Source organism: Danio aesculapii, chromosome 21 (assembly GCF_903798145.1).
Source record: "Danio aesculapii chromosome 21, fDanAes4.1, whole genome shotgun sequence".
NCBI classification, from domain to species: Eukaryota; Metazoa; Chordata; class Actinopteri; order Cypriniformes; family Danionidae; genus Danio; species Danio aesculapii.
The window spans coordinates 6,252,141-6,312,673 of NC_079455.1; the positions used below are offsets into that span (position 1 = coordinate 6,252,141).

Consider the following 60,533-nt stretch of genomic DNA (forward strand, 5'->3'; position numbering starts at 1 on the left):
TGCAGTATGCAATTTGTACCACTAGATGGCACATATTCCTAACAAACAAATGCATATTTTTTATTTCTCTAAATTTAAACATTCTTCCATACATTTGGATTAATGTGAATATATAAGTCAGCAAAATATTCAGTTAGGTCCGTAAGTAAGTAAATATTTGGACATCGACACAATTCTAACATTTTTGGCTCGGATTGAATCGTTTTGAAATGAAACAAACAGCTGTAAGAATTACAACAGCTTGCATATGTGCCTCCCACTTGTTAAGGGTTGAAAAATAATCCAGACTATTACCAGAAACAAGTCTAAAAGCCAGGGTTTGTCATGCTATGGGGTTGGGTCAGTGATAACTTGCACTTCTGTGATGCACCATTAATGCTGAAAAGTACATAGACATTTCAGAACATTATATGACGCCTTCATAATGACATTTTTTTTCTAGGGACGCCCATGCATGTTTCAACAGAAAAGGCAAAAACACAAGTTGCACACATTACAAAGTCCTGGCTGTGGAGGAAGAGGATACAGGTACTTGACCGGCCTGTCTTCAGTCCCGACCTGTCTCCAATAGAGAATCTGTGGCGCATTTTGAAGCGCACCATAAAACCCACCTTAAGACTTGTTTGCATGAAGAATGGGACAAAATGACACCTGAAACGCTTCATCACTTGATGTTTTCAGTCACTAAACATCCTTTAAGTGTTGTGAAAAGGAATAGCAACATTACAAAGTGGTAAAGGCTTTACTGTGTTAACTTTTTTGAAAGAACCAACATTGGAATACATGTTTAATTAAAAAAAAACTCATGAGGAACACATTACATAATGTTGGTTGTATTGTCTGCAATAAAGTACAAGTAATTTTAGAAATTACAATTTTTTTTTTATTTGCGTTTTCCTAACTTCTTAAACTTTTCCTGATTTGGGATTGTTTGATTACAATTGAAGCACTGAAGTCACACTGTTCATTTTAGGTAACTCCATTACAATTTGGTAACTACATTTACACCTTATAATATACTAACAGTATGGAATTTGTACCACCAGAGGGTGCCTATTCACAACAAACAAATGCAAATTTTTAATTCTCTGAATTTAAACATTCTTCCAAACATTTGGGATAATGTAATTACATATGTTAACAAAATATAGGTCCATAAATATTTGGACATCCACACAATTCTAAAATTTTTGGCTCGAATTGAATCGATTTGAAATTAAACAAACAGGTGTAAGATTTACAACAGCTTGCATATGTGCCTCCCACTTGTTAAGGGTCCAAAATAATTGGACAATTGGCTTCCAAGCTGTTCTATGGTCAGGTATGAGTTATTCCCTCATTATCCCAATTACAATGAGCAGATAAAAGGTCCAGAGTTAATTTCAAGTGCTCTATTTGCATTTGGAATCTGTTACCGTCAACTCTCAAGATGAGATCCAAAGAGCTGTCACTATCATTCAAGCAAGCCATCATTAGGCTGAAAAAACAAAACAACCATATCAGAAAGATAGCAAAAACATCAGGTGTGGTCAAAACAACTGTTTAGAGCAAAAAATAAAGAACGCACCAGTGAGCTCAGAAATACCAAAAGACCCGGAAGACCATGGAAACAATTGTGGTGGATGACCAAAGAATTCTTTCCCTGGTGACGAATACACCCTTCACAAAAGTTGGCCAGATCAAGAACACTCTCCATGAGGTAGGTGTATGTGTGTCAGAGTCAACAATTAAGAGAAGACTACACCAGAGTGAATACAGGGGGTAAAAACCATTGGTGAGCCTTAAAAACAGAAAGGCCAGATTAGAGTTGTAAAATAGCCTTCACAGTGCTGGAGCAACATCCTATGGACAGATGAGATCAATATCAACTTGTACTAGAGTGATGGGAAGAGAAGAGTAGGGAGAAGGTGGTAGTAGTGACATGTCGTGGGCATGTATGGCTGTCAATGGAACTGGTTCTCGTGTATTTATTGATGATGTGACTGCTGACAAAAGCAGGAGGATGAATTCTGAAGTGTTTCAGGCAATATTTTCTGCTCATATTCAGCCAAATACTTCAGAACTCATTGGACGGTGCTTCACAGTGCAGATGGAGAATGACCCAAAGCATACTGCAAATGCAACCAAAGAGTTTTTGAAGAAAAATAAGTGGAATTTTACACAATGGCCAAATCAATATCCTGATCTGAATTCCTGAGCTTGCATTTCACTTGCTGAAGACAAAACTGTAGGGAAAATGTCCCAAGAACAAGCAGGAACTGAAGACAGTTGCTGTAGAAACCTAGAAAAGCATTTCTAGGGATAAAACCCAGCATCTGGTGATGTCTATGCGTTCCAGACTTCAGGCTGTAATTGACTTCAAAGGATTTGCAACCAAGTATTAAAAAGTGAAAGTTTGATTTATCATTATTATTCTGTCCAATTACTTTTGGACCCTTAACAAGTGGGAGGCATATATGCAAACTGTTGTAATTCCTACAGAAATGAAGAAATGGTAATAGTGTCCAGAAGCATTGTTGAGTTCTTCGGGCACAGAGACACCTGGCATGGACCATCTCACAGTGGAAACATGTACTGTGGTCAGATGAATCAATATTTCAGATATTTTTTGGAAGAAATGGACGCTGTGTGCTCCGTACAAAAGAATCATCCATACTGTTACCAGCAACAAGTCTAAAAGCCAGGGTTTGTCATGGTATGGGGTTGTGTCTGTGGTAACTTGCACTTCCGTAATACATCATTAATGCTGAAAAGTACATAGAGCTTTCAGAGCACAATATGTCACCTTAATAATGACATTTTTTCCAGGGACACCCATGCATTTTTCAACAAACACGGCAAAACCACAAGCTGCACACATTACAAAGTCCTGTCTGTGGAGGAAGAGGATACAGGTACTTGACTGGCCTGTCTGCAGCCCCAACCTGTTTCCAATAGAGAATCTGTGGTGCGTTTTGATGCGCACCATAAAACCAAAGACTTGTGGTCAGGAAGAATGGGACAAAATTACACTTGAAACACTTCATCACTTGGTGTCTTCATTCCCTGAACGTCCTTTAAGTGTTGTGAAAAGAAATGGCAACATTACAAAGTGGTAAATGCTTTACTGTTCCAACTTTTTTGAAATGGGTTGCAAGAACCAAAATTGGAATACATGTTTATTTTGAAAAACCAAAACAATAAAAATCATGAGGAACACATTAAATAATGTTGGTTGTATTGTCTGCAATGAAATACAAGTCAAAGTAAATTTAGAAATCACTACTTTCTTTTTTTATTTGTTTTTTCCTTATTGTTTAAACTTTTTCTGATTTGGGATTGTTTGATGACATTTGAACCACTAAAGTCACATTGAATGTTTTGGGTCCTTTTCAGGACTTTTTACTTAAAAGTTAATCTGGGAACACAAAGATGTTCTTCAATAGCAGCGTTTTTCTTGGCACCTTTATTTGTAATAGTGTGGATGCCAAAAGTGCTCTTTGTTTGTGCCTGGTCAGACTTTCAGCTTCAGTGCGGCTCAGGTTTGGGCCCCTTCAGCCTTTCAGGATAAGGTGGGGATGTTATAGATTATAAACTCTATACGTAGGCATCTCATTGGTTTTTGGAACAGAGCCACGGTATCGGGACGGTGTACAGACGACACAGTCAGCACCACCATGAAATAAACACAGTGGAAAGTTATCCGACTGCCAGCGCTGACAGATTGAGCGTGATGTCACAATTAAAACAAGGTCCCTGTTCAAATACCGTGAACATTTTCAGCTTCAGGCGGTGAAGTCATCCGAACGATCCAGCCCAGACCACAGATAACACTTCTATCTTGAATGAGCATGAGAAGGATGTTTAGACGGTCTAATGGATGACTATCTCTGGAACAAACTGCATATTTCAGAGACATTTGAGTAATTGTTTCGGCGGTGACTATTAGACTGATCATAATTCATAATTAAGCACAAAGCAGCAGCTGTGGCAGCTCAAACACAACATCACTGTCTCAGAATGATCACAGTTAATATATTCCCTGGCACAGATGCTTTTGGCTACACTTAAAGGGGACCTGTTATGATGTGCCTAGAGTGTATGTGATCCAAATTGCACCATTTTGCCGAATGTCACTTTAAATTCAAATGAGATTGTGCTCCCAGTCTTCTTTTCAAATGAGAGCGGAGCTACAAATGCCTATGTGTCAGCATTGTGGTAGATTCAAAAACAAGACAAACGTCCTATGCTAATGAGGGAGAGCTTGTCACTAATGGGTGACACGTACAAAGGGAGAATGCCGATCAAAGTGTTTCTGCAGACTGTTTTTATGAAGTGTGATTATAAAAATAAAATTAATACATTTTTACCATTAGAGGCTGGTAATATTCACAGATTGTTTCCACATAACGGTGTTTAAACCCTTTATGAAAGTGATTTTTGCATAAAAGCTTTAAAAGCACAAAGCCACTAGAACACTAGCAAGTGTCACTGACTGTGTCCTGCGTCATTGTTAAGTTGATTTTATATGTGTCATTTAATATTATTAAAAAAAGACTCGCAGTGTCTTCTCCTACTGAAGTAAATTCCATTCTCTTTTTGATATTTGCTGCCAATCTATCAGGATGTAAGGATTTTATTCTCTTTGATTCATTGGATAGAAATTGTGCTTTATTCAAAGTTGTTTGCTTAAAAATTACAGCTTAATAGCTTTGCTGGAAAATAAAACTAATTTTACCTCCTTATTAAAAACATCAATGCAAGAATAAAGGAAAAAAGAATAAAGTCAAGTAAATGAGGTCGATCCTTCTTATTTATGGCTCCTAAACTCTGGAATAGCCTTCCTGATAATGTCCGAGGCTCAGACACACTCTCACAGTTCTAAACTAGATTGATCCATTTGGGGATACTCATCCCGAGGCCCCCAAAGATTATGCAGTGCCACTGAAGCAATCCTGTGAAGAGATGATCCCAAGGTTTCCACAGTCCCAGACCAGGCCGTATCTTGATACATCTGATTTCAGTGAAACTCCAGGGACAGACAAGTCTTCGCTGATGTCTAGCGTTCTCCAGCCTCCGGCGCCTAGTCTGCAGCTCTGCACAAGACGTTTGGCCACAGGAGAAATGATTGTGCCTAACTGACCCTGGTTTCTCTCGAGGTTTTTTATCCTTCACTTTTGCCAGTTGGTGAAGTTTTTTTCCTCACCACTGTCGCCACTGGCTTGCATAATTCGGGACTTGTAGAGCTGCGCATCGATCGATTACAGTTCAGTGTTTGGACACTCAGTAGTGATTATTAAACCACACTGAACTGAACTGAACTGACCTAAACTGAACTGAACTTAAACACTGAAAACTGAATTGACACTGTTTCAATTTACTATAATCTTCTATGTGAAGCTGCGTTGACACAATCTGCATTGTAAAAGCACTATGGAAACAAAAAAAAAAAAAAAGAATGGATTGTTGCTGACTAATGACCAACCAAAAAGCCTGATGATGTACTTGTGTCCGGTCGGTGTCCTGATATTTTATCTTACCCATCAGATTATGCCACCAACATTGAATGGTTTGAATGGTTCTCAGCAATATTACAGCCTCATATCACTCTACTATCCTGGTAAAACAATCTGATGGATAGCATACTTCATCATCAAAATGTGCTACTTTCTGAATGGAATGCAAAGAGCATATCTTGACAGTTTGCTCGGGCCCACTTTTAGCTTTGTGTTCAACTGAAGAGGATCAGTAAATAATGACAGAAGGTACATTTTGGGTGAGCAATCCCTTTAAAATCCTTCTCTGGGACATAAAAGTCACTCTAACTCAACTAGTTTTATTTATTTGCCTACTAATGAAATCTAGAAACAGTTTAGGGTTTGAAGTGGAGACCTAACATAACTCCATTGTCATCCTATTGGTACAAAGTGAGCTTACAGCAACAAAAAAGTCTGTTTTAAGAGGCAGTAAACCACATTAATGATCAAAAGGACGAATCTCATTCTAACGACATGTTTTACAAACAAAATCCCTTTATCTTCTCGTTTGACCCAACTGCGAACGAGAAGAACGTGTACAAGGACAGCTAATAAAGGGATTTCTATTCATAGTTTCAGCATTAAGTTCTTGGCCTCCTTACGAGCCAGACGCTCTAAATTCAATATTTATATCCCTCTTCTGTGATAAGTGCTGATTCTATGTATGGTAACAGCTCACAGGTATGTGCCCAAAAGAAAGCCTTGGACTTGGCCAGAATGCTGACAGACAGCTTCACCCCACCACCACTTTTTTTTTTCTTTGCTCCGTTGTGCTCTGATTAAATTCCCCGGCATTGTTTTTTCAGTGATTCACACTGTAAGCTCCACTGTTGTATATATAATGTGCTCATGACTATGGCATGTAACTTATTCAGCACACGCTCATTCTACAGCGATATGGGTCTGTGATTTATGTAATGACATGCAGGGGGCTTATCTTTTTCATTGTTCGACTCGTGTTTGCCAAAAACGTTACACAAGACAGGTGTCTCGAATCTTCCGATTATTGCATCGCTGCAAGACTGAATATGATATAACTTTTCTATTTGCATATACAATGCATTTTCAGCAGTCTTTCGTTCTTTCTTTTTTTAAATACAAATTTATTACTTGATATATCATTAGAAAAAAAATGCAGCCTATTGTCAATTATTAGGCAAACAACAACTGGCCAGCACATTCAACTGGCCATTTGAATAATAAAATTTTTCCATTCGTCTTTCTATACAGTTTTGAATACAGTCCACCATAAATCAGTGTCTGGTTACCAACATTCTTCAAATTACATTCTATTATGTCCAGCAGAAGAAAGACCTTTTATTTTAAATGGTTCACCAAATAAGCACAGTGGCGCAGTGGGTAGCATGTTCGCCTCACAGCAAGAAGGTTGCTGGTTCGAGCCCCGGCTGTGTCAGTTGACATTTCTGTGTGGAGTTTGCATGTTCTCCCAATGTTTGTGTGGGTTTCCCCCACCAACAACATGTGGTATAGGTGAATTGGGTAGGCTAAATTATCTGTAGTGTATGGGTGTGAATAAGTGTGTATGGATGTTTCCCAGTGATGGGTTGCAGCTGGAAGGGCATCCACTGTGTAAAGACCAACACAATCTCACGGCAATTCGTAACTTTTTGATTTAGTGGCTAATTCGTATTCATTCGTACAATCTAATTCGTACATTTTCATACGATTTGCTCTTCCCCTAATGACAGTTGGGTTTAGGGATGGGGTTAGGTGCCACGCCTACTTTTTAAAATCGTACAATTTCGTACGACTGAATTTGTACGAATTCGTACGAATTAGCCACTAAACTGACAAAACGTAAAATACTTACGTTTTCTCGTGAGATCAGGCTCATAAAAACATATGCTGGATAAGTTGGCGGTTCATTCCGCTGTGGCAACCCCAGATTAATAAAGGGACTAAGCTGAAAAGAAAATGAATTTAATAAAGTGAAGTTTATTTATAAACTAATTTCGAGAAGAACATTATCCAATTTATGATTCACCAATCAGAAGATTCCTAAGCCACTATAAATACCCTAAGTTCCATATAACAGCCATCTTCGTTTTGAAGAATCCCCCTTCCACCCCTACTCCTCTTTTCCTAGATGGGTGACACGGTGGCCCAGTGGTTAGCACTGTTGCTTCACAGCAAGAACGTCACTGGTTCTAGTCCTTACCAAGCCAGCTGACGTTTCTGTGTGGAGTTTACATGTTCTACCCGTGCTCACGTGGGTTTCTCTCGGGTTCCCCACACCGTCCAAAAACATGCAACTTAAGTTAATTGACTAATTCAAATTAGTCACCATAGACATGCTCCTAGTAAGTAGTTATCTCTTAAGAGCAATCACTGTCTGTTCATTAGCTACTACAACAGGGCAGTTCTCGAGATCTACATGAGCTCAAACTCCCCTCTCGCCTTGCAAACGGGAGGGCAGCTTCAATTTATTATATATATATATATATATATATATATATATATATATATATATATATATATATATATATATATATATATATATATATATATATAAGAATGACGGTGGCAGGCCAGATGACCGACAGGCCACGGGGAAATGTCTCGATATGCTCCATATGGCCAGTCCGCCCCTCTGAGTACCCACTCTGTTGCTGAGCGTAAGGCACTGCAGGGGGTGGTGAAAACTGCCCAACGAGTCACAGGGACCACACTGCCACCCATAGAGGACATCCAGAAGAAACGCTGTCTGCACCGAGCACGCAGTATTGTTAGGGACACCTCTCACCCTGCTCACAGACTGTTTTCTCTCCTGCCTTCTGGCAGCTCCTCCGGACAAAAACCAGCAGACTGAGGAACAGCTTTTTCCCCAGAGCTGTCTCCCTTTTGAACTCTGCCCCTCACTGACTCTTTTGCCCCCCCCCCCCCCCCCCCCCCCCAATACACCCCCCACACTCTAACTTATACTCCTCACAATCACTGCACTGTTTAACATTTGCACATTTAAAAATTGCACATATTCATTGCACTACATTGCACTGATTTACTTATTTGAACTGTACATACCCACTGCAACCTGTACATATATTCATTTATTGTAAATCTGTTCATAGCAAATATAACCTGTATATAATGTTCATAGTACATCTATCTGTAAATATTACCATAGTTTTTCTATAACTGCACTTTATAAGTTATACCTGTATCCTGCACTTTCTGCTATTGCACTGCTGGTTAGACCTAAACTGCATTTCATTGCCTTGTACTTGTACATGTGTAATGACAATAAAGTTGAATCTAATCTAATCTACTGTACAGTGCTCAGCATTTATAAGTGCACCCCTCACAAATCTATCTTTTAAATTAATACTTTTAGTAAGAAGATATAAAATAACGGTCCAAAAACTAGTACACCCAAATTTATGTTTTAGAAAAATATTAAATGCAAATTTAAAAAATAGAGGAAAAATCAAGAGAAGCAAAAAAATAGAAACATTTTGTTGAAATGTAGATTGTAATTTTTTTTGCAATATTTTGCTTGAATTTAAATGTATTATTTTTCAATTTCTAAATATGTTTGGTGACTAAAGTAATATTTTAATAAGTATATATGTTTAATTAATCTGTTTATTTAAATGCATCAAAAACACTGCCTATATTTACTGAGAAATGGATTAAAAATATTCACTTTCAAAATGGGGTGTACTCAAATATGCTGAGCACTGTATGTATGAAGGTTTTTTCATACAAAAATATTTTCATGAAAAAAATAAAGAGTTAAAAAAAAGTTAACCTGTTATCTTGAAAGCGGCAAACGTTGTGTTTACTTAACATGTGATTAAACCCAATATAGCTTGACTCAATTTGATAAATTAGGCACATAGTTCACTTACTTAACATTTTAAGAAAATTATAAAGTGAAGTAAGGTCGAATAATTGTTTTTTAATAGTGGGAACCCCATTTTAGAACATTTATTTTTAAAGGTGGACTCACTGTACAGTATATAGAAACATTATAATACCACTGAAATCAAACAGTCCTAGTAAAATTGCAAGCCTAATAACCCTGTATTACATAATTACTTTAATTCAGCTCAATTCAAATACCACTTTGTGTTTTATCAGGGAGTAGCACAGACGTAATCGAGCTTATCTGACCAGCAGTGACCCGCAACATGAATCATTCTTTGGCGGTTTGATAAGAGGCCAGAAACTGCTGATGTAAAATGATGATGTTTATTAGCAATTATTAAGCGATTAGCTTTTAAAGCAGACTCTGACTTTACAGGCATGGTTCATCGGGTCTGCGTGAATGGATCACGAAGCATTGAGTGATTCATTGGCAGAGATACAACTGAAGCAAATGACACCATGTTCATTCGTTTCACCTGTAAAGTAAACAGAGCTTTGCTTTAGCTGTAGAGTCAAAGTGAGCGACAGAGATACAATATAAAATCGCACTGTTGTTTTAAGTTTAAAAGTTCAGTTTACCTAACTTTTCTCTTATCTTTGACACCAGATTGAGTAAAGTAGTTGCGCTTGTGCCTCTTGCCCTGTTGGAAAGTTCAATGTTCAAAAAAAGGCTAACAACTGTACTACAGTAAAGAGTTTTTCCTTTTGATTCCATTATTTAAAATATGGATGGGAACATTACAATGACGTCAGAAGAGAAACTTCCCCAAATCGGATTTAAAGTGCTTCCAGCTGGATGATTTTGACTTGATGTTAATGATACGGATCATGTCTGTTTTTGTTGGGTCAGCTACAATGATCGGAAGATGACATCAGAGTAGGACAGGGCAAATATTAAATATTAACACTAAAACTGCCAACTACCAAAGTTAAACCAATTTTATATATACGATATATACAGACACATTCAAATATTAAACACTATAGTGGTGAGTATAGCAATGAACGTGAAATTATCAGCTATTTTCAACTTGATGATTTTATATAAACATTTCATAATCTGTTCTGCTTCATATCCACCAGAGATGGTGAACTACTGTTATTAGATTTACTTTTTTATTTTTAGTGCAATCCTATGCACAATATGAGACAGATAAACAATATGAGCTGTTGATTTATACTATCAGCTGAGTTGGGTGTCACTGGAAATACATTAAAATGTTTCCACTTGGGTTCTTTTATGACCGTGAAATCATTAATAAGATTTTGTCTGAGGCCTGATGAAATGTGATACTAAATTGGTTGATAACCAGCTCTTTCATATTAAAATAAATTGTATTTTGTTAAAAATGTTAAGGACAACAAATGATATCTCAACAGAGAGTGTTCTGTTCTTATTATTTCTCTGTCATCATACTCTTTTGATCTTTTCCTAAGTGCAAATCAGTAATATTTCTTCACTAAATGAAGCAAGAAAATTATAGAGTTATGTCAAAGTAAGCCCTCAATAAAGCATCAACAATGTGTTCCAAAGGGGATATACTGTATATCACCTGCCCTTCGAAGGGCACTTCAAAGTGAAATCAATCATGGCCACCATATTAAAGTGTAGTTCTAAACTGAAGTGCTCAAAACTGGCTTCTTTGAAGGGCCCTTCGGAATGAAGGATTTTGAAGTGTACAACTGATGGACTATTTGGGTACCCATGATCCTTTACACAGGTAAGTTGTTTGGTGTCAAACACCATTCCTGTATACATAAATACGTAAACATAAATCCCAGTTAGCATATTATACTACATCATAAAAGTATGTTCTTTTTTGTGAAGAAAAAATACATACCTTTGAGTGTGTAACAGAAGAGTGTGCAAACTTTGGGACATACCACTTCTTCATTAACAGAATTTCAAGAGTTCACACTTAGCTGATGATTCATCAATAGCTTGTTTGGCATGCTGTCCCGGGAGAGAGCCCCGAGCTCAAGGGATCCTCGAGCCCGGGGCTTCCTCCCGTTTGCAGAGCGAGAGGGGAGCCTGAGCTCGGTGGATCTCAGAACTCCCCGTCTGCAGTAGCTAAGGGAACACGTGAGGAAAAAAGAAGGGGCTAGACAAATGTTTCATTGTTATGCATGATGTATATTTTTTGGATGGGAGGAAACCGGAGAACCCGGGGAAAACCCACGCGGACACGGGGAGAACATACAAACTCCTCACAGAAACACCTACCGACCTGGCAGGACCAGGGTTGGCAGTGTTCTTGCTGTGGGGCTAACAGTGCTAACCACTGGGCCTCCGTGCCGCCCGATCTAAGGTTAAGGAGGAGAATGGGGAGGAAGGGGGGTTTCTTCCAAACGAAGATAAGGTGGACTGAAAACTGTGGTTATTTATAGTAGCTTATGGCTCATATGATTGGACGATACTGATTAGCTTAATACGAGACCGGCTGTGATAAATCATAAGCACGTGATCCTCTCGAAATTAGTTTATTAATAAACCTCACTTAAAAAATTTTCCCAAATGATGTTTAACAGAGCAAAGAGATTTTCACAGTATGTATGATAATATTTTTTTCTTCTGGAGAAAGTCTTATTTGTTTTATTTTGTCTAGAATAGAAACAGCTTTTTTTATTAAACATTTTAAGGCCAAAATTATTAGGCCCTTTAAGCTACTTTTTGTTTGGTAGTCTACAGAACAAACCATCGTTATTCAATAACTTGCCTAATTACCCTAACCTGCATAGTTAACTTAATTAACCTTGTTAAACTTTTAAATGTCATTTTAAGCTGTGTAGAAGTGTAAAAGAAAAGATGAAAGAAATCAGTTATTAGAAATGACTTTTTAAAACTATTATGTTTAGAAATGTGTTGAAAAAAATCTCTCTGTTAAACAGGAATTGGGGGGGGGGAATAAACAGGGGGGCTAATAATTCAGGGTAAACAGGCTTCAACTGTACCTTTCATAGTTAAATACCTACTTTATCTGAGATTCAGCAGCAGGTTAATCTGCCACTCACGAGTCTTTCATGCAGAGAAATCTCCTCAGGTGTTTGAATAGTTTTTCATTCAGATGTTTCATTCACACTAAAGTTTGAGCTTCCGAAATTCGAATGGAGTTGTGAAAGGAGGGTGGAATTAAACAAGATGACTAGACATTCAAAAAAATGGAGCGATTGCTCCATATTTAAAATTTCTGTTCGGAGAGGTCATATTTTGATCTTCGGTTGGTCTCACACAGTCACGTGATCTGATTTTGCAGGTCAGAGTTCACCAAGCTTCAAGTTTACAAGGCAACAAATATAAAACTTGTTGCATTTGCATGCATATGAATAGAATTATATGAGGCGAAAAGTGCAGTGTGACCATGGATTAATACTAACTGACCACTTTATTAGAGACACCTGTTTAACCACTTGTTATGCAGATTTCTAATCAGCCATTCAGATTGCAGCAACTCATTTAGGCATTTTAATCACCCAGCACTCTCAACAATCTTGTGATGTTACTTCCAGCAGGATCACATGTCATGTCACAAAGCTCACTCATTTAGTTTCTTCAAGTCACCAGATCTCAGTTCTGTAACATTGTAGATGTGCTGGAAATGAAAATAGCCATTATATCAATGGATCAAAACCTCTTGTTTCAAGCATTTGTTGAATGTCAGAACGATTTATTGCACAATCTGAAAAGGGGGGGTCCAACCTTGTACTAGAAAAGAATAAATGACTAAGAAGAAAACCCAAAATGCCACCCATTTCTTTGCAATGTTGTGTCAACTAGCACTCAAAATAATGTATGCAATCCACTTAGTTATCTTAACTTTTGTTCTGGGTGGCACGGTGGCTTAGCACTGCCACATTACAGCAAGAAGGTCGCTGGTCGCAAGTCCCAGCTGGGCCAGTTGGCATTTCTGTGTGGAGTTTGCATGTTCTCCCCGTGTTCACATGGGTTACCTCTAGGTGCTTCGGTTTCCCCTAAGGTTCAAAGACGTAAGCTATAAGTGAGTTAGATATACTAAATTGGCTGTAGTGTATGAGTGTATGTGAATGTGTGTTTCACATTACTGGGTTGCGGTTAGATGGGCATCTGCTGTGTAAAACATATAGTTAGTGGTTCATTCCACTGTGGTGACCCCTGATAAATAAGGGACTAAACCGAAGGAAAATGAATGAATGAATGAACTTTAGTGCTGCGTAAACATGTTTCTTAACTTCTTCAGCTGAATGGGTATATGATCATGTGCAATTTTTCATAAGAGGTAGTCTCTGGACAACTGTTGTTCCCGTTTTTGCTGGCGACCTGGGCTCCTGGTAGGATGAGCTCACACTACGCTTGATTTACGCTGCTGTATTTCCTGTCATTGGCTCAGTCACTTTCTGCCTGAAGTGAAGCCTCATTTGCAGCAGACCTGAAAACATGTTCTTACTTCAGTCATCTTCAGGGAAGTGGAATGCAAAACATCTGCAATTCAACAAGGTGAAGAAATGTTCCTAAAATTACACAAAAACGTTGGCACATCTGATTTCCTACCGTTGGAATGACAACCCATGTGTTTAAGTTTGTGGGTCAGTGTTCCCATGCAACCCTAAAATTAGTTCTTTATCAAATTACTCACAGAACTCTGGCTGTTATGACTACATTTCTGTTTTGACATGAATCCTTGTCAAGCTGTTAAAAGAAGTTGTTCAAAAGACGTTGGTTTACCCCATTTTTGTGGGGTAAAAAAGAAATTCAGAAAAAAAGTTGTAATTTTATAGGAATTTGGTCATTTGTTCTTAGCTATACCTTGTGAAAGGTATCATCACAAGTTTATTTTCACTCACTGTGGGTTTTTTAGCCATGACTTGATTTTCAAGGGATTTTAATCAGGTAATTAAAATAGTCCTTATTTCAGTGCTTATTTTCATGTGCTTTCACAGCACCGCCAGCGAGAGCATCACCTGCCAATGGCACAGTTTTCTATCGAAATAAACCAGTTAAATAATGTTTGTGTAGTGAGGCTTTTGTGTCCAAATTTAAGTGCTGTTTATAGAAGACGTTTAAAATCTTTGGTCTTCACGTTAATGTTAATTTATGCGCATTCATTACAAACTGGGTAATCCGCCATAGCAATAAACAACCTCTGTGGATTGTTTTGCTCTGGAACTAATGTAACCAGAACCAAAGGTATTGGACTGTATAATCTAGAACCCTCTCAAGCAGTGGACTTGTACATTGTGATAGGTTGTTGCCAAACCATGTCATAGCTCATTACCATAAAGTTGACCTGATTTCAACTTTCCTTGATACACACACCCACCAAAACGCGTTGCGCCGCTTTTGTCAAAGCTTGTCACCAGCTCACATTGAAAATGAATGACTGTCGGCACCAATAACCTAGAGGTTAGTGTGTCAACACATAGCACCGAGGTGTTCGCGGTGACCCGAGTTCAATTTCCGGCTCAAGGTCCTTTGCCAATCCTTCCCCTATGTCTATCCGCTGTTTATTTCCACTGTCCGATCAATAAAGATGAAAACCCCTGAAAAAAAATTATAAAAAAAGAAAATGAGTGACTTCTGGCTACTTTGACGATCTTGCTGATGGTGGTGTGAATGCGTGTTAAGAGTATTTTGAATGACAAACATAATGTTTCACAACGTTTAATTAATTAAACGTGCTTTCATCACAATTAATCTTAAGTACCTATAGGGGCTGTTTACACCAGGGGCCTCATGTACAAAGACTTGCACGAGCGCAACACCCCTCCCTGCCTCCTCCCCCTTATAAATATGGTAATGACTCCACTTTGGCAAAACCAAACAAAAAGCAATGACAAAAGCAAGCAAGCAAGAAGAGAAACTTCACAGAATGTCAATTGGAGGTGTTCCTATCGGAGGTAGACCGGATAAAAACTGTTATTTGGGAGAGTTTAGCTGATGCAGTTAATACAGTGGGGTCTGAACATCATACTGTGAACAAATTAAAAAAGAAATGGTCAGATGTAAAGGTGCAGGTTAAGAGGAGAACAGCGGCGCACCGTCAAAGTGTGGACCGAAGAGGTGGGGGAACAGGGGATGCTGAACTCACACCCTTTGTGGAGAGAGTTGCGTCAATTGTGGGTGACACTTTACTGTCTGGAGTAGTATCCGTGTCTGTGGGAGACACAGATGTATTAGAGGAACACTTCGTTAGGGCGGTGTCCCTTTGGAAAGAACCAGTTGCCAGGATACTTTGTTGGTGCTGTACTTTGTAGTGTGCAATTTAACATAATTGCCTCTAGGAGTCACCAATGGAAATGAATCAAACACACACAAGAACTACACGTACACCAGACATGAAGTTGGCACGGACCAACGCACATTCTCACGTTAATTTTATCATTAGTAAATCCAAACGTGAGCATGAAATCTGGCGTATGCAAAGTTTTTGCGCGTATGCAGCGTTGATACATGAGGCCTTAGGTCACTCTTAGTGATTTTTCTAACAGGATAGATATCCGATCGTCAAAAGGACAGGTCTAAATGCCCTCTGAAATTTATCCGAGACGGATATAAATCCGATGTCTCAGACCACTTCAGGAGGTGGTCGATTCGAGACAAAACTGGACAGGTCTAAATGCATCTGGTTGTGGAAACCACATATGTAAATTTTACTCCTTCCAAAATTAAAAAAAAAACACAAGAGCGCATGTGTTGTGGGCTATGTGATCTGATATACAAGAGCAAATGCATAAACAACGGAAGGCCACGGGTGACAGTTTGAGATTTTATTTACTTTTTTTCAGTTTGTTTTATTTTTGAACGTGAAATGATGAAATTAAATTGTTAAATTAAAATCAGATGGCATCTGCAACAGAGACAGCATAAACCTGTAGCAAATAAGAGGAATGTTTTGAATCACCTTAGGCATGTGACCTGGGTGTTTCGGATCATGCTTTGGTGCAGTGTTTCATAACCTCAACACTGTGTCGAAACGTCTCTTTTGGATTACCTGCATGCTGTCTGTTCCTGTTGTGACCTTTACCTGCTGCGTTTGGATCCTCAACTCCGTTGCCAGACTCATTCTTTTACAGTGAATAACTCAGAGTGCATGAAATACAATTAGACCACCCCTTTAATTGCTTTGTCTGAACATTAGGACATTTTACCACCATATGCAGATTTACTCCAATCATCGGGAGAATCTGAAAGTGTTCTTAATTTTGGTTTTTAATTTTCTTAAAGTGCTCTTAGGGCAGAATGGTGGCTCAGTGGCTTAGCACTGTCGCCTCACGGTCGCTGGTTCGAGTCCTGGCTAGGCCAGTTGGCATTTCTGTGTGAAGTTTGCATGTTCTCCTTGTATTTGCGTGGGTTTCCTCCGGATGCTGCCACAGCCCAAAGACATGCGGTATACTGTAGGTGAATTGGGTAAACAAAATTGGCTGTAGTGTATGTGAGCGTGTGTGAAAGCGAGAGTGTATGGGTGTTTGCCAATTCTGAGTTGCGGCTGGAAGTGCATCCGCTGTGTAAAACATATGCCGGAATATTTGGCTGTTTATTCCTCTGTGGGGACCCCTGATAAATTGGAGGAAAATGAATGAAAGTTGTTTGGAACATACAGAACTCATGAAATATCCTTAAAAGACAGCACTTGTTCTCTTATTTTGACTTCCGCTGTACGTAATACATCTTTATGTTTTGGAGAACATTGCAAACGCTCATTTAAAATAATAAAGTCCACTTAAAAATAGACTTAAAAATGGTCCTGTTTTCTGAGAAACCTAACAGAAACACTAAGATTTCAGTTGGAATCTTTGTTTTCCCACAATCCTCTGGTCTGGTTACTTGACGTTTTGATTAATGAAGCCCTTGCAGTGCGCTCCTTTTAATAGTTTTCCTAAGACACTCTTATTGTTGTGTTATTGTTTTCAACCCCCTGAATCACAGCCAATATGGCGTGTTGACTCATGGGAAGAGCACTTGACATGGCAGGCGACATCACGCAGCATAACTCATGTGACGTCAGATACTTCAGCAATGTTTTTAAAGCTGTCGCAGGAATTTTAGTGTTGTCATTTCAGAAAATTATGCTCTTAGCAATGACCCCTATTTAACAAGTGTCTGACCTCCATTTATAACGACGCCTTCTGAGATGTCAAAGCAGATGCTTTACTAGAGTCACTTCAACCCAATGTGTGTCAGTAATACATCACCCATTCTTGTACCTATTGCTTCATCCAAATCAATTTTACATTTCGCTTTTGTTTGACTTACAATTGGGCCAGTTCTATGTTTTATGCCTTACACACACGTTGCTGTGAAGTCAAAAGTGGAACAGACTTTACCTCATAAAAATCACAATGTGTGTGTTTACTCAGTCTAAATCAATCAAATGATGGCCAGTCAAGTTCTCACACTATTCCTGTCACCAGGTTAAACCCTGGACAGTATACTGTTAGTCTGCTGGTGTTATTGCTGCTGTAACCAATAGCAAAATGACCACATCACTGGGAATAAGGCTGTGAACAATTCTCAGCAGTCCCCCAGTAAAGTGCATAAACATAGAGTTTTCATTCTTGGACTTCATCTTGTGATCAGGAACATCTGAGATTTTTTTCTCTTATTTAAATCCAGACATTTTAAATTGAATGGAATAAATTAAATTACATTTTTGTGGTAACTATAAGCTGAATTAGAAAAATTCTATATAGAAGCATTTTATTAATGGTGCCAGAAGTAAAATGGTTAAAACCCAATTGTATAGTTATGTTATCCATGTTGTATCAGGCAAATCATATAAAATGTGTAAAGACCATTCAAAAATTATGCACAAAAACAGTTGAGAATTCATGGTAATGCAATTCTTATATATGACATATAGAGCTGTAATCGGGTCATAAAAGTTGCCTGACAGAATTCGGCCGGAGCCCGACTACTCCATTTTGATTGACAGCTTTTTAAAAGCCCGAACCCGTTTATAGCCCGACATTATCCAAATGTGCACATGCACGCAGCTCTTTTGCCTTTTTTCAGAGTGAGTAATTTATTTGTGTTTTAACATAATTTATTCATAACAAACGCAGGCTATAGGCCACAAGAAATAAAATAAGTCCTCTGTAACATCATAACATCTCAGCACTCTAAATAGGCCTAGGTACATACACTTAGCTTTTAAATTGGCCAACACACCAATAAAAATAATAATGATAAATAATCTCCAAACAAATTAAATTGAAAAAATTTCTAAATTGGGGCGACGCAGTTGCGCAGTAGGTAGTGCTGTTGCCTCACAGCAAAAAGGTCGCTGGTTTGAGCCTCGGCTGGGTCAGTTGGCGTTTCTTTGTGGAGTTTGCATGTTCTCCCTGCGTTCGCGTGGGTTTCCTCTGGGTGCTCCGGTTTCCCTCACAGTCCAAAAATATGTGGTACAGGTGAATTGGGTAGGCTAAATTGTCCGTAATGTATGAGTGTGAATGAGTGTGTAAATGTGTATAGATGTTTCCCAGAGATAGATTGCGGCCGGAAGGGCATCCGCTGCGTAAAACATATGCTGGAAACTGTAAAACTATGCATAGTACTGATCTGGCTAATTTTGCAAGTTTTGGGTGAGATTGTTTGTTCATCTTCCACCAGCCAAGAACATCCATTTCATTTTCCATGACAGCGGTTTCAATGTAGCGAGCGACCTCGTCATCTTCCCTGTCAGCTTGCTTACATTGCTGTTTAGCGCTCTACTGTAATACGCAGTGTATGAGCGACCGCTTAAATACCTTGGCGGCTAGAATGACCGTTCTTTTTGAACTGATGGCTGGCCTGATCACAGTCAAAATTCACTCTTTTTGACTTCATTTGACATCATTTGTTTCACCTTTGCAGGGATGGATTTTAATGTTGTAACAAAGGATTTGATTACTTTCCCGCACTAATCGAAATGCATCACATGACTGTTCATTTACTGTGCAAACCCAAGCCCGGCCCGACCGTCTAAAATTATAAAAATTAAGTCCGAACCCACTCAAACCCGTTGGGTCCCATCAGGTTCCTTCAGGTTCGGGCAAACATCTTCAGCTCTATTGACATATCTTAAAAGGGTGGTCCATTTTTTTTGGTCATTTTTAAGGCTTGGTTGTGTTTATGGGGTGCAAAATAATGTGTGCTCATGCTTCATTTGTCAAAAATCATGTTAGTTTTTCATATATCTTATTTTAATTATATACTGCTACTCAGCTAATATGAAAACAACTGTCATATTTCCTAGTTCTTCCAAAAGCCCACCCTCAAGATGCTCTGATTGGTCAGCTAACATAATGTGCTGTGATCCGCAGATCAGCTCCACGTCACTAGGAAGCATCATGCCTCTACTAGCACGCATATCTTCTGCGAGTTCACATATCTTTTGGGAGTTTGTTATTTGAGATGTAGAACGTAGATGTTTGCGATGTAACCTGAAGCGTTTAAGATTACACATGTAATTTTTTGTAATCCCCAAACTTTTTTCGCTGTAGGCTTTGCTAATCTAACTCTGTAAAAGCCAATGTCTCCCTTTGCATTGAACTTTGAGCATAACTAACGTTTAAAATATATCATAGTGGACCACCCCTTTAAATACAGTTAAAGGCTAAATTATCAGACCTCTTGTGTAATTTTTATTCTTTTTAAAATATTTCCCAAGTGAAGCTTTACCTTCCTGTCGTGTTCAGGTCAAATCTGACCAATTTAAAACTTAAAACACATAAATATTGTGTTTTACATCTGATTGCCTCAAGGCCTTATGATATCCTCCACACTGTGCACTGTGTACTCACCTTTTTCATTGAATTTTGAGTGTTTTAATCAACCTTGTTACACCTGTAGTGTTCCCGGTCAAAATCTACAGCCATAGGAAATGAATGGGTATCCAGACTATATTCATCCTTTAGACAGAAAACATCCCCATACACACTACTCCAGCTCACTCACTTACTCACACACACACATTTCAGACTGAGCAATGTCTTTTGCAGGTACACATCTCTTTTCCGCGCTTATGTGCCAATCCTCCAGCCTGATCTCACAAGGAAACGTAGCCCAACTATTTTACACGATGTCAGTTTAGTGGCTTATTTATTTAAGTTCAGTCGTACAAAAATGTTTGATTTTTTTAAAAAAGGCGTGACCCCCAACCCCACCCCTAAACCCAACCATCATTGGGCATAAGCAAATCGTACTAAATTGTGTGAATTAGATTCATACGGATTAGCCACTAAATCAATGAGTTATGAATTGCCGTGAGATAGCGTTGAATCCTCCAATGAGAATCAACTTCCTGATAAAACAATGTATCATATCTTCTTTCTTTCTTTCTTTCTTTCTTTCTTTCTTTCTTTCTTTCTTTCTTTCTTCCAATCTTCATTCAGCCTATCTCTGGGTGTAGCAGGAGCACTTTTAGCTTAGCTTAGCATCAATTATTTTATTGGATTAGACCGTTATCATCTCTCTCAAAAATAACCAAAGTATAACTAGTACTAGTTCTGTGTCCAAGCTCACAGATAAATCATTCAGATGGATTAAAATTAAAATTTCTTTGGTCAGACCCTGTGATAGTTATTTTAGCGAGCTGTGTATTAGTAATGGAACAAAGTATTTTGATTTCTGCCATCTGTTGTTCATTTTGTAATTTGTTTTCAGTGCCTATTTGTATTTTCACTGCAGTTACTTTAATTCTATAAATTCATGTTAAACACTACTTTGAGACACTGTTCACAGCTTAAGAATGTTGAATAAAAATTTGATGGTGTAAATTTGTTTGTGCTAATATAAGAGCAGTTAAAACAGACCGGTCAATTTTGACTGGGAACACTAAAGTAAGGGACAGGATGTGAACACGACGGGAGGGTTAACAGAGCACAGTATTTTTTTTCACAGTATTTCCTATTAAATATTTTTTATAGAAAATAAATCTCTTTTAGTTTGGTAACTTAATAACCTACACTGCAAAAAGAAATGCAGGGTTCCACACAATTCATTCATGTTGTCCCAACACAAATCGATTAAGTTACTGTAACATATTTAAGTGGGTTGAACATAAACAATTGAGTTCCCCCAAAAATCTCAAGAATTTTGTTTATTCAGCTCATTTTAAATAAATAGTCTGAACAAGCAGCAAGAATATATACATTTTTTGTGTAGTTATTAGATCTTTAAAATGCCCGTTAAGCTGAATACTAATATCTTCCAAAATAACTAGTAAAATATAATGTATTGTCACCAAAGCAAAGACAAAAGAAATCAAATATTAGAAATGAGTAATTAAAATGTTATGTTTAAAAATGTTATAAGTTACTCTCCGTTTAAGAGCACTGAAATCTTTGAAAAATAATTACAATTTCACAGAATTAACAAATGGTTCTTTATTCGCAAATGTTTAATGTGATATTTCAGTTACATCTAATTTGTATCTTTGGATGGAAACACAGCTGGTGCCTTTAGTTGTGGTAAACGTAGTACAAGCAGAACAACTCATTCTGGTTACTTTGATGTGTAATGGTCACTACATTATGCATATTTTCTCTTCATTATTTCTTACTTAGCATCATTTTCCTATCTTTTCATTACACCGACAGCCCTCTGCACCTGCTCAAACTCTCATTTGTTTAAATATTCAGGCCCACCACATCTTTGTATAGACCACAATGCTATAAACCGGGAGAAATGAGCTGAGAAATCTCAGCAGCATTGCCAGCTTAATATCTGAAGGGCTCTTGTAGCCCTTTTCTGATACCCCTCCTCACTTGCTGAAACAGTTTCCCGCAGCCTGCTGCACTGTGCCGGTCCTTATATAGACAACAGACATTAGGTAAACGCAAGGTAGACATGAGGTAAAGTGAAAACAGGCACTTTTCAGTCAACAGCTGTATTCATAACTGCGATATGCCTCTCTGCACTGGCACTGGGGAGCACCGCTGCAAGATTGTGTGTATAAGTGTTTTATGTGGACAATGGGGTGGTTGGGTTTACATGTAGAGTCATAAGCAGCTGTTTGAACACAGGAAAATGCAGGCTGTGTGGTATTACAGATATTTGTATTGCTTAGACTTTTAGGTCAGAGACCCTCTGCAAAACAAAGCACGTGCCAAGACTGCATGTGTTCTTATTAGATGAAGTCTTATCGATGGACACGGCGTTCTCCAGCTTTTATTTGAATTGCTTTATCAGCCCAGGAAAGACATATATCTCTTCTGTTTCCAGTCATTTGTATTCCAAATGTTTCATCACATAACTATGTTCTCCGTCAAAGTGTCCATGTAAAACCATTTCAGCCATGTTTTGTGAAAGGCAGTAAAACAGCCTTTCTGTCCAATTACGGGACTGTAGTGCAGTACAAAAACTATGTTCCTCCATATACCCAGCACCTCTCATTCTCTCAGTCCAAAAAAACTGGCATCTGGCTGAATCAGCTGTCAACCCCTGAATCAGTCAATTAACTGGGTCAGCAGATAGCAGGCTTATCACTTTTCACTCAGGCCAAACATAGCATTCAGCTTGTTTTAAAATGGTCTGCTTATTGGATATCTAGTTTACATGTGATTGTGTTAATATGGGAAACCTTTTGCTGAGGGGCTTGCCTCTTGCCTGTTTTTTATTTTTTTAATTTAGTTTTTCTGATGAATACAAGAGTGTACGGGTGTTTCCCAGTACTGGGTCGCTGCTGGAGGGGCATCCAATGCATAAAACACATGCTGGAATAGTTGGCGGTTCATTACGCTATGGCGACCTCTGACATTAACATTATTAGTAATGGTAAGTTGATGCTGTGTTTGCATTTCAGACTTCCACATTTATGTTAATGGGAAAGATGAGATGTATCCAGGAATGTCAGTGGCTCTCTAGACTGTGGAAACGTACAGCAGTTTTAGAAGGCTCGCCAAAAAAACAACAGTTCTAGACCTGCAATATAGCATAAGGTGATGCTCTAGCATTCACACCCCATTTCTACATTCCATAGAAACTGCACAGCTAGCAATAGCCAACCAAGCTTTCAGAACAACCTAGCAACGCCATTGCAACACTCTAGGAAACACATAGCCCTATTTTTGTTTTCGGGAATCCACCAAAGGCCGCTGTGTACACTTTTTCATATCTCAAATTTCTCTTGCGATTGCCATTTGCAGCTGCTGTTCTCGCGTAAATCTACCAGAGGCCGCTGTCGACTGACTGACCCACCGACCGATCCCCCCCATCCTCTCCTTGCCTAAACCCAACCAATAGTGTTTTAAAAAGCACCGATTAGTAAGAACCTAGGAACACCATAGCAAGCTTGATAAGAATAATCTACAAACTGCCGGAACACTAGCCAAATTGCTTTATCTCTAACTGCTTTAAAAACTATATAGCAAAACTCCAGAAACCAGCCAGAACCACAAAAAACGCAAACAAACACACTGTATAGCCACTATAGAAACTTCATACAGTAGCAACACACCATTCCAGATGCAACCCATCCCTGGGAAACATCCAAACACATTCATACACTACGGACAATTAAGCCTACCCATGTGAACATGGGGAGAACATGCAAACTCAGCAACCACACAAATATGCCAACTGACCCAGCCGAGGCTCGAACCAGTGACCTTCTTGCTGTGAGGTGAACATGCTACCCACTGCGCCACCATGCAGCCCACACCCCACCATCTACTCTCTAAATGCCATAGAAACTTTATAGTGTAGCAACCAATCAGAACACATTTGACAGCACATAGCAATGCCAAAACATTCCAAGAACAGCCTAGGAACTGCATTGCACTAGTAACCACATTTTAACTCTCTCTCGGACTTCCTAGTAACATCCCAGCAACCACCTAAAACAATTTCAGTGCACTAGTAACCACATCACAATGCTCTAAAACCATTTAGGATCCATGAAAAATGTGGTTATATGTGTAATGAATTTATGTGTTATGAAAATGTACAGAGACAACCAGTTGTATATCTTTATTTAAACTGACAGGTGCCTTTTAATGTTTAGTGGTCATTTCTTTCTCTGCAAGGTTATGGAAGTGGATGCTGTTTATTTTCGTGGCTTGGAATGTAAGACCATCCATTCATTTTTTACTCCTAATTACTGAGATATGTTTCTTGCCAATACTTCCCCTCTGAACACACACACACACACACACACACGCACGCACGCACGCACGCACGCACACACACACACACACACACACACACACACACACACGCACACACACACACACAAAGGTATTCACATGTACTTGTTTTTTTACATTGAATTTAAAAAAGCGTCTATCAGTAGAGGAATGACCTAATCTTATTCCTTGCCAATAGCCTGAAACACAACTAGTGCTTGAACACAGACTTTTTGGCAAAACTCCTCCAGACCAAACAAGGAGTGCTAGACAATTTGGGTTTAAAACTCAGCAAGGGGTGGGGAGGGGGAAATGGTACCTTTCCAGCGAACCCCCTTGGTTTCTTTACAAAATTTGACACAAACTGCCAGAATGTATGCACAGGCAAGAATCAAACAGGCCGTTGCGAGCAATTATTACAACAACTCATGAGTGTAAGTAAACAGTCAAACGGAGTGATACATTTTTAAATAAAAGAATACCATAAAAAATTATACCACTTACAACAAGCATGACTGTCAAGATAAGGAACGTTTAAGCTAGCGAATGACGTTCACAACCGTTTTAGCATAATGTATGACCCAAACTTCAATTGTGATATCTTCTGGGTGTCATTCAGCCTAAAAGACCGTTTGAAGTACTTTTACAATTTATTACCTATTAAGGAGACAAGCAACTTAAAGATGAAAAGTCTATTTATGTATTGGTCCCTGTTGTCAGCCTCCATTCTCAAAGGTCACATTGAACTGTAGGGATGCACTATTATTTCAAAAGTCTTCATGATTTAGCCGTCAACACCCCAGTTGGATCTAAAGGTTTTGGGGCTAGAGGGGTTATTAAAAATCTGTGTTGTCAACCTTCAATAATGTGTTCCAACACACACCCATTTAGAGTTTTTCCATCACATACATGATTTCATGCATTCCTCTGGGACTCATATGTTAATAACAATAGAGTGAAATCTGGAGTGTGGCCAAGTGACTGTGATCCTCATGAGGTGAGCTTTCTTCCTTCCTGAATGATTGAATGATGGGTCTGATTCTTAAATATTACTTACACCCCCGTAGCTGGAAACAATGGATCATATAATATCCTTATCTGGAGTGATTTCTTGCTGTTTTTGATTGGATAAAAAAATATTGCTCTCCATGAGAATATCTGGCAAACATGCTGGTTGGTGAGGTAGATGTCTAGAGAGAAAGAGAGAGGCTTTCTTGCTCTAACGATCCTCAAATATCTGTCTTTTTTTGGGCCAACACTTTGACTCATGTTGGCAGAAGCGTCCCAAATAAATGCACTAGCACCAGTCATTTAGGGGGGGTAGGGGTGGGGTTTGAAAAACCAGAAAAAAAACATAATGTACAAGACCCAAGTGTGTTAGTTTCCCTAATTACGTAGTGTTCCTTCATGCTTACATTCTTTTTTCTCTCTCTCTCTCCCTCTCTTTCATACTGACCCCCCACCCCTTATCCTTCTTGTTCAAGACATGGGTGTGCAGTGATTTGCTTTTGGGGGATAAAACCCACAGTTTGGGAGTGGAGAGGGTTATTACAGAGCAGGATGGCCCGGAGGAAGGTACCTCTGCTCTTGCATGGATTTCTCCTGCTGGTTCTGTGTAGATCCTCCCTTCAAGGAGGTAAGATGTCTCCAAACTCATTTGACTATTTTTTATTGCAATACAGGTGTACTGCAGTTACGGCAATAGCATCAATTGCACAGTGCTCACTGAGGTTCTGATGGAATGGTGTGAATTGTTGCAGGATGGCTTATTGTTGCAAGATGGCTGATTGTGTAAATTTATTTGGAGGTCTTGTTCTTTGCTGATCAATGTATCTTAAACTTTTTAGAGGTGGGACAACACTGGCAACTTGTGGTTTACTTTACAAGCTGACCATTAAAATGAGTATGATTAAAATGAGTTCTGAATTCGGTAATGTCATGACGATCTATTTAAGCAACATAAATATTTTTTTTAAGGATTAGCTGTAAATGTTTATGGATAAAACAAGGTTTCCCACTTGCCATCTTTTATTCATGTAGAAGGAAAGATCTGAGAAGTTCTATTCCAGAGCATTACATCATACACTAACAACCTTCCAGCATTTCCCAGTGGGTTTGTAGAACAGAGAACTTCAGTTTTTTTAGTTCAAATCTCTTGGATAAGGTTGGGTGTAGGATGTTGTTCTTCAAATGACTCACATCCAGTCTGTTTACCTATGCCTCCAAATTGTATGTGGTAATGAATTCAGTGCTGTTCGAGGCTTCACATGAAAGATGTAGAGATTAGTTAGAAGCCCTTGGGTATGTGGCATCATCAGTGAGCAAAGGACAGGAATGGTCCTCATAAACTGGTAATGTGTTGCAGGAGTGAAACATTGTCCGACATAACAATAAAATAAAAAAGTATGTGTTTGCAGTGCCAACAGTTTTGTTTACAGCCTTTTAGCAGATTTGGTCATTTCTGCTTTGTATTCAGTGTAATAATGTTTCAGAATTCTCTTTATTTTCCCACTTCCTATCAACTTCTGCATTTCTTTGTAGTCAAATACACAAGTAAATGATTCCTTATGTCCTCGTCTGGCACACTACACTGCATGGGATATATTAATAAAGGGATTTTTTAATGTTCTCTTTTTCTATCAGGAATCTACATACCAGCTGGTGCAGGGGGAGGAACTGGAGCTGGATTAGGGGCTGGTGTTGGAACTGGAGCTGGACTAGGCATTGGAACAGGTCCTGGCGGTGGACTTGGTGCTGGAATCGGGGGTGTAGGGCCAGGAGTTGGTCCTGGAGGAGTTGGAACTGGATTAGGTCTAGGTACTGGTCTCGGAACAGGATCAGGAACTGGCATCAGACCTGGAATTGGTGAGTGTTTACATTTTATTCTTGAACATTTTATGATTAGTGTCACTAGCAGTGTTATGACTATCTCGTCCTTGGGGTTGAACTAGGTGCTGGAGGTCTTGGGGGAATTGGGCCTGGTGGTGGAGGGCTTGGTACAGGAGGACTTGGTACTAGTGGATTAAGCACAGCAGGACTTGGAACAGGTTCTTAATTTTAAATTTACTTAACTAATGTAATTATGCTAACAAAGCATAGAATTATTTAAATCTGCAATAACCACTTTGATCTTTTTTACAGGGCCATTTGTCAAGCCTCCTAAAACAGGTGTGTTGTAACAAATGCAAAACATTATTTCATTAATTTTGTTAATAATGATTGGCAGAAACAATGTCTGTATATCAGTTGAAAATGGCATTTTGTCATGGCATAGGAGCATATGGAGGTCTACCAGGAATTGGAACAGGTGGTACAGGTGTTGGTCTTGGAGGCCTTGGATTGAGGCCAGGGGGTGCTGGTGTTGGAGGTTTAGTACCTGGTGGCTTTGGTGTTGGTACAGGGGTTGGAGGTACTGGCACAGGAGTCCCAGGTACAGAAACTGTATCAAGTTACACTTAAAGTTAGAAACACCATATTCCTATACAGATAATTTTCTAATTTTTTCTTCAGCAGTTGGTGTGGGCACTGGAGTAGGAGGACTTGGCATTGGTGGAGTTGGTCCAGGGGGTGTTGGAATAGGTAAAAAAAATTGATTAAACTTAATGCTAAACTAAATGTGGATTTTAAAACCATAATCTAAATATTTAAGATTTTAAAAAAGTTGTGTTTCTTCGCTGCTTTTAGGTGTGGGAGGAAAGCCCCCCAAAACAGGTACACATTTGTAAGATTTTCTGTTGGTCTTATTGGATAAAGAATAAAGATAGATTAATAAAGAATTAATCTAAGAAATCTAAGAAATTTAGGGGACATTTCTCACAATATAGGTGTCAGCACTGGAGGATTAGGACCTGGTGGTGTTGTTCCAGGTGGTATCAGACCAGGTGGCATTGTCCCAGGTGGTGTTGGGCCAGGAGGAATTGTCCCTGGTGGTGTTGGACCAGGAGGAATATTCCCTGGTGGCGTTGGACCGGGCGGAATTGTTCCTGGTGGTATTGGACCAGGAGGCATTGTCCCCGGTGGTGTTGGACCTGGTGGCATTGTGCCAGGAGTAGGCAGAAAACCTGGAAAACCAGGTATGATGATCACTAAAAAAAGAAAGAATTCCATATGTTCTTTTCATTGTGAACAACAAAATATTGGTTCTATTGGTTCTCAATTATTATGACGACTAAAGTCAAAATGTGTTCGATGCTAAATAAGCGCACTGTAAGGGACTTAAATTTATATGACATGCATCTACCTCTAATGGTTTAAATTTAGGTTATGTTGGGCCTGGGGGTGGTGGTGGGCCATTTGGAACAGGAACTCTAGGAGCAGGAGATCCCAGGATTGGTGCTATTCCACTTACACCAGGAGGTGCTGGAACAGGCTACCCATCAGGTGGTAGGGATGCATTTACTTTGCTCCAATATTGAAGACATACAACAAATAACATTTCATTGGTGTTGTAAAACTGTGAAACTAATTATTTTTTTTTTTCAATCTTTTTTAAGTTTAATTTTTTAATCTCACCATAGACAAATACGACATTGGATTGAAATTTTGAAATTATGATTTGTCTTAACAACACTTAATAAATAAGAAATGGAATTTGTTTTAGGTGGCTATGGTGGATATGGTGGGCCTGGAGGTATTTATCCTGGAGCCGCAGGTCAGAAACCACTAAAACCAGGTAATGTTAGATCTGTAGGTGTGAGTTGTGGCTTACATACATTTTTTATGGTCTATTACTTCTGGTATGACAATTTTTGATCAATCCAATGTCCTACAATTAAAGCAGTTTCAAAAGCTATTTTAAACTGTACCCACAAATTTGATTCTTGTAAAATAGGAGTTGGACCAGGAGGTACAGGAACTGGTCCAGGTGGTGCTGGATTTGGACTTGGGGGTGCTGGAGTTGCCCCTGGCGGTGTAGGGATTGGACCAGGGGGAACAGGACTAGGTCCAGGTGGAGCTGGAGTTGGGACTGGAGGTGTGGGAATTGGACCTGGTGGCACTGGAACTGGAGTAGGAATTGCACCTGGTGGATGTAGGTTTTTGAAAGTCATTATTGCTGTGCTACTGTTTTATTTATTAATTATCATAATAGCTTGCAACATTTTAATCTATTATGGATCCTAGCACCTTTTCTCCCACAAACCGGACTACCAGGAATTGGGCCAGGCACTGGAGGTAAAGTTGGAAAGCCTGGGAAGGCACCAGTACCAGGTAGCTTACATTCTTCTGATGTAGCACATTTTTGATGGAGTAATTTTGACAAACTTTTGATATGAAATCCCTTTTCTGTTTGTTGAAACAAACAAGGTGTTGGGATTCCTGGCCTATACCAAGGGGGTATTGTTCCTGGACAGGGTGAGTGACAGTAATATTTGACAGTATTTAAAGCATATTTACAGATGCAACAAGTCTACAGTTCTGTTTTTATATGTAGGCTTTGGTGGTAGAGGAGTTCTGCCAGGTGTAGCCACAGGAACGCAAACTGGTGAGCTTCACATATTTTATGATTTTATTAATTATAACTTTATCAATTTTAGCAATTCAAATACTTCTGAGGCTATATCTCTTAATTTGTTGTTTAAAGGGCAGCTTGGTCAAGGTGCACTTGGAGCCAATGGTAAATGTAATTATTGAAAGAATAATTCTTGCAGTAAAAGATAAGAAATTTACTTTTAACAGAATTCACTTAACTTTTCTCATTTTGGAGGTCGTGGAGGTTTTGGTCAACAAATACCTGGCGTGTTTGGTGGATATCCTCTTATATCACCAAAGTCTGGAGGTAGAGTCATTTTAAAATCCTTCCCTTTATTCACTGTACCTTTTCATATTTGAGATCTATCATCATACATTATACTTCTCAGTCAAAAAATCTTTTTTTTCATCAAGGTGCAGCAAAGTCTCAGGCTAAAGCTGCCAAGTATGGTAAGTCAAACAGGAACAAAATGTACAAGTTTATTTGGAACATAAATTTCAACACATTTCTAAAGAACATGCTTGATACTTTTAACTTTCCTTTTAGGGGCTGCTGGTGTTCCTGGTCTAGGTGGTGGGCTTGGTGTAGGAGGAGTACCTGGTGCCGGTGGTATAACAGGTACAGGTGGTGTGCCAGGAATAGGTGGTGTACCTGGTGCAGGAGGTGTACCTGGAATAGGCAGTGTTCCAGGTGCAGCTGGTATACCAGGTGTTGGAGGCATTCCTGGATCTGGGGGAGCAACTCAGGGGGGCTTTTATCCAGGAGCTGGTGGCATCTATCCTGGGGGTAAATTTATGATTTCTTATAGAAATAAAATATATTTAGAGATTATCAAATCATGTAAGTGTGGAATGTGTTATAATGTCAATGAAATATCTCCCATTAGGAGCTGGGGCTAAGGCTCGAAAGTATGGTAAGAAAACCACCATATTCATGTTATCTACAAATCTACATGTTATCCAGATCTGCCCACTGGCTTCTGTCCTAACTATTTCATATAACTTTATTTTAACTGTAGAGTTGATTTTGCTGGTTTGTAAGTTTATCTTGCAGCATGTCGGAAATGCTCTTGTCAAATATAAAAACAGAGGACCAGCTAAGATCAGCTTAATTTTGATATATGTAATATGTCATTTTATTTTGTCTACATTTTAGCCTTAGGGTTAGGAACTGGTGGACTTCCTGGTTCTGGTGTGGGACTAGGAGGACTTGGAACTGGGGGACTTCCTGGTTCTGGTGTGGGAGTAGGTGGTTTTGGAGCTGGGGGACTTCCTAGTTCTGGTGTGGGAGTAGGAGGTCTTGGAACTGGAGGACTTCCTGGTTCTGGTGTGGGAGTAGGAGGTCTTGGAACTGGAGGACTTCCTGGTTCTGGTTTGGGAGTGGGTGGTCTTGGAGCTGGTAGACTTCCTGGTTCTGGTGTGGGAGGGGGTGGTCTTGGAGCTGGAGGACTTCCTGGATCTGGAATTAGTCCCGAAGGTAACTTGAAATAAATCATAATTGTTTGCAAGTTAGTTTTACTATTATCATTTACAGTTAAGTGATGACAACTATTCTGCCATATTTTAGGATATGCTGCTGCTAAAGCAAGAAAATATGGTAAGACTTTACAGTATGAATCTTAAAGTAACAATGACTTCATTACAGATACATATTCTTTAATTTTCCATAAAATATATTTAAACTTTTCATTTTGGTCATTAAGATACATTTGAAAAAATTTTTGACTTAATTTCCTCACTCTATTGTTTAGCTTCTTAAAATCAAAGCTAAAAAGGAAAATTGAATTAATGGAATGGAATTATTCGCCCAATGATTTTATATTTTTATATGTAATTTGTAAGAATCTACCACAGATGAAGAAACCACAAGAAAATAAAAGCATGAATATTTACTGTTAATTCCTTTGTAGCTCAGCTTGGGCGTGGTGGGACTTTAGGTACTGGAGGATTACCAGGTGGAGCAGCTGGTGTTGGACTTCCTGGTGGAGGTCTTGGGACTGCTGGGCAACTTGGAGGTGGACTTGGAACTGGTGGACTTGGAACTTATGGTCTACCTGGAGGTGGGCTTGGTGGATTACCTGGTGGAGGCACTGGTGGGATTCCTGTTGGTGGAACTGGTGGACTCCCTGGTTCTGGAACTGGTACAAAACTATACAACCATGTATACATATAATTTGAGTGTTTTTGTGGTCATATTTGATATTATATTCTGATTCTTTCCAGGATATGCAGACGCAAAGGCTCGAAAATATGGTAAACCAATTTTGAATTGAATTAAACATACTTTATGGTAAAAGAATTATGATGGTTTTATGATGTTTCATTGTTGCTTAAAACTGTTTTGTAATATTTAAAAAATGTATACTTAATTTTTGCTGTATTGTTTGGCTTTAAAAAATAAATCGAAGTTAAAATGGTGAATAATTTGAAATCACTGTGTAATTCTATCAATGCAATCACCTCCCAAAACTCAAGATTGTATGATTTTACGTCATATGCTATTTGTAAGATTTAACAACAATCATAGAAACCATAAGAAAGCTAAGAGATGAGTATTCACTGATAATTCTATTGCAGCTCAGCTTGGACGTGGTGGGACCTTAGGCATTGGAGGATTACCAGGTGGAACAGCTGGTGTTGGAGTTGGTGGACTACCTGGTGGAGGCCTTGGGACTAGTGGACAACTTGGAGGTGGACTCGGAACTGGGGGGCTACCTGGAGGTGGACTTGGGACTGGTGGGCAACTTGGAGGTAGACTTGGAACTGGTGGGCTACCTGGAGGTGGAATTGGTGGATTACCTGGTGGAGGAGCTGGTGGGCTTCCTGGTGGTGGAGTTGGAGGACTCCCTGGTTCTGGAATTGGTACTAGATTATACAACCACATTGCTTTAAATAAATTTATTTTAAGGTTTCAAGGTAATATTTTATATTTTACAAATTATAAAGTATAGTATTTAATATAATATACTTTGATGCTTTGCAGGATATGCAGATGCAAAGGCTCGGAAATATGGTAAAACAACTTTGAATTCAAATATTCAACATACTGTATGGTAGAGAAATTATGGTTTTATTTTTGCTTAAAATACATTTGGTAAAACTGTTAGACTTTATTATTTTCTCTATTGTTTGACTTAAAAAAATTAAAAGGGAAGACATGAACATACTTCCATTGCAGCTCAGCTTGGGCGTGGTGGGACCCTGGGAACTGGAGGATTACCAGGTGGAGCAGCTGGTGTTGGACTTGGTGGACTACCTGGTGGAGGTCTTGGGACTGGTGCACAACTTGGAGGTGGACTAGGAACTGGAGGATTACCTGGAAGTGGGCTTGGTGGATTACCTGGTGGAGGAGCTGGTGGGCTTCTTGGTGGTGGAGCTGGAGGACTCCCTGGTTCTGGAATTGGTACCAGATTATACAACCACATTGTTTTAAATACATTTATTTTAAGGTTCCATGGTAATATTTTATATCATACAAATTATAAAGTATAGTATTTAATATAATATACTTTGATGCTTTGCAGGATATGCAGATGCAAAGGCTCGGAAATATGGTAAAACAACTTTGAATTCAAATATTCAACATACTGTATGGTAGAGAAATTATGGTTTTATTTTTGCTTAAAACGACATTTGGTAAAACTGTTAGACTTTATTATTTTCTCTATTTGACTGTAAAAGGGAATTTTAAAATTTAAAAGGGAACACTTGAACATTTTTCCATTGCAGCTCCGCTTGGGCGTGGTGGGACCCTAGGAACTGGAGGATTAACAGGTGGAGCAGCTGGTGTTGGACTTGGTGGACTACCTGGTGGAGGTCTTGGGACTGGTGGACAACTTGGAAGTGGACTAGGAACTGGAGGGTTACCTGGAGGTGGGGTTGGTGGATTACCTGGTGGAGGAGCTGGTGGGCTTCCTGGTTCTGGAATTGGTACCAGATTATACAACCATATTGCAGTAATTAAATTTTATTTGAAAGTTTTGTGGTCGTATTGAATATAACATACTTTGTTGCTTTGCAGGATATGCAGAGGCAAAGGCTCGAAAATATGGTAAAACAACTTTGAATTCAATTCTTAAACATGCTGTATGGTTAAGGAATTCTGATTATTTCATGATTGCTTAACATTAACTTATAACAATGTTAGACTTAATTCTTTGCTCTATTGTTTGATTTAATAAAAAGTTAAAAGAGAAAATTAAATGAAATCACTCTGTAATTATACCAATGCAATTTCCTTTCAAACATCAAGATTTTACATCTTTTTAATTTGTGAGACACAAACACAGTCAGAGAAATCTAAGCTAAGACATGAACATTCACTGATAATTCTATTGCAGCTCAGCTTGGACGTGGAGGGACCTTAGGTACCGGAGGATTACCAGGTGGAGCAGCTGGTGTTGGACTTGGTGGACTACCTGGTGGAGGTCTTGGGACTGGTGCACAACTTGGAGGTGGACTTGGAACAGGTGGACTAGGAACTGGAGGGCTACCTGGAGGTGGACTTGGTGGATTACCTGGTGGAGGAGCTGGTGGACTTCCTGGTGGAGGAGTTGGAGGACTTCCAGGTTCTGGAACTGGTACTAAATTATACAACCAAATTGCATTAAGTGAATAGCAAAAACAATTGTGAAAATTGTAACATTTTTATATCAAATACTGTGGTGTTTTGCAGGATATGCAGAGGCAAAAGCTCGAAAATATGGTAGAACATCCTTTAATACAATGATTATAATTTACCATTACAACTTTATGGTTTAATGTATTATAATGGTTTCTTTGTGGCTAACAACTTGAAATCCAAATTCTACTTTTCTAGGTCTACTTGGTAGAGGTACAGGTTTAGGTCCAGGCACTGGATTAGCTGCAGGTATTCCAGGTGGATTACCAAGCACCGGTATCGCACCAGGTGGGGCAGGGGGGTTACCAGGATCTGGAGTTGGACAAGGAGGCATCCCTGGTGTAGGTTATGGTCCAGGAGGTGTACCCAGTGGTGGCTTTGGACCAGGGAGTGTTCCTGGAGGTGGATATGGACCTGGAGGTAAAGAAGTATTTTTAATGATTTAAATTGTAAGTCTTAAATGTCCGGGTGGCTAAGTGGTTAGCATTGTTGCCTCACAGCAAGAAGGTTGCTGCATGGTCACTGGTTAAGTCCCCGTTGGTCCAGGATGCATTTCTGTGTGGAGTTTGCATCTTCTTGGAGTTTGCATGGGTTTTCTCCAGGTGCTCCGATTTCCTCCACTAGGTTTGAGTTAACTAAAGTTGGCTGTAGTGTATGAGTGTGAGTGAATGAGAGTGTATGGGTGTTTTCCAGTTCTGGGTTGTGGCTGAAAGGGCATACTTACACCTCATAAAACACATGCCAGAGTAATTGACGGTTCATTACTCTGTGGTGACCCCTAAAAAATTAGAGACTAAGCCTAAGGATAATGAGTGAGTGAGTGAGTGAATGAGTCTTAAATGTCTTAGAACTCTTAGAAAGTGAAAATTACTGTGTTTTGAACATAAATGATTAAATTTAATGGCAGTTTTCTGCCTGATCATTAGTTTTTAAGTTTTTCTCACAATTGCTTTAATATTAAACAAAATGTTGTGCATCAGTAGAAGTGCCCTATATTTTGACTTTTACCACAAAACGTATAAGTTTTTAGTACAAGTTACTACATAGATAAATATGTACTGATGCCTATCCTCCCCTGACTAACGCTGTCCACAGTAGAGGGGCAAGAATGGATGTGGCATAACATTTAATGTTTTTATAGCTAACCATCTTTCTCTACACAACTGTATATTGAGTTTCTTGTCAACACTTTATAAAATCCTGCAAAAAGTATGCCTTTTTTGTGCAGGAATTCAAGGACAGATAGGCACAAAGCATATTCTATCGGATGTCTCACAAACCACAGTAATGCAATGTCATAAGAAACTGATAGCTTCAACCTTTTCTTAAAGTTTAATTAAAACCTGGCAAATCTGGAAACCTAAGTAGCACATCCAGCCAGGTATAGCCCAAGATGACCTTTCTTTGGGTCGACTGTAAATTTAGCCACAACATTCCAAAGCCATTGTAGTCTCATCAGTGTTCAGTTGATATTTGCATCCTTAAATCAGTGTATGTTTAATGTGGTTCAAGTCCAGAGTTGGTGATCCACTGGATAGTGATTTATCGATCAGTTAGATTTTGATATTCAGCTCTTTTTACACTCAGCTTACCAATATGTCACATTGTCCTGGCCAAGTTTTTTTCTGAGGTGACATCTCGAACTTAAAAAAGGCTGTATTATTTTTGTTGTATTCACTTGTAAACCGAAGTAAAGAACTGCATGTTCTGCATGTTCATGCTCAGACATTTTCATGGGTAGTCAGTGTAGTCTGTGTAGTTTGCCCAAATTATAAGACTTCTGAACATTTATGACATAAAAAAGCATTTCTTTCTCTGATTACATCAGTCTGTGATCTTGGGAAGAATATCAACAGTCCCCCTCCAACCAAGTTGATAGTGAGGAGGAGCACCAAAATAAAACTCTGCCTTCAATTAATTAGCATACGCTTTTATCCAAAATGACTCAGACCTGTGAACACACAAAGAGCAGTTTGCTGTCCGAGGAGCAGAGCAGTTGTGACTTTAGTGCCTTGCTCAAGGGACTCACCTCAGCTGTGATATTGAGCATGGATGTGAGGGTTGGGGGCTTATTTATAAATGTAGCATACACAAAAAACATAAGTGGAAACGTACACAACTTTTCATGCATAGGTTGTGATTATAAAAAAACTTGATGGGTAAGTAAATATATTTAACATAAATATTGATTCAATTTAACATCTTTGTATCATTGTCATAATCATTAATAAATTAATGAAAAAATATTTTCGCATACTTAAACTTTTAGGAAGGTTTCTATGCAGATCTTTATAAATGAGACCCTGGTTATTCATTCTCTCAACGTCACAATACTGAAGTCAGTTGTAAAATCATATTTCTCTTCTTTTATTCTAGGAATTTCCGCAGCCAAGGCTCGCAAATATGGTAGGGGGAAATTAAACAATCTCGTTCTTTTTAGAATAGATGCTCAAACACACCATTTATAATAAACACATTATCTCTGCATTTTGTAAAAAAAAAAAAAGGAATTACTGGTGGAACTGGTGGAATAGGATTGCCAGGAGGATTAGGGGGACAACTTGGTAGTGGAACAGTGCCGGGCGTTGGAGCTGGTGGTGGAACACCAGTTGCAGGTATTGGACCAGGGGGTGTACCAGTCGGTGGCTATGGACCAGGAGGAGTACCGGCAGGTGGTTATGGGCCAGGAGGAGTACCGGCAGGTGGTTATGGACCAGGAGGAATACCGGCAGGTGGTTATGGACCAGGAGGAGTACCGGCAGGTGGTTATGGACCAGGAGGAGTACCTGCAGGTGGTTATGGGCCAGGTGGAGTACCTGCTGGAGGATTTGGTCCAGGATCTGGAGGTATGTTGACAAATATTACTTAACATTAATGCAATTTAGACATTCTGTTCATCACAATTTCTACATTTATTCTTCACAAATAACAAATGACTGCAGCCTATCCAGGTGGACCAAAAGCCTTAAAATATGGTAGGACATTTTAAACTAGTTTTGACATTGTGTTTTGTTGTGCAGCTTGGAATCAAGATTAATGAATTTTTTTTTTTACACGTGTAGGTCCTGGTGGGAGTGGAGGGATTCCAGGACTTGGCCTGCAGGGTCAGGTGGGAACTGGTCCAGCAGGAGGACTTAGTACAGGAGCAGGGCAAGTTGGTAGTTTTGGTCCAGGGACTGTAGGAGGTCCTGGGTCTGGATTTGCTGGATCAGGACTGCCTAATAGTGCTGTGGGAGCAGGAAGTAGAGGAGGGCTTGGGCCTGGGTATGGAACAGGAGCTGGAGGTAATTTAAACAGAGGTAGTTTTCAGGGTTTAGAACATGTGCATTATTAATGCTGTAGTCTGATCAACTTATCTTTCAATTTCTTGCATATATTGCCTTAAAGGATATGGACCTGGATCAAAAGCAGCTAAATATGGCAAGTTGAAAAACAATATATACTTACAGATATTTTGCCAGTAGCTTTTCACTGTCCATTGATCTACTTTAAAGTGTGGCGATACAGTACATTACTAAAATGGAATTAATATTTTGCAAATATTAAGGTTGATATAAAAAATGTAAAGCACATGATACTGAGATTTTTTAAAAACAAGTGTTTTAAAATGTTTACCTTGATATGCTACAACATTAAGACTGTCAAAAACACATGCTTAATTTGTCAGGTTTACCTGGGTTTGGAGGTGCTTTAGGAACAGGTGCTTTACCAGGTGCTGGAACAGGAGTGGTAGCAGGAACTGGAGGTATGTGAAGAAATTTGACTTTTTTTGTTTTAACAACAACAAAGAGATTCTGTGTTGTTTGGTTCACAGCATGTTCAAAAACCTTTGTTTTCATGGAAGAAAGAAATGTACAGTGTGAAGCATACCTTTAAGATAAAGTAAAGCTAACTTTAATTGACCTCATCTCTGGTTATATTTCATTCTAAAGGGTATGGAGGAGCACAAAAACCACCTAAATATGGTATACCATTTACAGTTCCTCATCTTTATAATTACAACATAATACTGTATGTATTCAGGCTAAGACTTCAACCCATGCATTTACATTTGTAACAGGACAACCAGTTGGTGGGGTTGGAAGTGTGCCAAGTGGGTCAGTACCAGCATCTGGCGGAACTGGGATCACTGGAACTGGAATTTCAACTGGTAGGTGATTACTAGTAAAAGATATAAATACTTATACAGTAGGTGTAAGTGAGTGCTACGGGGCAGTAGTCATTCACCCTTATTGGCGAGGAGTGTTTTGGCACAATGGTTGTGGATTTAAAGCATGTTGGAAATGCTGCTTGGGTAAGGGACAGGTTAAAAAAGTCTCTGAAGACCCCTGTGAGCTTCTCAGCACATGCTCTAAGCACACATCCAGGGGCCAGCAGTTTTGCATCCATTGATCCGTCTTAGTACAGTATAGATATCTGTGAAGGGAAGTATGAGTGGCTGATAGTCAGCTGAGTGTGATAATTTGGTGGCCATCTCCTTGTTATCTCTTTTGTCTCATTGCCTGACTTGTAATCACTCATGGCTTGAATACCCATGCATCAGTGGTCAGAGTTGGAAAAGTGTTCCTCTATCTTTAGCTTGTAGCAGTGATTGCTTTGTTTGATGCCCCTTTTCAGGTTAGCCCTGGATTTGCTGTGGGCCTCTGCATCACTTGATCTAAAAGCAGTGTTGCGGGCCTCACGAGCAGCAACCTCACATCCTTATATGTATATATTATATGTATATATGTTTAAGACAGTTCCTGTGTTTTATTTGGGGTGTATCTGTATTTGTAATGTGGGGTTTTAAGGGGCTAGATTTTGGGAAAAAGCAAGTCTGCGCACTCGAGAAGGAGGAGGAGGGGGTGGGGGGTTGTTTTCCCATTGGAGGAGACAGGTATGTTTTTTTTCTGTGAGAGAGTACAAGAATTACTCTGTTTGCAACGTGCAAAAGTTAATTAAAAGTCAAGTTTGAACTGCTAAGCTTTCCTGGCCTTCTTCAGTCTGTTACACTGGTGTCAGAAGTGGGATTATGATTTGAAAATGAAAGGGCGACACTTTACAGCGGTAGAGAGGGCGTGGGTGTACAGCCCGCAAAGGAAGAAGGGCAGGTGCCCTAAACTTGATGCACAGTGGGTGGGGCCTTGCATTGTACTGGAGAGAATTAGGGAAGTTGTTTATCGTGTTCAGATGCCACCAAGGGGCAGGAAAGTAGCGGTGCACAGGGATAGACTGGCTCTATACAGAGGGGATGCCTCAGTAGCTGTGCTGGTCTCCCCTGCAGTTATGCCTGCTCTGGAGAATGAGGCAGGACACGGGCTGGGTAGTTCTAATCCTTTAGATATTCCCCTTGAAACTACACCAGTTCTTGAGCAACAAAATTCACATTCCGGTGGCCGTGTTGCAGATAAGGGCTCACCTCGACCTCAGAGAGTCAAGAGGCCACCAAGGCTTCTCCAGGACTATGTTTGTTCCCTCATGTCAAGGGAATTTGTGATGGGGAGGCAGTGTAGCATGCTAGAAAAGGTTTAAGATAGTTCCAGTGTTTTATTTTGGGGTGTATCTGTATTTGTAATGTGGGGTTTTAAAGGGCTAGATTTTGAGGAAAAGTGAGTCTGTGCACTCGAGAGGGAGGGGGGGTCCCGTTGGAGGAGACAGGTATGTTTTTTTGTGTGAGAGAGTTGCTGCTTTCCAGCGAGCACAAGGATTACTCTGACTGCACCATGCAAAAGTTCCTTAAAAGACGAGTTTGAACTGTTACACGCTTCCTGGCCTTCTTCAGTCTGTTACAATATTATTTATCCTTGCTGCACTTACTGCTTTTATTTGCATTCTGGTTAGATGCTAACTGCATTTCATTTCTCTATACGCTACATGTGTAATGAGAATAAAGTAAATAGTAAATCTAAATAGTAAGTAGGCTCACTGGCAGGCTCACTGGAGTTCAGCCTACATTTTTGTAAAATAAAAAAAAACCACTTAAACATTCTTCTAGGTAGAATTATTGCAGCTTTCATTCTTTTTCACACTAATCTTATTAACAGGGATATATTATTGACAAATAAAGGAAAAAAATTGTTCATGCTGATGTTGACAGAAAAGAACTCTATTGTTATTCAGTGTAAATGCAGTAGACGGATGTGCACAAGGAGTTCATGAGTAGTGAAGGATGAGTTAATGGTGATGTGCCCCTCCAAGTAAAATCATGACGTAATTATACATTAACAGCTCATGAGTTCATGTTGGCTACATTTAGCTTAAACCTAAATGTTAATTAATACATTAACTAACAACATGTACTAACAAGTAATTAAGGTAGCCATTATTCACATATGAACTCATGTGACTCAGGTTGTAGTTTATGTTCGTTCATGATTAGGGCATGACTTAAATCATCATTAATTCATAATAATATTTAGTTGACATATTAATACATCATTATTCGTGTACTGTTATTGTAAAGTGTTACCCTTTTCTCTTACATTTACTTACTATTGGTTGGGTTTAGGTCAGTGGTTCGCTAGATCTGGATGACAAGTACTGGATTTTCATGGATGTGTACAAGAAAGACGTGTATCTGAAATTTATAACAAAACATTAAAAATGTGCTTATGTGCTCAACATTACATCTCAAGAGGTGTAGGTGGAGCTAAATGTATACCAGATTCAGGAAACAAAGCAAGGCAAATTTACAGTAAATTGTTAATCACTGGCTTAATAATTTTTATAAAACAGAATTACTATTCCAATCTTCATTTGAATCATAGGAGGAACAGCAATTCCAATTGCTACTGGCACAGATCGTGGAGCAGGTCTCAGACCTGGAGGTAACTAATTCATGTATTTCATTAATTTAGCATACTTTATTAAAAAAATATATGTAATATGCATACTAGTGTCATAACTACCCGACTTGCTGGTTCACTGTTTAGTGATTGGCAGTCCTGATGGTGGAACCCGTGGCACTGGAGAAGCTCAAGGTTATTACTTTTTACTTCTACTCTATTACAGTACATAACATACACTGGAAACACTTTAGAACAGTTCAATTCATACTGTTAACAACTGGCTTGGCCTATTATTAAGATATTAACTCTTTATTAGACATACACATGCTCTTATTCTACAATCCTACCCAATACCTAACCACAATTACTACCTTGCTAACTTTCAATAAGCAGCAAAGTAGTAGATTATTGTACTAATAGTCTTAGTTAATGGCTTGTTAATAGCATGAATTTAAATTTATTTTTATTATTTCTTATTTCTTTGTTAATTTGTTTGTTCCTGAATTGTAATTGAATTTCATCATTTTCTTTTTCTTGAACACATACTGTAGGTGGAACCAAAGCACCTAAAACTGGTGAGAAAATATAAATATTTTTTCTGTCTTCTACATCTTGTATAATCAACCATTTACAAGAACAATTGAACAGGCTTTTCCTGTTAGCCATCAGTGTTATTTTATGGTTATTTCAGAATCTGGAGGACCAGTAGAGGGATCAGGTGGGTCCATTGTATTTAATGAACAATGGAACCTCTTAATGCCCTTAAGTTGAAACTCACAAATGATAGACGCTGAAGGAGTGTAATTTTTTTTAAGGTGTTACTGGTGGGCCCATTGATGCAGATAGCCTTTATGGAGTTGCCGGGACTGGAATACCCATCTTAGCTGGAGAAAGACCAGGTAGACCTTTCGTAATTCTTTGCATTTTGTCATATTTACTTGAACATTCCAACCCAAATTTGTGTAAAATATGGGCAAATGCAAACATTGGATTAAAAATGTATATTCATATACAATTGAAGTCAGAATTATTAGCCCCCCTGAATTATTAGCCCCTCTGTTTATTTTTTCCCCCAATTTCTGTTTAATGGAGACAATATTTTTTCAACACATTTCTAAACATAATAGTTTTAATAGCTCGTTTCTAATAACTGATTTATTTTGTCTTTGCCATGATGATAGTAAATAATATTTGACTAGATATTTTTCAAGACACTTCTATACAGCTTAAAGTGACATTTAAAGGCTTAGCTAGGTTAATTAGGTTAACTAGGCAGGTTAGGGTAATTAGGCAAGTTATTGTATAACGATGGTTTGTTCTGTGGACTATTGAAAAAAATTGCTTAAAGGGGCTAATAATATTGACCTTAAATGTTTTTTTTTTTTTTAATTTAAAACTGCTTTTATTCTAGCCGAAATAAAACAAATAAGACTTTCTCCAGAAGAAAAAATATTATCAGACATACTGTGAAAATTTCCTTGCTCTGTTAAACATCATTTGAAAAACATTTTAAAAAGAAAAAAAAAATCAAAGGGGGGCTAATAATTCTGACTTTAACTGTATGTCCATATTTACTCACATTTTGATTGGAAAAAAGTGTACTTCCTTTAGAGTGTACTTCTGGTCACTCAGTTTTCTCCTTGTCTGCAGTTCAAGTTTACTATGAATCTATTAAAGTATGTATACATTCCATCCTTGTTATTTAAAAGTGATAATAATTGATAATATTCATTCAACCACTCTCTGGCTAACTGCAAAACTGTGACTGGTGAGTGACTGGTTAATTACAGTGCTTAGCATTTATGTAATTCCATCTAGTTTAATGATTTTATGATGTCTTACCTTGCATCATAAAATCATGTTTTTTACCCACTGTTTATCAATTACTGACACCACTTCCTGTTAGTCACTGTTAAGCTCACATATCTATGCACCATGTTTATGCTGTTTTGTCAGAAAAGTGTTTTTTTTTTTTTCTTCAATTCGATTCAGCTTTTTTCCATTTTAATTTTTCACAAACTGTAATTGCAAACAAGCTATTCTTATTCATTTGACGGCTTCTTCATTATGAGGTAAACAGTGACATACTTGTTGGGGGATAAAACAAAAATAACATTTACAAGGGTTTAATGGTTATATATGGTCTTATCTGAAATTGTGATGATCACTGTGGATACAACTGGTATCCACAATCTATGACAGGTTAAGGCCCAATCCCAATTTTACCCCTTAGCCCTTTTCTTACCCCTCGTTTTGCACATTCAAGTGAAGGGGTAGGGTTGTCCCAATTCTCTTTAGCTTGAAGGCATAGGGCTAAGGGGAAGGGGTAGATAGACACTCAAAACCAAGGGGTATGAAAATTTCCCAGAATACACCAGCTACAACGACAGCATAGCTGCACCCGGAAATAAGGAGATCCACAAATTTGTATTTTTTGTCATTATTATGAATTTTTACAACAAACATGTTTTAATATATTTATAACCCCGTTTGTGTTTTACCATCATGCGTTTACAAAAAAAGCTAAAATAAAAACCTCTAAATTTTGCTATTTATAATCCATAACAATAACTCCTGTATAGCAGTCCCACAAAATTCTGACGATCGATGGCACTCGAATACCCTGTCAGAAAAGTCTAGTGGCTGGAAATGACGTTTTTACAGTGTCTGCTATAATGTTATGTTAATGTTGTTTTTTTGTGTGTTTACATAGATGAATATGGCCACGGTGTAAACGCACTGTATAACGTTAGTTACGATCTTATTGCCACATTAGATCATTATGATAACATAATATATACCTTCAGTGATTTCCTGAAGATAAATACCAAAAAATAACACAACTGGAATGATGAGGTGTGCAGGTGTTGTAGTGGTGTCCCATTTCTTAGGGGTACATTTTAGGGGTAAAAATCCTTCCCCTTCACACTTGGTTTTAAGGGCCCAGGGGATGGGGAAGGGGTACAAAAATAGAATTGGGACTGGGCCAAAATGTAAATGGAATAAGTCCCCTAGTCTGGTTAAGAAAGACAACAGTTGGGGTTAGGGTGTTAACATAGGCTTATTTAGTAATATTAAAAAAAACATTGTATATCTGGGATGTTTCCAGATTAGTAATATTTCAGCAGGGATTGCAAATGAAGCAAAATAAACATAAATCTATATTGAAATACCTTGCACAGTAAGTTACATTTGAACACAAAGTTGCAGTTATTTTTGTGCATGTCTGAAGGATTCCAGGATTCTATTTAATATTTAGATGTACTATTGATCAATATTTTTTGAAGTGACATAAATTACATGATTCTGTCTTTTAAGGTGGAACGGGAGTACCGCGACCAGAAAGTAAGTTTGACATTAACTTTACAGATCTTACCTCATGGGCTCGAAAACTTGTCCTCAGCATTTCAGCCAAGCGGGAAACGGTTTCTCTTTTGCTTACAGCTCCCTCAAGCGGTAGATGAGTGTTACATATAGAACCACTAGCTTCCTGGTCTCTTTTAATTTGTTGGACTTGTAAATATAATTAAGTTTTTTTTTATTAACTTACAGACCTCACCTCAGTGACCTCAAATTAATAGTTTCATCAGCTTTTTAGCCGAATGGGTTTCTATGTTTTACAGACTGTTGTAATGTTACAGCCCCCTCTAGTAGAAAATGATCTTGCATTCAGATGCTTAACCTGCATAAATAGGCGACTCTGAGTTAATAACTTGTTGACTTTTTTTTTAGGATTTTTAGGGTTGATTTCAAATATTAGAATAAGCTTTGTTTAACATTTCTTGAAGAGCCTTTTTCATTTGGAATTATAAATGTGTCTAAGTGAGACTGAATTACTTCACTTAACCATGTTCTTCCACTTTCAGTTGGTGATAGTGGAACATTACCAGGAGCCAAACCACTTAAACCCCCAGGTACTTCATGTCAGTCATTTTACACTCAGATATTTTAGTCCATTCATTTTCTTTTCGGTGTAGTCCCTTTATTAATCTGAGGTCGCCGCAGCGGAATGAACTGCCAATTTATCCAGCATATGTTTTATGCAGCAAATGCCCTTCCAGCTGCAACCTATCACTGGGAAATACCCATACACTTACATTCACACACATACACTACAGACAATTTAGCTTACCCAATTAACCTATAGCGCATGTCTTTGGACTTGCGGGGGAAACTGGAGCACCCGGAGGAAACCCACGCGAACATGGGGAGAACAAGCAAACTCCACACAGAAATGCCAACTGACATAGCGAGGCTCGAACCAGCAACCTTCTTGCTGTGAGGCGATCGTGCTACCCACTGCGCCACAGTGTCGCCCATATCTTAGTCCAGTGGGTGTTTTTTCATTTGTAAGACGTCTTATTTTATTTATTTTTATCTAGGCACTGGGGGTGGAGCAATTGCTGGACGTGGAGATACCCCGGGCACTATTGAAGGAGGACCTGGAAGTATAGGCAGTGGAATCGGTGGGGTTGGTGGAGGTCCAGGGGGAGTTGGTGCGACACCAGGTGGAGTTGGTGGAGTCCAAGGGGGTGTTGGTGGAGTTCCAGGTGGGGTTGGTGGAGTTCCTGGTGGAGTCCCAGGTGGAGTTGGTGGAGTCCCTGGTGGAGTTGGTGGAGTCCCAGGTGGAGTTGGTGGAGTCCCAGGTGGAGTTGGTGGAGTCCCTGGTGGAGTTGGTGGAGTCCCAGGTGGAGTTGGTGGAGTCCCTGGTGGAGTTGGTGGAGTCCCAGGTGGAGTTGGTGGTGGACTGACAGGAACTGGAGGAGTTAAACCTCCAAAAGGTACACCAAAATTAAGTGAGTTTTTCTCTAAAACAAGCAAAATAATCTGCCAATGGGGTAAGCAAAATAATCTTGTTTTTCCTTTTGACATATGATTATTTTGTTAATTGTTTATTTTGCTTACCCCATTGGCAGATTATTTTGCTTGTTTTAGAGAAAAACTCACTTAATATTGGCATATTATTTTCTGAAAACAAGACAATATGTTTTGCTTGCCTAGAAAATGCTTCTTGATAAAATAATTTTAAAACATTTGGACTAGAAAGAAGACAAAAAAATCTAAGTAAGAAAGGTTTTTTTGCAGTGTAAAAAGCTTGATCTGATGTTAATGAACTCTTTCTGTGCATTTATGTAATTCATAAAAATCTATGTGTTACTTGTAGTTTATGGAGGTGCAGGTGGAACTGGAGCTCTTGGAGTTGGAGGTGTTGGTGGATTGGGTCCAGCTGGTGGGGGAGGAGCTGGACTTCTGCCAGGAGGTGGTGGTCTGCTTCCAGGAGGTGGAGCTGCAGGCACAGGATTTGGACTGCAGAAACCAGGAAAAAGTAAACAAGCATTGATCAGATTAACACACTTTGTTCTGTGAAAACTAAATATATATGTAAATGCAAATTTTGTTTAGCCAAACATGTAAAGATATCAAGAAATGCTTGCAAAAAATTATCATGTATTTCATAAAGCTTATTTACTGGTCTTCAGTTATTAGCTTCACGTTTAAAACAGAGTGTAATTAGCTTATTAAACTTATTGCAGGTTATGGTGGAGCTGGAAGCTTAGGAGCTGGTGGGATCCTACCTGGGACTGGTAAATCTAAAAAGCTATCAAATTCGTGATTTTCAGTGGTGTAAAGTAACAAATTGCAAATACTCAAACTACAAGTATTTTTTCTCAGGAATTGTGATTTACTAGGTAGTTTTAAAAATGTGTACTTTTACTTTCCCTTGAGTACATTTTTAGGTGCTGTATCGGTACTTTTACTCTACTACTTTCCTTCAACCTGCAGTCACTACTTTATTTTTTCTTGTCTATGGGGATTAGAAAATATCCAATCAAAAATCAACCAAATATCAACATCTAATGATGGTACAGCTTGACGTTGTGTGGAGCGGACGTTATCACTATGATGTCTATGAGATGTTGGATTTTAGTTGCGATACCGGACCAATAAATGTCAGTATTTGACGTCAATATGACGTTGGTTTAAGATGTTGACTCGACATTGGATTTTGGTCACTTTCTAACACTAGCTAAAATCAACCAAATGTCAATGTCATTTGATGCCGTTATTGCACATCAAAATAACATTGTTCTTAGACGCTGGCTACACGTTGAATTTTGGTAATTTTGTAACTTAATATTAACATTTTAAGATGTTGTGTGCCTGCTGAGCAATAACTAAATGCACTACAGAATATTATGTTTACACACATTCACAAATTAGATGTAAATGCATCAGCTTTTTACAGCGCAAAACTCACTACTCTCGAGTACTTTTGAAATGTCTACTTTTTACTCATACTTAGAGTAATATTTACAACAGATACTTTTACTCTACTTGCACTACATTTTCAGGCAAGTAATGGTACCTTAAGTATGATTTTTCAGTATTCTTTCCACCACTTGTGATTTTTCTAATCACCAGTTAACAATTAGTTCAGTTTAGTTTAGTTTAGATTATTTGTTTACAGGGTTCAATGCACATTAATAAACATTACTGTAAAATGTGCCAGAATTAGACAAGAATAGCTATTTTTCATCTGTAGACCCCTTACAGAATGTTAAAAAGTCACACCTAAAATAGACGCACAGCATACACTGAAAAAAATTATTCAAAGATGATTCCTTGAATTTACTACATTTTTTTACGTTAAGTGGTTGTAAACAATTAATTTGTGTTGAATTTAAACAAACAAATTAAGTTGAATATTGCTCAATTTAATTTGTTTGTTTAAATTCAACACAAATAAATTGTTTGCAACAGTTTTGCATGCAACACTTTTTTCAGTGTAATAACAAGAATACACTATCATATGTAAAATACAATTAAAAGAGTAAAAAAAAGCAGCAGAATAGGACAAAAAGCCAAAGACAAACAGTACTAGTAAGTGTTAAGAATGCAGTACTAATGCTGACAATGCTGATTTGTCAATAACCAATTTTTAACTTGAAACTGAAAAGAACGAAAAGTAAGTGATCTTCTAATTGTTGGTGGGATGCAGTTCCATTCCCTAGCAGCTTTCACTGAAAATACAGACTAACTGAATTTACTTTTTTTGAGAGGAATAAAACAATCCCCTCTTTCACGACCTCTAGTTGTTTGGTGAGCAGTCGTTCTAACTTTCACAAACTGATTTAGTCGTGAAGTCGGGTTATGTAAAATCTTAAACATTAAACAAATATGTACATATTTAATACAATTTTCCCAACTAGGCTGTATTTCTTAAATATTGAACAATGATGATATTGAACTGATTTCTAATCAAGGGTTTTTAAGGATTGTTTGTATAACGATTCAAGTGGCTTCAAAGTAGTAATGCTAGCTTGGGACTAAGTGGTTAAACAATAAGTTATGAGAATTGATCATGGAGTGATAATAGATTAGGGCAGCCTCACATAACATCTGATCACAAACACATCTAAAATTTGCTAAACTGAATCTGTCTTGGTTACAAACCTTTTTAACCTGTGACTTAAATGATAGTTTTGAATCTATCAAAACACCAAGGTACTTGTACTCAGATACAACTTATAATCTTTCCCCTGATACAAATACATCTGGTACTACACTTAACCTATCATTCTTAGAAAAGAACATACACACTGTTTTAGAGATGTTCAACTGTAAACAGAAATTCTGGTCATGTTGTGCTAAGACACATGCCTTTAATTTTTGCTAGGCATCAGATTCCCCAGTGGGGCTGCAGTGGGCAGCAAACCAGGAAAAGGTATCGGAAAACATTCTTGTCATTCCACAATCCCTGTAAGTCTTATGTATTTTATATGCTTGGAAAGACTGCTGAATTCCTCCTTTTCTACTTTGATCAAAGTTTATGGAGCAGCAGGCACACTTGGTGGGCTTGGAGGCCCAGGTGGATATGGAGCAGGACCTGGCAGCTATGGAGGGGGTCCAGGTGGTTATGGAAGTGGTCCGGGCAGTGCTGGTGGACTCGGAGGACCTGGATTTGGTGGTACTTACCAAGTCTTTCTTGGCTGTTTAAACATATATCATATTTACTTTACAGATTTGGGTTAACATGGGTCAATGTGAAACACTAAAGTATGTAAACTGAAAATATATGATTAATTAAGATGTTTTATATTTGAATCTTCTTTAAGGCCTTGGTTATGGTCCTGGCGGAGTAAAACCACCTAAAAGTATGTAAAACCCATTAAATCAATGCTTTAATAGTACAATAACTGTTCCTTTGTAGCTTAGCCCAAATTCACAATTACAAACCTTTTTGATTTATCAGCCTATGGAGGAGCTGGAGCACTGGGTGGGGCTGGACGAGGAGGAGTTGGTGGAGGTCCTGGAGGACTCGGCGGTGGTCTAGGTGTTGGACCAGGGGGTGCCGGTGGCATTGGGGGTAGTCTAGGAGTTGGACCAGGAGGTGTTGGTGGAGGTCCTGGAGGAGTTGGAGGACTGGGTGGAGGTATCTTGTGATTTTTATGTAAAGCTTAACTGAATTTGCTGAAATTAGGTTGCATGTTACATACAGGTTTGTTTATGATTTTTGGGCATGCTGTGTCGAAAGAAACAAATCTGAACAATTACAGTATAAACAAGCCATAAAAATGAGTGATTCTTGTCTTATTTTCTCTGCATGCTCTTACAAATTCTGAAAATGGTCTTGGACATTTTCAGCATGTTCTAGAAGCAGTAGACCAATCACAACAAACTAGGCCATCTGACCAATCAGTGCAGAGTAGACTTATAGAACAGTATGATGAAAAGAGCTGATGTTGTAGTGAACTTATGCACAATTATTTGCTTACGAACATACTAAATCATATGTACAAAACGTGCTTAAAAGTTTACCTTTACATTGTTATCGTTACAAATTACTATATAAACAAATTCAAAACATTGATATCTTAGTAGAAATTACAGTTCAAAAGGTTTTAGTTTACCATTAATTCTCATTTGTATTTGGCAGTACATTGAATTACACACAAAGTGCACTTAATTGCATTTAAAGGGAAGGTTCACCCAAAAATTTACTCACCCTTTACTTGTTCCACAAAAGAAGATATTTCAAGGAAAGGAAAGCTTCCATAGTATTTTTTGTTCCTACAACGGAAGTCAATTGTTAGTTAAAGGTTTTCAGCTTTCTTCAAAATATCTTCTTTTTGTGTTCAACAGAAGAATAAAAATTTAGGACCACTTAAGCTCGAGTAAATAGCAAGTAAATTCAGAAACTTTTTGGGTAAACTATCACTATAATGTACATTTAAAATGTACTTTTACATTTTTGAAAATCCAACATGACACTGAAACACTGCTGACATCTGTGAGATTGATAATGATGAGGATGTGGATCTTACTTCACACGCTGTTTTGATTGTAGGGTTTGGAGGTTTAGGTGGAGTTGGCGGAGGCACAGGAGGAACTGGTGGAGGTAACAACATTACTTTTTATGCGGCATTGTCAGATTAATTACATCGTGCTAGGTGGGAATGAAGTTTTATTTTAATAACACGTCTGTTATCAGGTCTCAGGTACCCAGGGGGAGCAGGAGCAGGGAAACCTGGTAAAGCAGGTAAATTCACTTCACTTATTAGTGCATAAATTGTGTTCATTTGTTACTCATTTTTCTGACCAAATGAATAGGCATATTCAGTATTTCTGGTTGGTTGACATCAGATGGATGGATGATATTTCGTTTTGTTTGTTTAAATGTCTTAAAGGCTTTGGCACAGGGGCACTAGGTGGCCAAGGCTATCAGCCAGGTGAGCTATTATCCTTTCTAAATTCTCCTTGGAGCTACAAATTTGAGAAATGCACTCACTCACACCTGCAATTGTCCTGTCAGTTAAATTGATGAAATTGATTTATTTTGCAGGTGGTGGTGTACCAGGATATGGAACTGGCGCAGGTCCAGGTGCAGGATATCAACAACAATATCCAGGTAATATGAATAAAAAATACCCAAAGTTCAAAGTTTTACAGGCCTGCAAATGATTTTTAAACTTTGAAGATTCAAGAAAGTCGTAGTTCATTTTTAAAGGGATAGTTCACACTAAAATCAAAATTCAGTCACTATTTATACTCGCTCTTAAATGCAGGGTCCCCGCGGGGTCTTAAAAAGTCTAAAATTTAAAAATCGAATTTTAAGGCTTTAAAAAGTCTTAAATTCGCTGTTCTAGGTCTTAAATATTTTTGCACAGGTCTAATTTTTGCGATGTCCATGTAACGCTACATCTAATGCTCATTTAAAGTCTTTTTTGTTGTTGTTGCTGGTTTTTGGGGTGTTGTAGTTCTAAATTTCACTATTCCAATACAACTACAAAGAGGTTTCCTCTGTTCGTGGACAAAACTGCTCGCGAGCTCTCAAAACACTGGCTGGTCACGTGCGAATGATCTGCTCTCGATGCTTCAGCATACTGTAGTATTAAGAATAGTGAACTGATAAATGAAATACAGTGTACTTTTACTACAGTAAAGTGTGGTGAATTGTAGTATAATATACCCTATATTGTAAAAAAAAAACGAAGCACTGGGTAGTTTGTTTATAATACACTTGTTGTGTTACCATAGCAACTATAGTATTACCACAACAGATTAATTGAAGTACTTTACTGTACTTTACAAAACACTGTACAGCAGAGACTTGTTCACTTTATTTTAGTGATAAAATGGGATTGATAGTGAGATTTATTTGAAGAGTGAATTGTACAGTAGGCTAAAATACCTAATCTTTTTTTTACCTATTTTCTATCACTGTTAAATTTCTGCTTGCATTAGTTATATTTAAATGTTTTTATTTTATTAGTATGGTGCACCTTGTGGATGTTTAATAAATGTTTTTAAAATAAAACTATTCTCTGTCTTTAAGTGTTTAAAATATCTCATTATATAACACACAGCCAAAAATGTGATGTTTTATTAGATTAAAAATGTAATATGTAAGTCTATTTTAGTATTTTGGTTATTGGTTAGAAATAGTGTACTAATATAAATCATATCAAAAATTATGAAAGGAAGAGGGAACAATGTACTGAGAGTGCACAAGAAAATTTGTGCATGAGCAGTGCATATTTGAGAGTGAGAAAACTTGCGTGTGAGCAGCGTATTATATTTGAGAACTCGGACACAGTTTTGTCCACAAACAGGAAATCGGAGCACGAGAAAGAGATTCGCTCGGTTTTGTCAGTGAAATAACCCCATAGCAAAGCTAATGAAATGTTTTGAGACTCAGGTGAGCAGTTCCTGTGGCGCCACATTTGATTTGAGTTGATGAAACACTTTGAAGAGATTTTGTCTGAAACAGGTACGTCTGTCTGTACTGACATCTTAATGATTCGTCCATGCGTGATCATAGGGAGAACCAGATGACCAATAATTCTTGGCTAGAAATTGCAACAGCCATGGGAAAGGAGGAAAGCTTTTGTAAAACTTTGTAAAAACCTGAGGGATAAGTTTTTTAAAACAAAAAAAGAGGCCCCCAAAACATCTTCAAAGATAATGATTATCTTTTTATTGTTATTATTAGTCTGTTTCTTTTGACCGCCCCCTGTCATTTAAAAAATATCTCAATGGTGAACGTGTCAAGTATAAAAGCCTCATCTGTTTTGTGAGGTGTGCTATGCGGCGCCAGGCGAAAGTATAAATCAGAGTTAAGATGTTTGTTTTTTTCTGTAGTTCAATGGTGCATTTAACCTGTCTTTAGTACTGTTCAATTTAAATGCATTTATTTTACCCCTAATTTTGTGCTTTTACATTTTCTCTCACGTGTTTTTGATATTGTGATATAGGTCTTAAATTTAATACTTAAAAAGGTCTTTAAAAGTCTTAAATTTGACATCATGTAATTGGCAGAGACCCTGAAATGGTGCAGATTGTTATGACTTTCTTTATTCTGTTGAGCACAAATGATAAATATAGTAATGTTTTATAGTAGGTTATGGTGGTCTTGGTGCTGGTGGTCCTGGAAGTGCTCCACTTACACCTCAGCAATGTAAGATGTTGTTACACATTGTTAGCGAATATTCAAATACAATAAATGACCAATACATTATCCAAAGCCAATAGTAAGTATTGCATTTAAGTGTGTGTTTGATTCTTTACAGCAAAAGCTGCCAAATATGCAGCTCTTCAAGGCTTTCTTGGAGCAGGAGGCTACAGAGGTATGTAAAGTTGACGCTTCTTTTAATTTTTTTTTTGGCTTAAATTGCAAAAACCTGACAAAACAATGATGTTATATGTTCATTTTTGATGTTATATGTTCATTCTAAATCAAATCAAGCAACCCAATCAAACTGGAAACTAACTATTTGACGTTTTGACATAAATATCTAAGAAAAAAAATGGAAAGCATGAAGGCACGCTCCTGAATCCTGAGATTGAAATTGCTGTGAGATAGTGTCACAGTTGATTGCATAAATGGCACTTCAGTGCACAATATTTCATTTAAATTTTTTAAGCAAAATGAATTAACCCCAATATTAACCTTGGTTTGATTTTGATTTGATTTATTTATTTTCACACAGAAATATCATTCATAAAAATTCTTTAACAAAAAATACATTTCAAAACGGAGCGGGATAAAGCACAAGCTTATTAGTTCTGAAGTTAAAATACTGTAGTTGTAGTCAAGATTATTATAGTAACTGGGTTATTGTTTAAAAATTAACTAAAATTCAAACATTTTGTTCCTTGAATAAATAACTAAATTAATATTATAGAGATAAATGTCCATATTTTAGATTCAGTCCCCTCAAAATACCACAAAAATCAGTATTGAAATGAAATACAATATGTAAATTTTTTTTAAAAATTGCAAATATTTTAGGAATGTATATATCTATAATTGACTGTGAACATTAGAAACATGAATCTATATCGAAAGTCTTTAAATAGTTTGTATTTGCTTTTATTTTCTATAACTTATTTCTCTCCAAATTTAGATTCTTGTTGTTGTTGTTATTATTTTTGTTATTGTTGTTATTACTTTTAAGTCATGAGTGGTTGTGTACCTGCATATCATACTGTGCATGACTATTTATGTGACAAATAACATGAATTTTACTCTTAAATGAACAATACCAGGGTGTTTTAAATAATAATACCAAATTCATTCATTCACTTTCTTTTCGGCTTAGTTTCTTTATTAATCTAGGGTTGCCACAACGGAATGAATCGCCAATTTATGCCAGCATATGTTTTACGAAGCGGATGCACACTCATTCACACACACATTACGGACAATTTAGCCTACTCAGTTCATCTATAGGCTACCACGTTTTTGGGCTTGTGGGAGAAACCGGAGCACTGGAGGAAACCCACACGAACACAAGGAGAACATGCAAACTCCACACAGAAATACCAACTGACCCAGCTGGGGCTCAAACCAGCGACCTTCTTGCTGTGAGGCAATTGTGCTACCCACTGCGCCACTGTGCTGCCCCATGAAAACAGAATTTGCAACAATACAAATTTATTCAAAATATTAATAAATTCAATTTCTCAGTGACCCAAAAATAACAGCTTGTATGAATAGGGTTAACGTGATCCACGTCCTTTATCAGTAGTGACCATGTGTTTTCCTGTAGGAGGCGCAGGATGTCAAGGCAAATACTGCGGCAGGAGGAGGAAGTAACAATCCAGCCGATAGAAGTGACCTCATAAATAAGTGGTGCTACTGCCTGATCTCAAATGCACTTTTTACAGTCTAAAAGTGCCTCATTGCAATATGTGAGAGCGAGAGAGATTTGGACTTGCATTACAGGAATTTTGCAGCCGTAGTATTAGATGTGAACCTCTCAAGGCACTTGTTGCACTGCCTCGACTCCCTTTACTTATGTCACAATGCTTTGCTTTTACAAATGTATTTTTTTTTTTCAGTTAAATCAGCCATTTTAGCATTACATTTTTAACTTATACAGTGCTGGCTGTACATCTCTTCAGCTGCACACTTAAACTTAGCCGAATATTGAGACGCATTTCATCTGTAGACACACCGCTGCTATTTCAGGATGAACTGTGACAGACTGGTATGGCAAGCCATTAAGACATTTAATCTCCAAACCCACTAGTCGATTTTCAAAAATTCATTTTTTTTGTTAGATGCTAGTATCTTTTTCAGTCCTTATTCTTTATCTAATGATTATTCTTTAGATACTAGAGCCTTTTTTTAAATATACTAGTATTATTATATACTGTATTTATTAATCAGATTCTAGTTTATATAATAGTACTTATTCATTAGATACTAGTATTTATTTATTAGATATTTGTCCTTATTCATTAGGTAATAATACATATTTCATTAGTGAATAATAACTATTCTATTTTTACTTCAAATTAGAATTTAATTAGAATTTGTACATTCAAATTCACATTTGCAAATGATTTTTGCAACAGCCACAGCCATATAAACCCCTATGAGCCCCTGGTCAGTACCTGGATGGGAGACCACATGGGAAAGCAAGGTTGCTGTTGGAAGTGGTGTTATTGAGGCCAGCAGGGGGTGCTCAAACTGTGGTATGTGTGGGACCTAATGCCCCAGTAAAGTGAAGGGGACGCTATACTGTCAGTGACCGCTGTCTTTCGGATGAGACGTTAAACCGAGGTCCTCACTCTCTGTGGTCATTAAAAATGCCATGGCACTTGTAAAAATCGTAGGGGTGTAACCCCAGTGACCTGGCCAAATTCCCTCTATCGGCCCTTACTGATCATGGCCTCCCAATCATCCCTATCCACAGAATTGGCTCTATTGCTGTCTCTCCACTCCACCTATAGCTGGTGTGTGATGATTAAGTATACTACTGTCTATTTAAAAGTTACTAGAATCTATTAAATAAGAACTAGTGAAACAAAAATCGATAGTGTGTTTTATAGATTAAATGTTAAACCGGCTTGCCACAGCAACATTATTGTTTATGTACCGGAAAGTATGGGGAGTCTATTTTCTTTTTAGCTGTGTGCGTATGAGTTCACAAATTCATATGTTGTACTCTCCAGCAGCTTCAGTCATTAGTCACACAAAGAAATGGGATTAAGGCATGCAATGTTTTTTAGTTTTTTTTATAAGAACAAAATGCTTGTCGTAACTGCAGTAGACAGCATCTAAGTGTACTGAGGATTATAAGCTGTTGTCTTCAATGATACCTCAGGAACTTGAAGAGCTCTCTTTTCAGTATCCTGACCTTATAAAACTTTGTTTTGTTTGTTTGTCTTGATGTAACTCTTATTAAATTAAAATGTTGTGTTTTTAAGGATATCTGTGCATCTAATCAGACCTGTTTTGTGTTTTTTGAATGGTCTTCTTGTTTTTGTATAAGTGCAACTATTCAAATGTGACCTGAAAGTCAGTTCATTTAGTGAATATTTTTTCTTCACTTTTGTACACTTCCAACTTTTGTGAAAATAAAACCCATTCACATTTTTGTATGACCTTTGATTTTATTTGGGCCTTTTATCCCTCCTTCGTTTCTCAAAATAAATAGTAAAAACACAAACATGTTTTTGTTGTTCTTCAAAATTTACACTTAATATGTAAGGGGTATTTTGGGACATGTGAAAACGATTTTTTCAAGATATTAACTAGGGTTGCATGACATTGGAAAAATCTAACATTGCAAATATTTTTTGGCTTGTGATATACAGTTGAAGTCAGAATTATTAGCCCCCTTGTTTATTTATTCTAGTCAAAATAAAACAAATAAGACTTTCTCCAGACAAAAAAAAAAATATTATCAGACATACTGTAAAAATTGCCTTGCTCTGTTAAAGATCATTTGGGAAATGTTAAAAAACAAAACAAAAATCAAAGGGGGGCTAATAATTCTGACTTCAACTGTATATTGCAATATGAATACAATTCCACCAGATGACTTAATATTTCTACTTGGAAAGAATTTATATTAGATCAACTGGGATGATTCTGCAGTGAGAGTGCATCTCCATAAAATCTAATTAACAATCTATACAATTTTCTCCTGACACATTTTCTTTGTTGTTCTTGCGGTGCGTTTCTGTATTTGCATGTGTTGTGAGTATTTTCATGCACATGTTTCTATAAATACAATCAAGAAAAATATACAATTGAAATAAAGTGTTTTATTGTTTCCCAGGTCTAACAGTTTTCAAGTGCAATAACTGATGAAAATAAATCAACAAAATTAATCGTAGTTAAGGTCACAAATTGTAGTTTCTTATACCTGAATGCTTTTAAAATCATCATACAATCACAGGCATTAAAAACACACAGAAATGATGAATTATACAGTGCATTCGGAAAGTATTCGCTTCACCTTTTTCACATTTTTTTATGTTACAACCTTTTTCCAAAATGGATTAAATTAATTTATTTCCTCAAAATTCTACACACAATACCCCATAATGACAATGTGAAAAAAAGAGTTTTTTTTTTTAATTGTTGCAAATTTATTAAAAAAAAAAAGCTGAAAAATAATGTGTACATCAGTATTCACAGCCTTTGCTCAATACTTTGTTGATGTACATTTTGCAGCAATTACAGCCTCAAGTCTTTTTGAATATGATGCCACAAACTTGGCACACCTGTCTTTGGGAATTTTTACCCATTCCTAGTACCCATTACCTCTTAAGCTCTATCAGGTTGGATGGGAAGTGACGGTGTACAGCCATTTTCAGATCTCTCCAAAGATGTTCAGTAGGATTTAGGTCTGGGCTCTGGCTGGGACACTCAAGGACATTCATCAAGTTGTTGTGAAGCCACTCCATTGAAATTTTGGCGGTGTGCTTTTTGTCATTGTCCTGCTGGAAGATGAACCGTCGCCCCAGTCTGAGGTCAAGAGCACTCTGAAGCAGGTTTTCATTCAGGATGTCTCTGTACATTGCAGCATCCGTCTTTCCCTCTATCCTGACTAGTCTTCCAGTTCCTGCTGCTGAAAAACATCCCCACATGCCCATTTGGAATAAGGCTGTAGACTAAAAAATGTGAAAAAAGTGAAGCGCTGTGAATACTTTCCGGATGCACTGTAACACAAACTCAACATAGCATATCCTGCAATGTGACTATTGCGAATGATCACATTGTGATATCGATGCTGAAATTATGCAAATATTTGCAATGATGAAATAATGATAATTTTTTATACACTCAAAAAATATTAACATTTATGTCTTACATATAACATTTCCATGAATTTGGATTGCAGTTTTAACATGCCTAAACAAACTTAATGCCATGCATATTCATTTAGTAGTACTGTACTACTACTGTAGTAGTACTGTACTACTACTGTAGTAGTACTATAGTGTTTGACAATAATTCGTCTCATATTTCAACTTTAATATTGAACTTTCTAAATTTGTAAACGTTTATAGTTTCAACTCAAATTTTTAAAAATGTCTTTCGATTTAACATACCTTAAGCTATTTGAATAAAGTCACTATGACATTATTATAATAATATTGTCACATATAGGTTAAGTTTATGTAAATAGCTAAATAACTTCTTATTTTCCACTTCATCCCTTACAGTGTGCTTAGCAGAAATCAAATATTGGCTCTCCCCTAACTTTCTCAATTTAAATAGTGCAAAAACTAAGTTTTGCTTGTTGGTATACCAAATCAACACTCTCCAAAACTGACAGCTTTTCTCTTTCTATATAACTGTTCCATTTACAGTTGAAGTCAGAATTATTAGCCCCCCTAAATTATTAGCCCCCTGTTTATTTTTTCTCTCCAATTTCTGTTTAACAAAGAGATTTTTTTCAGCACATTTCTAAACATAATAATTTTAATAACTCATTTCTAATAACTGATTTATTTTATCTTTGCTATGATGACAGTAAATAATATTTGACTAGATATTTTTCAAGACACTTGTATACAGCTTAAAATGACATTAAAAGGCTTAACTTGGTTAATTAGGTTAACTAGGTAAGTTAAGGTAATTAGGCAAGTTATTGTATAACAATGGTTTGTTCTGTAGACTATCGAAAAATATATATAGCATAAAGGGGCTAATGATCTTGACCTTTAAATGGTTTAAAAAAAATTGCTTTTATTCTAGCCAAAATAAAACAAATTAAGACTTTCTCCAGAAGAAAAAAATATTATCAGACATACTGTGAAAATTTCCTTGCTCTGTTAAGCATCATTTGGGAAATATTTAAAAAATAAAAATAAATTCAAAAAGGGGCTAATAATTCTGACTTCAACTGTATCCCTCTAAACAGGTCAAGGGTCAGGGTGTCATCCTTGATAGCACCCTATCTTTCGATTCTCACATCAATAACATCACCCGGTCTGCTAACTTCCACCTACACAACATTAACCATCTCTGCCCTTCTCTTACCCCTCATGCCACTGTTGTTGTCCATAGCCTTGTCACATCTCGTTTAGATTACTGCAACTCCCTTCTCTTTGGTCTCACTCATAAATCGCTCCGTAAGCTTCAGTTGGTCCAGAACTCAGCTGCCCGTATCATCACCAGAACCCCTTCTTCTCATCACATCACTGGTTAACAGTTAATTTTCAAATTGATTTTAAAATTTGTTGTTAACATTCAAAGCCATCCACATTCTCACCCCTCCATATTTGTCTGCCCTCATCCACATTGCTGCGCCCTCTCTCAATCTGAGATCTTCTTTATCCCTCTGCTCGTCTATCGTCCATGGTAGAGCATGCAGCCGCTCTGCTCCCCAGCTTTGGAACTCACCACCACCTGCCAACAGAAACATTGATCCTTACATTTTTCAAAACAAGACTTAACACTCACTTATTTAAACCGGCTTTTAATACTTAATTGTATCTGCATTATTGTTGTGTATACTTTTATATTACTTCTCTTGTTGTTTTATTGCTCTTGTTTTATTGTTCGGTGTCCTTGAGTTCGCCAGAAAGGCGCCTTTAAATAAAATGTATTATTATTTATTTTTATTATATGAAAGTTTATTTTAGAAATATGATAAAATAAAACCAAAAATTCCAGTAAACCAATAGTCTGTTTATGTGTCGTGTGTGTGTTGTGTGGTTTCTGTATGTGTGTATGTCTGGACTAGCTGGGTATCGTTAAGGTTTTAACTTTAGTACTACTTTTATCAATACCACTTAATGGTTCGGTACTTTAACGGTTCTCTTATTGGTACTTTTTGCAGTGTTTTTAATGAAAAAAAAAAAAAAAAACTAATGTAACAGAATTAAAAACACTTTCTTTTATTAAGTTTAATGTAAAATAAAAATAAACCAATAATAGTAAAA

At 37.8% G+C, this 60,533-nt stretch overlaps 1 protein-coding gene across 1 annotated transcript; it reads left to right on the forward strand.

Annotated features, from left to right (window-relative positions):
- Positions 1 to 25,986: 25,986 nt before the first annotated feature.
- elnb (elastin b) lies at positions 25,987 to 56,790 on the forward strand. Its single transcript, XM_056445935.1, has 59 exons — positions 25,987 to 26,118; positions 27,126 to 27,347; positions 27,434 to 27,529; positions 27,624 to 27,650; positions 27,757 to 27,912; positions 27,993 to 28,061; positions 28,167 to 28,193; positions 28,307 to 28,555; positions 28,743 to 28,865; positions 29,083 to 29,154; positions 29,314 to 29,511; positions 29,604 to 29,690; positions 29,787 to 29,834; positions 29,914 to 29,964; positions 30,064 to 30,096; positions 30,187 to 30,258; positions 30,366 to 30,401; positions 30,499 to 30,738; positions 30,839 to 30,865; positions 31,108 to 31,428; positions 31,519 to 31,548; positions 31,862 to 32,092; positions 32,175 to 32,204; positions 32,529 to 32,813; positions 32,935 to 32,964; positions 33,130 to 33,354; positions 33,973 to 34,002; positions 34,292 to 34,531; positions 34,627 to 34,656; positions 34,771 to 34,992; positions 36,949 to 36,978; positions 37,080 to 37,418; positions 37,515 to 37,547; positions 37,635 to 37,856; positions 37,960 to 37,992; positions 38,240 to 38,317; positions 38,505 to 38,537; positions 38,633 to 38,722; positions 41,319 to 41,378; positions 41,484 to 41,531; positions 41,891 to 41,914; positions 42,031 to 42,057; positions 42,155 to 42,238; positions 44,658 to 44,684; positions 45,206 to 45,253; positions 45,722 to 46,120; positions 46,504 to 46,665; positions 46,874 to 46,924; positions 49,018 to 49,065; positions 49,168 to 49,308; positions 49,457 to 49,495; positions 49,594 to 49,773; positions 50,689 to 50,739; positions 50,833 to 50,880; positions 51,029 to 51,070; positions 51,184 to 51,249; positions 53,242 to 53,298; positions 53,411 to 53,467; positions 54,893 to 56,790. Exons 1-59 carry the CDS (start codon positions 26,043 to 26,045, stop codon positions 54,937 to 54,939), a joined length of 6,147 nt encoding a protein of 2,048 aa, XP_056301910.1. The 5' UTR covers positions 25,987 to 26,042; the 3' UTR covers positions 54,940 to 56,790.
- Positions 56,791 to 60,533: the final 3,743 nt, after the last annotated feature.

Coding starts and splice junctions, on each gene's coding strand:
- elnb (XM_056445935.1), top strand. CDS start 26,043: ATGGCCCGGAGGAAGGTACCTCTGCTCTTGCATGGATTTCTCCTGCTG. Junction 28,062..28,166: donor TCCAGGGGGTGTTGGAATAG/GTAAAAAAAATT, acceptor CGCTGCTTTTAG/GTGTGGGAGGAAAGCCCCCC. Junction 50,881..51,028: donor AGGGAAACCTGGTAAAGCAG/GTAAATTCACTT, acceptor AATGTCTTAAAG/GCTTTGGCACAGGGGCACTA.